At 39.3% G+C, this 72,089-nt stretch overlaps 1 protein-coding gene across 1 annotated transcript; it reads left to right on the top strand.

Moving 5' to 3' along the window:
- Window positions 1–54,748: 54,748 nt before the first annotated feature.
- Window positions 54,749–66,441, top strand: snw1 (SNW domain containing 1). The gene is made up of 14 exons (XM_048206319.1): window positions 54,749–54,901; window positions 55,519–55,672; window positions 57,371–57,532; window positions 57,635–57,730; window positions 59,287–59,393; window positions 59,931–60,035; window positions 60,125–60,194; window positions 60,352–60,417; window positions 60,522–60,638; window positions 61,052–61,193; window positions 62,030–62,132; window positions 62,527–62,644; window positions 63,629–63,792; window positions 65,998–66,441. The coding sequence occupies exons 1-14, from the start codon at window positions 54,888–54,890 to the stop codon at window positions 66,188–66,190; spliced, it is 1,611 nt and encodes a 536-aa protein (XP_048062276.1). The 5' UTR covers window positions 54,749–54,887; the 3' UTR covers window positions 66,191–66,441.
- Window positions 66,442–72,089: the final 5,648 nt, after the last annotated feature.

The following is a 72,089-nucleotide window of genomic DNA, read 5'->3' as shown; positions in this document are numbered from 1 at the left end:
GGTGTCGTGAGTGAAATAATTTTGGTGCCCTGAACCAGTTGGCCAGCAGGGGAAACTTGAACGAAATTTTCCAAAGGCCACATATGAGGGAGCAAACTCGATAGGGCTGCAACGAGATCGGGCGGACACTTCTATTTGCTTTCGCTGGAGACTGATGCGTCCCAAAGCGCACAAGGTGGAGAGAAGCAAACATCAATTTCCTGAGGGCTCCGCAGAGCAGCATGATGTTTCCGCTCCACCACAGGGGGGACTGCCCTCAGAGGCCTGCGCAAAGTGTCAGGACCTCTCCCCCTAACCTTCCTCGCCTTGAATGACAGTCCTCAGATCTGCCATTGGCTTGGAAGACTTGGGATGAGAATATTGTTTCTTCCCCCAAGCTTTTTGAGGGTGGGCACAAGAGGCAACACTCTCCTTCTGCTGTTGCAGGTGTGAGGAGCCTGGCAGCCTATATTTGCCTATATAACGCAGATGTTGTGGGGCAGGGTTTGGTGGGCAGCGTCGGAGCCTTAAGGGATGAAGCAGTGTCGGGTGAGAGATATGAGGCCAAAGTCTCTTCAACGCATGGCATCACACCATAGCCATTCTCTCTTGAGTCCAGGATGGAGAAATAATAATGGATAGTAGGGCTCAATAATCTGGATGAGAATGGCTTGTTCCACGTTCTCAACACCTTGGTGTGGAGATTGGGAAAAAATGGCAGACTCAGACACTGAAGGCTGCGACCGAGACTGCAGGAAGTGTTCATCGAGTTTACTTTTCGTTTGTACTTCCTGCTTCTCTGTTGGCCATTTGATGTTTAATCTGGCCATTGCTATGGTCACAACCTCCAGCAGTTCCTCAAAAGCAGGAGAATGAGGTGGCGAGTCCTCAATTTCACCTGCCTTGATGCTTAGAACATCTAATTCCTCAGAACCAGATAGTTCTAGCACCTGGTCCTCATTCTGGTTGGAAGACGCCCCAGATCAGGCTTCCGATCCCTGAATGAAAACATTGGAGCTGGTTTCTGAAAGCTAAGAAAGGGCACCCTTCACCATCTCCATCTGCGACCCCCATCATCGTAAACGCCGCTCTGCCTTGGCAGACGCAGGTCCTGAATCACGGGGAGCGCGAGCCTGGCCTGCCTCATCAAACAAAACCAGGTGGGAGTGGCGCATACTGAGCAGCAGCAGCTCACAGTTTGCACAGACAGCACCCTCGAGTGATGCCCATGCATGCTCCGCTCCGAGGCACATAACAAACAGCGAATGTGCATCTCCCTCCGGAATATAACGTGGACAGGGAGACGCACACTGCCTGAATTGCCTCTGACTCACCATAATATATATGTTATATAAATGCTTTACACTGGGACAAACACCAACACCAAATAAGACAAGAGCAACACAGAACGCTGATGAAGACAAACTAACCAGTTGTGTGTCGGCTCTCCTTTTTAGCTTCCATGACGCTGTCACACGTGACGTCAATATGCAACACCAATCAAACTGGACTGTTCAATCGTACTTGAGACGCGGTCATGCTGGAGCATTCCCCAAAGTGTCGTTCTGTGCAGCATAGTTCCCTTGAAAGGGAACATAAAATCAGCATAAATTACTATTATCAATGACAATTGATCACTTATCCTCAAACTGTTCAGTAAAGCCGGGGACACACCTAACGATTAGCTGAAACATTCTAAGACTGAACTGAACACAATACCGATTGTTTCCTTCGACTGGAGCCGATTGATATACTCACACATGGAATTTGAACACCGACTGTAATTGCAGACTGAACGTAACTGGCTCTGACTGGACACGTTTGAGCACGATCAGTCATAAGTATCAATTTACATTCATAATCGGCCTTACAATCGTTAAGTGTGTGCGCGGCTTACGAGTAAATCTTACAAATGTTGACAGCCATATGAAAGTCAAAATTAATGAGAATATTAATTCAATAATTGTGTTGAGTTGAGACATCAATGGTCAAGAGGACAATTGTGCATGAGTGCACAGGACACAGGTGTGTGTTCCCTAAAGTTGATTTACCAACCACACACCTCTCCTGACTTTTCTGTTTTTTTCCTATGACCCCATAAAAAAGACAATTAACTTTAATGAAATAAAATACTCTATTCATTGCATTGGTGTAACATAATGTCTAAAGCATTTTTTGTGTATGTGTGTGTGTGCTCTTTTATGATCTAAAACCTGACAGTAAAAGAGAAAAAAAAAATGAAAACAGTTTGCTGCAACGGCAGACTTACCTTTGCCTATAATCAGCTGTATTGCTTCAGTGTGTTGTTGACCAAATCTACACTGGCAAAGCAAAAGCATTTTGGCAGGGGGCTGCTCCTACATTTGTATAAAGGTTTATGAGGGACAAAAGCAGGACTAGTTTGTTGACTGCTGTTTGGCACCGGAACAGAGCTGAGGTACTGTATATGTGTTCCTTGTGATGTTATTAAAAGATGTTCAGACTGACGCCAATACTCCATTAAATCAAGGCCTGCCTGATCATTATTCCTGTCAGGCACCAGTGCGCCACTTCTGCAGAGGTTAATGACTGTTTGCCCCATTGTCTTTAGGGAAGATTTATCCTGATTAAAGGCCTGAGGAGGTCAAAAGGTCATAATGTGAAAGGATCCTGGGTGCTGTAGTCTTAAACAGGGGTGGAAGGCTAAAAAGTCAGTTTGAAGATTAGCATTAAATATCAAATTGTCTTTGGTTTACTTTTGAAATTATTACAGAGTGTGTTCATGTGTGCGAATAACAGAAAGAGATAGATTTAGTAGACTGTTAAGTTCCATCATTACCAGCATAGTTCAACGATTATGTTTCCCGAAACCATAGTTCCAATGAACATTCGCAAACAGCATCACAAAGCTGTGTGGTTGGAGCTACAGCTTTCGACCTGTGGTTAGAAGCATAGTTTCTTAGTATGATGTGTGGACTTACAATACATAGATCATGTTCTTAAGCATAATAAGCCAGCAACATACAGTATATTCTATGTCTTTCATTCCAAATATATACAAATTCCATTTTACGTCTTTTAGTTTGTAAAGAAAATTAAAGCACAGTTTTTGAAGAGTGTGCATGTGCGTACATGCACTGGTATGCCAAGGTAAATCCAGAGTGAATGAAACATCTGGAAATAAAGCAAATCAATGAAGAACACAAATAGCAAAGTAATCTTCAGATGTCATGTTTGTTATTTATAACAATAATTTGATCTAGAATTGATTAATTAGTAGACGTTATTACTTCACCACCTGTGCGACGTTATTAACTATATTGTTGAAACAAAGTGGTTTGAACATCGGTTGTGCGACAAAGTTACTATGTTTTCGGGAAACAGTTTTGACTAACTAGTTAGTTTCTCCAACGATGCATCGTACTATGGTGGCTAAGCTGCAAGTTACGTCGTTGTATGGGAAACTAGCCCCAGAACGGTTCTGTTCAGTCATTTCATAAAAATATATCTGTTTCAAAAGATTGATTCATTCATAACTATGGCTTTAACAATGTCTTGAATACTGAGAAAAACAATTTGTTTTATTTTTTATTTTATTTTATTTTATTTTTATTTATTTATTATAAATGTCCTTTTCATTTAAATTAATTAAATAAAAGATTTAAAGGACTATAAGATAATTAAAAAAGATAGAAAAACAGTAAAAGGTACATCTGAACTATTTTCAAATAACATTAAAATATGTACACAGAAAAGCTAGTTATATAATCTTTAATTATATAATCATCACAGATACAGTGCACAGCATAAATGAGTACACCCCCTCTGAACAAATACAAAAGATGTATTTTCTTTATGATCACTAATACAATTCATGGAAAGATGGCAAAACTAAAATGTATTAAATATATACATCATAAAAACTGAGAAATATATGTCATTAATAGCCATAAAATAAGTAAATTAGCCAATTTTGTTTAAATTAAGGATTGCAGAAATGAGTACACCCTAGATTTAATTCAACAAATGTATAATATTCTAGCACTTAGTATGCCCTACATAATTTTGAATATACTGCTCTGACACTTCTTGGCACGGTGTGTACAAGGTCGTGACAAATTGTCACATCTGTGCTGTTTAACTCCTGGATGATGAGCTCCTTAAATGCTCCTTAAATTTTACTGTGGGAACCAGGCACTTCTCACTGTACTCCTCCTCTAGTAACACCATAACATTTTGGATGCTGTTAGATCCAAAATAATTGATTTGATCTCATGAGACCAGAGTATTGATTCCCAGAATCTATATTTTGTAAATATGGGCTTTGGAAATGGCTAACTGACTTTATTGTGCTTTGGCTACAATGGGTAGTTCCTGTGCCATCCTCGATATGTTCACTTAATATCTTGACGGCCAGCTAAACTTTTCTCAACACCAAAACTCTGAAGATTAATTCTTAGTTCCACAGGTTTATTGGAGATGCAGAGGAAAAGTGAAACTGCAACACATAAAAAACAATGACAAATCAAATGAGTCACGCCAACTTCATCAAACCTTAACTCAACATGAATAAAGGCTAATTTGCACTATTACTGCTGCATTTCGTTTGTACTCATTTCAAGAGAGGAGAAGAAATACATTTGAATAACATTAAGGTCAATGAGACAACGCGCAACTCATAGCAAACGACACACGTGAGCTAACATTTGCATAGCTGTAGTAAATTCAAACCGTCCTCAGATTATACTTTACAAACAAAGTATTGACGAAAAATAACTAAGAATTCCTTCATACAATGTCACAAAGACAAATATACATACCATCGATGCTATGCCAGACACAAGGAGAAGACAGATAAGGAGAACGCGATGCATATAAGCGTCTAAAAACAATGCGCTTGGAATGCGTGAATGATTACTTCCCGACTACGGGTAACGTAATAGGACAATTAGAACAGCGCGATCTTAAAATGACCATGACCTAAATAAGAACGCATAGGAATCTGACTAAACGTTTAAAGCATGTTATTTTCTGAAAACATCAAACTCAATGCTTATCTAAATGTTACCATTAAGAACAGAACAGTTCCAGTAAGAACAACAACCATGCATGTCATTTCTGCAGGCTGTATCTTACTCTGTGAGATAAACAGTCACTCTTTTCATAGCTTTTGCTGGCTTTGAGACACTCGCTTGGTATTTGTTTGGCTCCTTGTCTAGCAAAAAAAAAAAACTCATCACTAAATGAAAGCTTAAAATGAAGGCCTGATTATTTCAGGGGCCTTGTCACAAGTCCATTGTTTTTGAATTTCTGTGTTACTTTTGCTATATTTTCACCCTTAAAAAAATGATTTGGTAATCCTCTTGTACCACTGTCCTCTTTGTGCTAAGAAATAAATCTCCTGACAGTTCTCTCCCAAGTGGTTCCATTGTTGTCAGCATTAAGTCTGAGAATGATTCAGTGGGCTATATAACACTTTTAATTGTCAAGAAATTACTTCTCTTTAAATGTTTTGGTTCAACATACTTACCTGTTGATAAAACATTGTCTTAAACTTACACCAGAAAATTTTTATTTCGTTTTATTAACTTTTAGGAGGGTGTACTCATTTTTGCTACACAACATTTTATCATCTTGATACAAAATTTTCCTAAGAACATTTTCGTGAAAAAGTTTGACATGCTTCTTTGGTAATTGATTAAGCAGACTTGCTGGAACATTATATCTCTAAAGAACCCTACATTGGTAATTGCTGACTTTCAGAAGTTTCAGAGGGGGTGTACTCATTTATGCTGTGCACTGTACAAGCATATACAGTTGGAAAGAGGCAAGCTTTGTTTTAGAATCCAATAAGTAAAGATATGCTGTCAATTTTATAAACTTTTGTAAATCCAGCCAGTAACGATGAAAGCATCCAAACTGCAACATATGTGACCCGTGCTAGCAAAATGAGTCACAATGAGCAATTTTAAAAAAATTAGTTATTGTTATCACATTCTCTATTAAAAATGATAATTCGTCAAAATGATATATGATTTGTTGGAATCCGACAAAAAATTACTAAGCTACACCTGTTTGAAGTCAACAGAGTCAGAAAAGTCAATTTTGAGAAAAATTCCAAAACAAAATCACCTAGCAACCCTACCTTATCCCTGTTAATACAACCAAATTTGGCACAAACTAAGTCAAAACCCATATCTATAAGAAAAAATATATATACAACTTTTTTTCCATGATTCCACAATTGATTAACATTAATAAAACAGACAGCTTATTAAGACCTATATTAAGACCTAATGTACTAAACGGATCTAATATAACATTACACATCAGATGTTTTTCCCCAACAGTTAGCCAAATGTTCACTTAAGACATAAAGATAATGTTTGTGTGAATACTCACCAAGAAAGATTTTTTGAAATACTGTATTTCTGCGTATATGTATACCAGGATCACGCGCTGAGGCATCTTTGTGTGCACGCTTCGGATCTGTCAGTCAGCGTGAGTAAGATTGTTTTGCTTACATCAGCATGAGTTTGAAAATCACATTTCATTAGCTTAGACTCATGCCATCAAGAATTCGTTATGAATATTCACAAAGTTGGAATGCTACTCTTTACAACAAAACAAAACTTATGCTGAGGAAAGTGCCAGTAGTCGAGAAGGGGCGGTGGGACATGATCATGAGGCAGTGGGACATGTTTCTACATTAATGTGTAGTGATTTTTACTTTGTCCATCCAAGGACGTGAAGTAAAATAGGGATTGGTACTCAAGTCACCGCTGACAATGTGATTTTTGGACACACGTCTCTTAAGGTGTGGTTATGTGTACATCAGATGACCACTTTCCCCTTTTTCCCTAGTTCAGGGCACCAGTCAAGGTTTGTTACCTTGGCAGTATGAGAACACTCCCAACAGGGGCTTTCATTCATTTAGAATTAATATAAAGTGGTCAGCTGATTTATCTGAAAGATTGGTGATATTGCTAACTTGTAGAACCTTTTCTGTATTATCAGCACAAGGAAGACACAAGTGTAATAAAATAAATTTTATTAACAAAAAGATAAACAAGAATAACTAACACAACAACTAAATGAATACCATGAATGATAAAGGAATAAAGTGCATAAGCTACATAGAATACAAGTGATTAAGTTGGGTGTGGCTATGGAAGAGTTACACTATCTTATAGAAAGATAAACTCTGAAAATAATAAGGTGGAGAACCTTATTATGCACCAAACAAATAAACGAAAGATTATTTGTTATTAACTAACATCAGCTATATTACATCTAATGGAAATTAGGAAATGATATACTGATAATATACAACAATGCCAAGGTCTCTGGAAAGAGGTTTGGTTAAGTGATATTTACGTTCCACTTGGTCGAGTCCGATGACGGTGACGTCTTCCACTGGTTGTGCTGGGCGACAGTGCAGTGGGGAGAGGAGCCAGAATCTGTTTCAACAGTCTTGAACACGAAGCTCTGTGGGATGCTGATCTCCTGGAGCACCAAAGGGTCCTAAAATCTGGAACACGCAGATGAGGCCCTGGTGTAGGTGCAGAAGGTCCTTAACAATCTGGAACACGCAGACGAAGGTACCTTGAAGTGAAGTTTTGCTCTCCTGAGCTTAACCTTGTTGCAGATGTCGTTACTGTCTCGCTGGACGGAAACTCTGAACGTAGTGTTAGTTGATGTCTCTTTCCTCACAAACTAGAGGCTCAGAACGTGGTCATCTCTGTTGCTGCCTCACAAGCTGTAGCCTCAGATCACGGGATCTGTTGTTGTCTCTTCTGGATGGACCAGAGGCTCAGAACGGTATATCTGTTATGTCTTCTCCCTTTGCAGGGCAGACTCAGAACGGTGTATCTGTTGTGTCTATCCTCGTGCAGGACAGACTCAGAACAATATATGTTAATGTCTCACTCCTTACAGAGTTGGGACCCAGAACGGTGTATCTGTTGTGTCTATCCTCGTGCAGGACAGACTCAGAACAATATCTGTTAATGTCTCACTCCTTACAGAGTTGGGACCCAGAACAGTGTATCTGTTGTGTCTTTCCCCTTTGACAGGAAGACTCAGAACAAGAAGTGTCTGTTGAAAGGGTACCTTTATCCCTTTCCGATGAGGAGGAGATTGCAATTTGGCGCTTCTCCATTTGAGTGCTGTGATTGGCCGCTGGCATCAGAGGGGACACACAAAGTGTGGCCCACCCTTCTCTCACTTTCCAAACCACCACCAGAATACCTTTGGCAATATTCTATTCTATTCTAACAAATAGAGACTAAACATCATGGAAAAAGATTGAACTGTCATTCAATTGTACATTAACAGCTGAATTTGTATCAGATGTTGCACTACAAATAGCTGTCACTGAGAATACTTATTTCTGTGAATAAGTAAGAAATGGATGTGTAGTTTGCATCAGTTCTAAGGTTTTCAAACATAGTTTTGAATGGATTTGGATGGATCTTTGTGATCTCTCTGTTTCACCCATTTCTGCTAAGGTCCCGAGGAATTTTTATGGCAGTCTCTGGCTAACCTTAGGAAGTAGCGTCTAGATGGTGAAGGGCAGTAACTGCCTGTGGACCAATGAGAAGCCTTGTCCTTCCCAGGCTTGGTACAAGAGGTCTTCTTCTTACCCTCTAAGAGAGGTCTGGATGTTGTCCTTCCATCTTTATCTGATGGCGTTGGACAGTTTGTTTGTGTTAGTCCACCAAGATCCAATCAAAATGTAGCAAACCTTTGTCCACTGTTACGGAGAGAGAGGGGCCCGGCCGTAAACTGGGCCCTGGAATTCACTACAAATGAAAGGTGGTGTACAGATGTAACAACATTCAATAAGATGTGCTGTTCTGGTCTAGAAGCGCTCTTCATTAACTATAAGCCTTTCTGCCACCACGGGAGTTTTCCTGGTTCATTCTTGTGTTTACATCCCTCCGCAATCGTTGCGCTGCAAGAGCTGGCTGATCAGCTCTCAGACATAGAGCAACAACACGCAAACTCTGTTATAATAAATATACAAGCGATATACAGGACCACTGTTACACCATAATAAAGAATGCATATCACTCTGTTCCACATGCAGCTTTGGGGCTCTCTGATCACTGTCTAGTTCTTCTTATACCGACTTACATGCAGAAACTTAAATCATCTGTAAATAGATGGACCAACGAAGCAGAACTACGAGCCTGCTTCGACTGCACTGATTGGAGTGACAAACCATGGTTCACAGCAAAACGTACTCGGTTACTAACGTAACCTCGGTTCCCTGAGATACGGAATGAGTACTGCGTATGGGGAAAGGTCTCCTTTTTCCCTGTTACTGAAGCCTTTTTCAATAACGCAGTGTAACTGCATCGTCATTGGTTCACTCATAGACAAGTTGTTGAACCAATGACGGCGCGGCATAGCTGCGCGGCCTATGGCGACAAAGCCCGCGAATATTCCCGCCGAAATGGGCAGGGTAGCTATATAAGCAGGCGCTTCGCCATAGGATTTCAGGTCATTCGACTGAAGCGACGACACTGAAGCCGCAGCCTCGTGGCACGGCATGTAACGCAGTACTCGTTCCGTATCTCAGGGAACCGAGGTTACGTTAGTAACCGAGTACGTTCCCTTTCGATACTTCACTCGTACTGCGTATGGGGAACGAATTCAACCGCGCCGTGCCACGACAGGGAACGACTGGACTTGTCTTGGACACCGCGAGGGAACCAGAGGACAAGTGAGAAGGCTGGAGCCGTCGAACCCTTGTTACACTACCAAAAGGGGAGTTAACTCCCAGAGTGGCATGAAGCGGAGCTCAATAGAGGCCGCTGGATCATACCGAGATGACCGAGCTTGTAAGGTCGGGACATCCAAATGACAAAATCTGACAAAAGTGGACGGCAAGGACCAGCCGGCTGCCTCACAGATGTCTTTAATCAAAGCTCCACTAGACCAGGCCCAAGAGGAAGCCATTCCTCTAGTGAAGTGGGCTCTAACTCCTATGGGGCAGTTGAGGCCCATAGAGGAGTAACAGAGTAATAGTATTGACTATCCGACACGCAAGATGTTGCTTAGAGACCGAAGACCCTTTGGTGCGGCCACCAAAGCAGATAAAGAGCTGATCGGATTGCCGGAAAGGCTGTGATCGCTCAACATAGGTCCTTAACGCCCTGACGGGGCAGAGCAATTCCAGCTCTCGCTCGTCCGACGAGGGAGGAAGCACTGAGAGGGAAATGACCTGTGCTCTGAATGGAGTCAAGCGCACCTTAGGGATGTAGCCTAGGTTTCAAAACGACCTTGGAGTCGTTGGGCCCGAACTCAAGGCATGCAGGGCTCACGGAGAGGACCTGCCAGTCGCCAACACACTTAACCGATGCTAGTGCAAGTAGCAGAGCGTTTTTGAGCATCAGGGGCCTGAGGTCAGCTGAACACAGTGGCTCAAAGGGAGGCCCTTTGAGAGCTCTGAGGACCAAAGAGAGATCCCAGGTGGGAACGGTGAGAGGATGAGGTGGATTCTATCGTCTAGAACCTCTCAAGAAATGCACCAAGGTTTCGTCCCACTGACTGGCCAGCGATAGGAGAGTGAAACGCTGCGATGGCTGCTACGTAAACTTTGAGAGTTGAAGGGGTGCAACCCAGTTCTAAACGCTCCTGGAGAAAAGACAGTATCGGAGATACATCACACTCCACTGGGTTTATGTTGCGTACAGAACACCAGCCATCAAAGACTGACCATTTCTGGGCGTAGAAGCGTCTCGTGGACGGAGCTCTCGCCCGAGAGATGGTATTCAGCACGTCCCCGGGGAGATTAGCAGGCTCCCATCGAGGGACCAGAGGTGCAGAGCCCAGAGTTCTGGCTGGGGATGCCAAATCGTCCTTTTCGCCTGAGAGAGGATGTCCTGTCTCAGGGGGATCGGCCACGGAGCTTTCGTGGAAAGCCTGAACAGCTCTGAGGACCAAACTTGGCTCCTCTAGAGCAGGGACACCAGGAGGACTCTGTGCTTGTCTTCCCTGATTCATCTGATGATCTGCGAGATCAGAGCAATCGGGGGAAAAGCGTAAAGGAGGGTGCTGGGCCAGACGTGAGCCAGCGCAATGTCCTCCTTCGAGAAATAAATTGGGCAGTGAGAGTTGTCTTCTGAGGCAAAGAGGTCTACCTCTGCCTTCCTGAAGAACTCCCAGATCGTGAGAACCGTCTGGGGGTGGAGCATCCACTCGTCTGAGGGGATATTGCTCCGGGATAGCATATCTGCTCCCAAGTTTGTTCTCCCGGTTGTGTGAGTCACTCTGAGCGACTGAAACCTCGGTAATGCCCATTCCAGAAGACGCTTCGCCAGAGCGCATAAGCGGCTGGACGAAAGACCACCCTGGTGATTTATGTATGACACCATTGTCATGCTGTCCGACTGGACTTAAGACGTTGCGTCCCGTCAGGTGTGTCTAAAACGCGTGAAGGGCTCGAATCACTGCCAACATCTCGAGGCAGTTGTTGTGCAGATGGCTTCTTCGTGAGACCACGAGCCGAAGGCCGGTCTGCCCTTGCAAAGAGCACCCCAACCTGTGTTGGGTGCATCTGTTGAGAGCACCGTTCTTCTGAACACCGCCTATAGGGGTACACCTTGACTGAACCATACAGGGTTCATCAAGGGTTTCAGAGCTGTCAAACAGGCCTGATTGACCCCGAGATGCAGGCGGCCGTGCCGCCAGGCGTGAGGAGGGACCCGGAACTTCAACCAGTATTGCAGAGGCCGCATCTGAAGAAGGCCGAGCTGCAGAACCGGGAAGGCGGAAGCCATCAGCCCTAGCATCCTCTGGAAGTACTTCAGAGGGAGATAGGCTCTGTTCCTGACCGATGCCGCGAGCTGCTGAATGGCCAGAGCGCGCTCTGGCGATACTACAGCTGTCATACGGGCTGAGTCGAAGACTGCACCCAGGAACATTATACGTTAGCTGGGGAGCAGTGAGCTCTTGGCAAAGTTGACCCTGAGACCCAGGCACTCCATGTGGCTGAGTAGCACGGATCTGTGATGCTCCAGCTCAGCTCGTGACTGGGCTAGGATGAGCCAGTCGTCGAGATAATTGAGAACCCGGATTCCCAACTGTCTCAGTGGGGAAGCGCCACGTTCATGCACTTTGTAAAAGTGCGAGGAGCTAGGGACAGCCCGAATGGAAGGACCATATATTGGCAAGCCACACCTTCAAATGCGAATTTCAAGAATCGCCTGAGATGGGGGGCTATCTGGATGTGAAAGTATGCATTTTTCAGGTCCAGCAAGCAGAACCAGTCCCCGGGGCAAACCTGCGTGAGGATCTGCTTCAGCGTTAACATCTTGAACTTCAAGATGTTCAGCAGTCTGAGGTCTAAGATGGGTCTGAGACCACCATCACTCTAGGGAATGAGGAAGTAATGGCTGTAAATCGCTCTCTGAGGGGAGACCATTTCTATAGGCCCCTTCTCGAACAGAGACATCACTTCGGCTCGGAGGACGTGAGCGTCGTCCGTTTACTGAAGTGGGAAGCACCCCGCAAAAACGCGGGGGTCTGCGAGCAAACTGGAGCGAGTAGCCTTGAGATATTATCCCCAGAACCCACTTGATACTCCGGGGATGGCCTGCCAGGCCCGCGTGACAAGGGGTTGAATGGCGCCGGTTGGCGGGCCGCTGGAAGGGGGGCCTGCACACGGCTAGTTTTTAGAAATGCTCACGCATCCTCATGAACGTGGCTTGCGGGGTGAAACCGGCAAACGACACGCTGAGAAACTCAGTAAACAGATATATGCTTCTTGGAAAAATATACATGTGTCCCACCTGAGTCAGGGGAGAGCATCAAGATATATTCCACCGAGCGATGTCGGAAGTGAGACCGCTCTACCTCAATGAACATGGCTTGCAGGGCAGAGCCAGCAAGTCACATGAACAGAGGTCCAGCATAATGAGCATGTTAGTTCCACCGAGCACAAGTGAGCATTGAGCTCGCTTTCAGTGAGCGCATACATCCTCATGAACGTGGCTTGCAGGGGCAGGGCCGGCAAACGACACGCAGGGAGACTGGAATAAATATGCTACATCAACTGATATGCTGAATATAAATTACATAGGTCTCACCTAAGACAGGTGAGAGTGTCGTTATATTTCTCAAAGACGCAGTTTGCAGGGCAGAACCGGCAAGCAACGCGCTGAGAAATTCAGCAAACTCAGCAGAAATACGCTGTATCAACTGAAATATATACATATATATATAACATATGTCTTACCCGAGACAGGGGGAGAGCGACATGTTATATTTCTCAATGAATGCGGCTTGCGGGGCGGAACCGGCAAGCAACGCATAGAGAAACTCAGCGCAAACAGCAGAATCAGCTCCATTAATACAGTATTAAACATGTTTCTCGCCCGAGTCGGGGGAGAACGTCACGTTATATTTCTCAATCGACGCGGCTTGCGGGGCGGAACCGGCGAGCGACGCGCATTGAGATAAGGAAAAATACACTCACACAAATAGAAAATGTATCATGAGTCTCGCCTAAGTCAAGAGCATCATGTCAAATTCAGCTGAGAGATTCAGTTAACTTCTGCAAAAATCTGCTATATAAACTGAATGTTTATAACATGGGTGTCACCCAAGAGGGGGGGAGAGCGGCATGTTATATTTCTCAATAAACGCGGCTCGGGGGCAGAACCGGCGAACAACGCATAGAGAAGACTCAGTGCAAACAGCAGAAAGATGCTCCATTAAATTAAGCATATAACATGTTTCTCACCCAAGCTAGGGAAGAAAGACATGTCATATTTCTGAATTAACGCGGCTCGCGGGGGAGGGACCGGCGAGCGACGCACATAGAGATAAGGAGAAATAAACTCACTCAGATAGAAAATGTATCATGAGTCTCGCCTAAGTCAGGGGAGAGCATCATGTCAAATTCAGCTGAGAGAGCGAGAGCTCGCATCCTCAACGAACGCGGTTTGCGGGGAGGACCCGGCAAATGACGCGTTCGGAGACGGCATTTGAAGCAAACACCAGCGAGAAAGTAGAAAAATAAGCTCTGTACTCACCTGACGGAAGACGGCAGGGAATGAGCTGAATGCTCTCAGATGCTGAAGGCGGCACGAGGGCGGCGCGGTGAACAGCTGCTAGAGAGCGAAGATCCGCGGAGCGAGGCTCTGCATGTGCCACAGCTGTGGCGCGGCATTGAGGCAACGCCGCCGCCGTGAAAACGGCGATTGTAGCTCTTTTAAAGCAGCGAGAGCCGCTGGGAAAGCTCTTAGAAAGCGGCGTTAAGCCGCGGGAAAAGCTGTTTAAACGGCGCCGGATGGCGGCAGGAGACGTGCTGAGAGGCGGCCGGAAGCGGGAAGCGGGCGGCTCGAGAGCGGCGCTCGAAGCGGCAGTCTGCGAGGGCGCCGGCGCTGTCTTCGTTCGGCGGTCTCAGCTCAGTCCGCTGCGGGAGCCTCTTCGATGGCGGCAAGAACTTCTCCCAGGCGAGCTTCTTCCAGGCAACGAAGGCTTCAGCCGGAGATCAGCGAAGAGCGATACGAAGTCGTCGCTGAAGGAGAGAGAACTGAAATCCTATGGCGAAGCGCCTGCTTATATAGCTACCCCGCCCATTTCAGCTGGAATATTCGCGGGCTTTGTCGCCATAGGCCGCGCAGCTATGCCGCGCCGTCATTGGTTCAACAACTTGTCTATGAGTGAACCAATGACGATGCAGTTACACTGCGTTACTGACAAAAAAAAGGCTTCAGTAACAGGGAAAAAGGAGACCTTTCCCCATACGCAGTATATATATATTATGAAGTCATAATAGAAATAGTTCATATTCATAACTGGATATTACCTTGCATTCTTTCTTTGTTAAAACTGAAGCATTCTGCTGTAAGTCATGTTTGGTTTCTGTAGCATTCTGCTGTATGTCATGTTTGGTTTATGTGAACAGTAAAACATACGCTAAAAAATAACTTTAAACACTTTTTGTCATCCTAACAACATAACAAGCAGTACATAATGGAGTGCTGCAGAACATCAAGGACATAAAATGGGGGGTGAAAAAAATCCAGCATGAACCAGCATGAATTCCATGTTGGTCCAGGATGGTTTATGCTGGTTAAAGCTGATATAGTGCTTCCCATCTTGGGAACCAGCAAACCAGCATCCCATGCTGGTCCCAGTATGCAAAACATACCTTATGCTGGTGACCAGCAATGCTGGATTTTTTAGCTAACCTGAATCAGAGTTCTGAATCCAACTGTACTGTTTAGCTTTTGACCTGAAAATGAACTTGACAATCACTGACCAAATATATCTAGAATAATGCTAATTAAATTGGAAGTCTTTTAATACAGAACTAGCTTGAGAGGTTTGTGTGTGTGTGTGTGTGTGTGTGTGTGTGTGTGTGTGTGTGTGTGTGTGTGTTCATTCTGGCTGACCAGCAAAATCATTTACCTTTAAAGAAATGCACAGTATTATGTACAAAATCTGTACCCTAGTGTTTATTAGGAGGAAACACATACAAATGAATACATCAGTGAGTAACGACACAATGTGTGGGGGAAGATGAGCTGCGAGAGAGCTGCGGTTAATTTCACGCCCCTGTATTCTCCCGTCACGCCTGGCTAATTTCTGTCATGTTCTGCCGACATGTTGAAATACTCCGTCTGCAAGCCTCTGGTGGTGTTTCTCAGAGAGTCTGGACTGACTAGCACATCAGCAGGGAAGCTTCCATTTAAAACAGCCGGCATTTGAACACACGGCCACGAGAATGAGAGGCCAGCTGGCCCCAAATGCTTGGGTTGCTGTTGACTGACACTTCAATGCAAGTTTGATAGCACAGCGAAGAGTGCATAATATGTACCAGTCTGCACTTTTCTTTAATTAATTAACAACTTACTGGGCTTTTTTCAATTAACTGAATAAGAGATGAAGTTTGCGGTTTTGGTCAATATACCTAGCACCTTCTGCAGGACTAAAATGCATTCTGATTAGAAAATGCATATTTCATTAGTAAAATCAAAGACTTGCTTGAATGGATCTGAATCTCTTTTGGCTTTTTTCATTACAAACAGCTGATCTCAAATAAACACATCTCTGAGAAATACCTTTAATTGTTTTCTGACCTTCACAGTTAGTAAATGACAGGCACCTGCATCAGAAACAGTATTTTCCAAAATCATCGTATTTTCCAACTACAGGGCAGACTTAGGGTAGCATGCTTATAGGCACCATGGGGACCTGTACAGTATGCATAAAGTTTAGGGCAATGTCCACTGAAATTATATAAAATAGCTAAAACAGCAGTATGATGTGATGACAGACTAGTCAACATCAATTTTTAGGTAAATACAATAGAGAGGGAAAAACAAAAGGTGTTTGGAATTTCCTTACTAAACAAACCTGGAGTGTGTGTAAAAACATGATTAGTAGTGTATTCTGTTGGAAACAGTCACTTGAGCTCTAATTAGAGCCCACATGCTCTTTAAAAATGTGTTGAATTAACTGGAGTAGGAAATGGGAGGTATTAGCATTCACTGGTGATGCAGTACTTGAGAGATCCTGTTTTCCTTTAAAACATTTTGGTTTGTATGAGAACTAATTGTATTTCAGGATTTCACTGTGAGAAACACAATCAAAATATAGTCAGTGAACTTTAATGCATAACTATATCAAATATTAGTTTAAATATTCAGTGAACACCAGTTCGAACTTCCAGAGCTGTAACTATGGAAACAGGCTCTTGCTCGCTAATGACTACATCTATTGTAGTTATGATTTCTGTAATTGTACTAAACTAATTGTCCTTTGAATGAATATTCATGTTCAAAACTGTTGCTTTGCAAAGGTTGTGCAATGTATAGTTTCTTTAATGCAAAGTGTATGCTATTCCTACACAAATAATTTTAAGATACACTAGAATAACTTAGATGGAATTCCATGGTAGTGGGCTTCCAGGAACACAATGGGTATCCACTGAAGGGGGAAACGTTATGGGAATTCAGTAAAATGAGGTTGGGATGAAGGTCCCAGGCCATGCAAGATAAAGAGATAAAAGCATGAGTCACTTTTTCAAGATCATTAAAAGACTATGGCTTGGTTTCACAGACAGGGCTTAGATTAAGCCAGGATTAGGCACATTACTGATGTGCATCTTGAAACAAAACAATGGCATTGACATTTTAAGATATGTCAGTGCAAGTTACTTTCAGTTAAAATGGCTCAAACATGCATTTTAGTCTGGGACTAGTCTTAAGCCTTGTCTATGAAACTGGGGGAAAAAGTGCTTATGGCTTAGCTTTGCTAAGTTGAAAAAACAAACAAACAAAAAAAAACTTCTTCTTACAATTGCATTAATCTGCTTGTCAAGTTTGACAACACTGTCCAGTAAGTATGAGCATAGTAGGGCTATGAATCAATCAAAAAGTTGATAACTGTTAACAGTTTACCAATGTTCATCTTTTTCAGCTCAAGCAGGTCAATTGTTAATATTGTTATATGCTGTCTTTTCCAGCACATTAGATTCAGTTGCTCCTTTGCGTTTAAAAAAGATTAAGGAATTTAATCCAATGCCATGGTACAGTGAGCACACTCGGGCCCTAAAAACTGCAGCCAGAAAAATGGAGCGTAGCTGGAAGAAAACAAAACTAGAAGTATTTCGCATTTCGTGGAGAGAGAAAATGATTGAGTACAGAAAGGCCTTAAAAACTGCTAGATCTGCCTATTTTTCAAAACTCTTAGAAGAAAATAAACACAACCCTAGGTATTTATTTGATACAGTGGCTAAATTAACAAGAAATAAAGCTTCAACTTCTGATGTTTCCAAAGAGCACAGCAGTAATGACTTTATGAACTTCTTTACTTGCAAGATTGATAATATTAGAGAGAAAATTATAACCATGCAACCGTTTACTACAGTATCGTATCAGACATTGCATTGTAGTGTCCCTGAGGAAAAATTCATTTCATTTACTACTTTAGGAGAGGAAGAATTGTCTAAACTTGTTAAATCATCAAAATCAACAACATGTATGTTAGACCCTATACCAACTAAGCTATTGAAAGAGATGCTTCCAGAAGTCATAGATCCCCTTCTTAATATTATTAATTCATCTTGTCATTAGGATACGTACCAAAAACTTTTAAGCTGGCTATTATTAAACCTATTATTAAAAAAACACAACTAGATCCTAAAGAATTAGTCAATTATAGGCCAATCTCAAATCTTACTTTTCTGTCAAAAATACTAGAAAAGGCAGTTTCATCGCAACTATGTTCCTTTTTAGAAAGAAATAATATCTGTGAGGATTTCCAGTCAGGATTTAGACCGTACCATAGTACTGAGACTGCTCTCGTCAGAGTTACTAATGATTTGCTCTTATCATCAGATCGTGGTTGTATCTCTCTATTAGTGTTACTGGATCTTAGTGCTGCATTTGACACTATTGATCACAATATTCTCTTAAATAGACTTGAAAACTATGTTGGCATTAGTGGAATTGCATTGGCATGGTTCAAATCATACTTATCTGACCGTTATCAGTTTGTAGTAGTAAATGATAAGATGTCATATCGATCACAAGTTAAATATGGAGTACTGCAAGGCTCAGTACTAGGACCGTTGCTTTTCACTCTGTACATGCTACCCTTGGGAGATATCATTAGGAAGCATGGCGTTAGTTTTTCACTGTTACGCTGATGATACTCAGCTCTATATTTTCTTTGCGCCCTGACGAAACTTACCAATTCACAAAATTAACAGAATGTATAGCTGATATAAAAAACTGGATGACCAGTAATTTCCTACTACTAAATTCAGAAAAAACAGAGATTCTAATTTTCGGACCGAAAACTTCTTCACGTAATAACCTAGAATATTGTCTAACAATTGATGGCTGCTCTGTTAAGTCTTCGTCGTCAGCTAGGAACCTGGGTGTGCTCTTTGATACCAATCTTTCATTTGAAGGCCATGTTAGTAGCATCTGTAAAAACGCATTCTTCCATCTTAAAAATATATCTAAACTACGGCATATGCTCTCAATGAAGAATGCAGAACAGTTAGTTCATGCATTCATGACCTCGAGATTAGATTACTGTAACGCTCTACTGGGTGGTTGTTCCGCTCGCTTGATAAATAAACTACAGCTCGTACAAAATGCAGCAGCTAGAGTTCTTACTAGAACTAGGAAGTATGACCATATTAGCCCAGTTCTGTCATCACTGCATTGGCTTCCTGTTAAACATTGTATAGATTTTAAAATCTTGTTAATTACTTACAAAGCACTAAATGGTTTAGCCCCCCAGTACCTAAGCGAGCTCTTAATGCATTATAGTCCTTCACGTTTATTGCGATCTCAGAATTCAGGCCAGCTGATAATACCTAGAATATCAAAATCAACCACAGGTGGTAGATCCTTCTCCTATTTGGCACCTAAACTGTGGAACAATCTTCCTAGCATTGTTCGGGATGCAGACACACTCTGTCAGTTTAAATCTAGACTAAAAACGCATCTCTTTAACCTGGCATACACATAACACATTATAAATTTATATTTTCAAATCCGTTAAAGGATTATTAGGCTGCATAAATTAATTCAACCGGAACCGGGAACACTTCCTATAACACCAGATGTACTCGTTACATCAGAAAAAGAGGTTTACCCGAGGTTTACCGAGGTTTACCGTAGTCAACCGGATTCGGGCCGTATCCAGATGAGACCGAGGACCGGCGCCTTGATACGACCACAACGCAGCCCTGAAGTATCAGCAGAGATCGAGTCTACTAGATCATCCATTGTGAAGGCCTCATCGACAGGACAGCCAGTGCCACAGTTTCCTCAAAATTATAATCACGATTATTAATTACGTTTATTCTATCAAAAAGAGTAATGTAATTATGGCTATTTTGCAAGTTCTTTACCAACCTACAATTCACCCAAAAGGCCTGTAGGTGGCACAACGACTTCATTTAACCAACTACGATAACTTGGTTAGAAGGTAAATCAATACAAAACATGGTTTTGGTGAGCGCTTTGTAATATGTATTCACATTAGATTTTAAAGCAACAGAATTCGTTTGCAATAAGACAAAACCAGATTCAAATTGCCCGGCAAATTTGTAAAGCAAAGAACAATCATTTCTAGCTGATCAACATTATGAAAACTGGTGAAACCTTTAGGAACTTCAAAAGATAAAACAGCGAAACTCCTAATATTACTTCCAATATTTCCAAATTATGTTCATTTTCATAGAGTGGGCCAATATCGTGACGATTATTTAAAATCATTCGGGAGAAGCAGATATCGTTATCGTGATTAAAATACAATTAATCGTGCAGCCCTAATTTAATTTAATTTGACTTGACATTTGATATTCAACAGTATTCTTGACATTTATTCAACAGTGCTTTTGATCTGCCTGCATTGACACTATTCTTTAAAAGGAAAATTATATACCAATTATCAATGTAAAGCTGCTTTGACACAATCTGCATTGTAAAAAGCGCTATATAAATAAGGGTGACTTGACTTGACTTGATTATTGTCTTGCAATGCAACTTTTATTTATTCATAAACAGTATGTCATAATGATGACATCATCTCATTTTAATGAGATAGATTCCTCTTTTTAGGACAGAAAACATGAAATGTATTCTCCATTGTAATGAGACATCAGGGTCTAGGCACTCGGGAATTGCTGACTGCTTTCTTTGCCAAATGCTGCATCTTTTCAAACCTATTCAGCTCAATGCACTGAAAGAACATGAGCTGTAGATACTGTCATCTGGCATTCAGGTGGTTCGCCACTCACAATATTTGCTTTTTTCAAGATCCATTACTTGATCACATTTGCAGAGAGAGTGCTGTCTGCTTCCCTGGAGTATCACATAGCAAGACATTTGACAAGCGTCTATACTGCAGCTAGTTCTGGACGAAAACTATAAACTTTTAAAGAGGAAGAAACCATCTAACTGACATGTAAACCAAGTCACAGTTAATTTTTTATGTTTTAAATATTTTTTATGTATTTTATATGTTCATTACATTTAGGGGTGGGTGATGCGCTATACACAATGCACTTTTACACTATGTACTCAACCGTGCAGTGTATGAATTTTATAGGTATGAAGTGTTCAACATTCCACACTTTGTTTTTTCTGTTAATTAAGTTTATCATCTGGGTTCAGGTACCCTATGTTATGGAGACAAAAATGAGTTTTTTATAAATCATTCATGGGAACATTCCGTAAACATTCATGTTTAGGATCATTCTACACGTTTTTATAAATGAGGCCCCAGGATATTTTTCAAATATTTGATGTCATGAAACCCACTTCTTGGAGCACTCATTGTAGCAACTTTGTTCGACTAAAAAACATGTACACCCCAAAAACTGCCAGACATTCAACTTAAATATTGCTATTTTGAGATTTTTCTGTGCAATATGCATCAGATGGTCCGTGGGCAATCCATGACCATGAGGCGGAGATTAGCTTCAGCGGGTGCTTCGAGCACATTAAATGAGGTTCATGCAAGAACCCCCAAGGTCAAGATGCCCTTCTCAGCTCACAGCTCAGTTCTATTACAGAGACATAAACCAAATGGACTTTCATTGGCAGCAGCAGTACACTTGTTTATTTGTGTGTGATCTGCCTCCAAGTAATTGAAGGAAAAGCCTGTCGATGTTTGCTGAGAGCATTTTAATTAGCTGTCTCACTGCATCCAAATGAGCACTCATGGAGTGATGAAGCAATTTTGAGTCAATTAGGAAATGACTAATTTTTCCCTACAAGGGGTAAGCATTCATCACATTGGTAGTAGGTTCTTGGAGGGCTTGTTTTGTAGAGTGCTTGCTTTGTGTAGGAGTTTAGAGATTAGTGAGTAAGGGAAATGAACTCAGAGTAAAACACTACAGCCCCCTGTATTATTTTTTATTCCTCGCTGTCTCTACCACTCTGGCGCTCCTCCATCCTGCTGCCTGTAATTCCATTTTTGGCTTTGATAAGCTCCCTTCCTTTAAGAAATTGCTGTGTGGTGAGATACCTGCAAAATGCCTCCCGGATGTTTACTATTGATAGAGAGACAATGGGAGGGAATAGAAGCTGTCATTTGACCCAAGTAGGATGTCAGACTTCAGTCAGTGCTGCCATCTGCTGGTGTGTAAACATTGTCATAAGATTGATGAAAACATTTGCTAGTCTATATGCTATATATATATATATATATATATATATATATATATATATATATATTTTATAATAAGTGACTGGCTAATCAAGATATGTATCATGTATTGTAAGCAATTCTTCATATGTTGAGTGCTTTTTATTAAGTCAGGAATTCCTTCAAGCTTTTTAGTTGTTCACATTTTTACAAGGTCAGTAGTACGTATGAAATACATCTGGGTAAAACTTTATTTCCATAGTCCAATTTACACATTCTATCAACTATAAGTACATTTAAAGCTACATATGTCAACTAGCAGTCATTAGAGTATTAGTGGACTTTCTAGTTGACTTGTACTGTAGGTACAAAGGTATAGTTAGTAGAATGTCTACATTGGACTATCAAAATAAAGTGTAACCCACATCTATCAGCAGTGATCCACCCCCCACCTCCTTTTAAAATAAAAACTATCTATGGATTTTATGTACATATTTTACTATTACATAAACTACACATTCAACCACATAATAATATTTATTCAAATCAAATTTCACATGTCAGGTATTTGTACATATCCAAACATTAATGTTTAGAGATAAAGATAACAAGCACTTCGGGTGTGTCTCTGCTTCAGGGCACACAGTCCTACCAAAAATAGCTGATACAGAAGAACAGTATTTGTAACTCTTAGCTAACTCACTACACTCACGATAGGTGTTTTTTTTTCAAGCAAAAACATACATCACCAGTAACAAACAAAATCTGCACATTTATAATTTATTTTCTGAATTGGGGTGTGAATTTATCAAAATATAAGTTAAATCAGTCAGTTCTTCTGTTGCATAATGATGTTGTCCCTAGTTTAGTAGTCAGGGCACTGAACAGGGAGTCAGACATTTTAAGGACTGTCTCAGTCACAAAATCCTTCCAGTGTAACATAGTAACCTTCAAGGAATTTATTTCTGATTACTGCGAAAACTTGATTATTAAAGAAAATTCAATTTCAGCCTTCTTACAGGAAACAGATTGAAAACAAATGCAATTATAAAATCCACTAACATGAGAGACAAAACACAGATCTCTTCTTGTTGTGTTTCGCATGGCTTTAAAGGCCAGCTCCTGGCCAGTTTATTTACTCTTGTAAGCTTTTACAAGCCTCTCCTGACCTTGCTTTCCTCTCTTACGAGCCTAGCAGTTCTTTAGATAAGGTGGGTGTTCACAGGATTGACTGAATTGACCTTCTTCCTTTCATAGTTAAAACACAGGCAGAGCTTTAATTGTTTTTTTTGTTTTTTTTAGAGGCTAGAGGTCCCTTTGGAGCAGGGGAAGGAACATATTGGCAGAGCTAGAGGGGTGTCCGGGGTAGAACATGGTGTAGAACATTATACACCCCAAAATTTTGTATGTTACTTCTATTTTACCTCCTGTTGAAAGAACCATTTATTTTGATGTTCAGTGGTGCGGCACATTGTTAATGTATTAACACTGAATAATAAGAGAATATTAATGTTAGTTGACAACTAAACTACTTAAACACAGACGAGTAGCACGTCAGCATTCACTTAGTGAGGTCTGATCGCGCTCTGACAATGGCAGTAATGTCTCGCTTAAAGTATAAGCGCGAGACATTACTGCCGTTGTCAGAGCACGATCAGACTCACTAACTGAGTCATGCAGTTGGACATTGTGGTGTTTTAGAGAGGTTTCTCACACAAACTGATCGCGCTCAATGTGTTGTCACGAGCCACAGGGTTTCATTTGGATTTGTCCATGCAAGTTTTTTCAACTCTTATTGATAGAGTTCCCATTCACTCGCATTATTTGACTGACAGACGGCAATGGTTGCAGTTAAAAATCATCATTTGTGTTATACTGAAGAAACAAAGTCACCTACATCTTGGTTGCACTGGGGGTAAGCAGATAAACAAATTTTCATTTTTGGGTGAACTATCCCTTTAATTCTTAGCTCTGTTCTTAATTTAATTTATTACTGACACTTGTATTCAATAATGTTTTAAATTTATGTTAGTGACCGTGTGTTCACACCGCCACTGGCGAAGTGACAGTAAGTCATTCATTTTCAATGTGAGTCAAGCTTCACGCTCGCGAGGTGCATTGCGGGATTGGGAAGCTCGACTCTGACGCTCTCGGCAGGCGGTGGTGTGAATGCACAGTAACAGTAGGTGTCCACTGGCGTGGGGCGGGCGGAGCAGAGCGAGCGTTTTCAATTAATTCCTATGGAAGTCAAGCTTCACAATCCCACAATGCACCTCGTGAACGTGAACCTCGACTTCCATAGGAATTAATTGAAAACGCTCTGCTCTGCCTGCCCCACGCCAGTGGACACCTACCGTAACTGTGCGTTCACACCGCTGCCGGCGAGAGCGTCAAAGTCGAGCTTCACAAGCCGAGGGTCAAAGTAAATGACAAGTTGCAGCAACCAATTGGAATCCTCTCAAGCGAGGACCTCTACATTCTGACTGGTTGCCGCCGAACCGCGTCATAGCTCATTACCATAAAGTTGACCAGACCTCAACTCTCCTCGATGCTCCGCGCCGCTCTCGCTGGAGCTCGCCGCTGGCTCACATTGAAAATTAATGACTTCCTGTCACTTTGATGCTCTCGCCAGCGGCGGTGTGAACGCACAGTAGGCTTGTAGTTTTTGCTGTGAAATGAGAAATGGAAATTCACTGTATCTATAATTTTGGTAGCTTATTTATTAGAATATAGTGTTACTTGGGTCAAAACAATGAAAAAAAATTATTATTAACTGATATTCTTACGGTCTTTGGACCACGTGATTTTTTTTCCCAAATGGTTCAGCGGAAATCCCCGCCCTCAACCATTCACTCGCTGGTAATAGGGATATTGGGTGACAATTGTTATTGTGATTGACATGGCCAATGAAATGTTTAGACGGAGGGATTTCCAATGAACTGGTTTGGGGGGGAAATCAGAATGAACTCTATCAATAAGAGTTAAAACTTGCATCATCATAAACCCTGCGGCTGTGACAACACATTATGTCCTAAGACACAAAACGAACGGTTGGTGTGTCCGAGAAACCGAACAGTATTTATATAATTTTTTAACTCTAAAACACCACAATGTCCAACTGCGTTCAGCACTCGGTTAGTGAGGTCTGATCGCGCTCTGATCAGGCCTATGGACCTACATGGCCACACCTTAAAAGTCTAGTTGCATTGACTAAATAGCTAAAGTCTCCTTGTTTACTCCATTAGTCAGCATTCTAAGCATGTGAATAGTTTGATAAACAAATTTTCACAGAGCACAATGATTTGCATTTCATTAGCTATTAATTTTTAATTTTATTGTCGGAATTCAAAGAAGTAATAAGCTTTAGCAAATATGCACATTTAAAATGTCTTTATCTTCTGGGAAAACAAACCTACCCACCTCCATTTTTGAACAAATAAGCCCTAAATATATCCTAACCAGTTGCAGCTTGATAAAACAAATAAAAAATAAATAAGTGATAAAAGTAATTTCTTCCATGTTTTTCTAAGTTTTTGTCCTAACCAACCACAACAAGCAACTGTTTTTTTATTGCTTGCTTGTTGGTGGGTAGCCCAGCCCACAGTGAAATCTCATTGGTCCAAAATTCACTGTAGTTTGCACATTAAAAAAAAAAAAAAAAAAAAACACATTGAAAAGCAGTTTCATGTGTGGACAAGTTACATTGCATCTGTTTCCACCATCTCAAACATTCCATATGATTATCAGATTCCCCCAAATAATATTCTCTATTGTAAATGAAATGGTAGATAACCATGGTTTGCACCCATGACAAATTAAAGGCTACTGGCTTTAAAAAAAAAAAAAAAAAATGATCCCACATCAAATTGTTTCAACAGTCAAGCCAATGTCTTTTATTCCATAATCAGTTTTCTTGGATATCTTTAGTCTGTTTAATCTCTTTTAAGGATGTTAGCTTTGACCCAGTGTCATTTCTTCCTTAAGGACAAAAGTCTTTTCTCTTTTCTTATGGGACTTTACCAGACCCACACCAAGCAGACATCCGACAGCTCTGATCCAGAATGAGAGCGAAACACCAAAGCTCCGCCCCTGGCTCAGGGAGAGAGTGTTTCAGCTGTTTTACTTTGTGTATAGTTCTCCTCCTCATCTGTCCTTTAGATTTAATAAGTGCAAGGGCTGTGCTGTTAGCTCTTGGCAGACTCTCCGGACGTGTGTTTAAACTAGATCATACTGGAGAAGCAGACACCACTTGAATACCAATAGATATGGATGTAAAAGCAAAGACAAGGCATCAAAGGCTCACTTCTTGGAATGTGGTGCAAGGTGTGATCCAACATTCAGAAATCCGTGCTTAGTATTCTGCACAGGATATAGACTGCAGAGTTTAATGCCAATGTTCTGATGGGTACAGTAAATACAGGATCGCAAGTAAATGTAATGGGAAAAAAAGTGCAGTAAACACTTCTTGGTTGAGTCGGCTATCATGCTGACATCTATTTAAAAAAAAAAAAAAACTTATTTGAAGGGGTCAAAAGTGGGGTGCAGCTTTTATTAAACACTTACAGACAAGGATTGGTACCGTAAACAGGGACAGGAGTCGGCTGGTGGCAGAGAATCAGTCGGGTCACAGGCAAGGATCAAGCCAGGTGCAAACAATCACGGTCCAGGATACAGGCAAGGTTCGAGACAGGCGGCAGAGGTTCACAGATAATAAACAGTCCAAAAAAAAATCAGTCCAAAAAATGCTCAAAGTGAACCGTAAAACAAGACTATTTGTAGCGTGATGCAGTTCAGGTGTGGGTAATCAGTCCCAGGAATGAGGGCCTATGGGAAATGGAGTCCGAATGACAGGAATCAGATCCGGTGATGGCTCCCTCTGGCGGTCCGGAAGATGAACCGGGGGAGCCACATTCTGACAGTTTATGCTATCCGCCTTATTTAGGCATTTTCTTTGAATGTGCAGACTTCTGATTCATAGCTGCTATAGTAAATACTAAAAAAATAAAGTGCAGTAAACTGTAAAATTACAACCAGTTACAAACAGGTTAAAATACAACCAATGTGTTCATATATATCATATCATATCATATCATATCATATCATATCATATCAGTTTGTAGTAGTAAACGATGAGATGTCATATCAATCACAAGTTAAATATGGAGTACCGCAAGGCTCAGTACTAGGACCGTTGCTTTTTACTCTGTACATGCTACCCTTGGGAGATATCATTAGGAAGCATGGCATTAGTTTTCATTGTTACGCTGATGATACTCAGCTCTATATTTCTTCGCGCCCTGACTAAAATCACCAATTCGCTAAATTAACAGAATGTATAGCTGATATAAAAAACTGGATGACCAGTAATTTCCTACTACTAAATTCAGGAAAAACAGAGATTCTAATTTTTGGACCGAAAACTTCTTCATGCAATAATCTAGAATACTGTCTAACACTTGATGGCTGCTCTGTTAAGTCTTCGTCGTCAGCTAGGAACCTGGGTGTGCTCTTTGATACCAATTTTTCGTTTGAAGGCCATGTTACTAGCATCTGTAAAACTGCATTCTTCCATCTGAAAAATATATCTAAACTACGACATATGCTCTCAATGAAAAATGCAGAACAGTTAGTGCATGCGTTTATGACCTCAAGGCTAGACTACTGTAATGCTCTACTGGGTGGTTGTTCTGCTCACTTGATAAATAAACTACAGCTCGTACAAAATGCAGCAGCTAGAGTTCTTACTAGAACTAGGAAGTATGACCATATTAGCCCAGTTCTGTCATCACTGCATTGGCTTCCTGTTAAACATCGTATAGATTTTAAAATCTTGCTAATTACTTACAAAGCACTAAATGGTTTAGCTCCCCAGTACCTAAGTGAGCTCTTAATACATTATAGTCCTTCACGTTTATTGCGATCTCAGAATTCAGGCCATCTGATAATACCTAGAATATCAAAATCAACTACAGGCGGTAGATCCTTCTCCTATTTGGCACCTAAACTCTGGAACAATCTTCCTAACATTGTTCGGGAAGCAGACACACTCTGTCAGTTTAAATCTAGACTAAAAACACATCTCTTTAACCTGGCATACACATAATACATTATCAATTTATATTTTCAAATCCGTTAAAGGATTATTAGGCTGCATAAATTAGGTCAGCCGGAACCGGGAACGGAAAAAGAATGGCATCTAAGCTAATATTAGTCTTTCTGTTTATCCCGAGGTTTACCGTAGTCAACCGGATCTGGGCCGTATCCAGCTGAGACCAAGGACCTGCGCCTTGACACGACCACAACGCAGCCCTGAAGTATCAGCAGAGATCGAGTCAACTAGATCATCCATTGTGAAGACATCATCAACACGACAGCTAGTGCCACAGTTCCTCAACAGACCGTCCATACCGGCGTGATGAATATGATCCTCAACTGGACACGACCACAACGCAGCCCTGAAGTATCAGCAAAGATCGAGTCAACTGGATCATCCATTGTGAAGGCCTCATCGACACGACAGCCAGTAGCACAGTTCCTCAACAGACCGTCCATACCGGTGTGATGAATACGATCCTCAATTGGATGGAACTGAAATAAATACTTTGATTGTTGCGATCCTATCAGACTTATGATAGCAACCTGATTGTAACAAAGCACTGTTCGCCAGAGGAGAACTGGCCCCCCGACTAAGCCTGGTTTCTCCCAAGGTTTTTTTTTTCTCCATTTTAACACCTATTTGCCACCTGTTTGCCACCTGATGTCACCTGATGGAGTTTGGGTTCTTTGCCGCTGTCGCCTTTGGCTTGCTTAATTGGGGACACTTGACATTTGATATTCAATAGTATTCTTGACATTTATTCAACAGTGCTTCTGATCTGCCTGCATTGACACTATTATTTAAGAGCTGCTGTGCAGCCAAATTATGTACCAGTTATCAATGTAAAGCTGCTTTGACACAATCTGCATTGTAAAAAGCGCTATATAAATAAAGGTGACTTGACTTGACTTCATGATTATGATAACAAATTAAAACAATACAACAAATACCGGTTTGCTATATAAAGCAGCATAGGAACCTGTTTTTGTACAGTTAAACAAAACTGAAACTAATGACACCAGAGCCTTGCACATTCAAGTTACAAATGGCCATGGCCACTCTTACATAAAAAAATAAGTTAGATACATAAAAGGCACAGTATGTTTTTTTCGCCACTAGGGGTCATTAAACTCTTCAAAACAATAACAAAGGCGTTGATTGATGACGCAGTGAAGGACCGTGGGTTGATGGAACTTGTCGTCATTCCAATGGATCTAATAATGTTTATGGCGAAATCATGTTTATGGATGAGTGTTTTTTAACATGACTGTGGTATAAAGCAGGGCGTGGCCGAGAATCCCGGGCACGATTGCTAATGAGAGACAGATATCAGTGCAACACGTGAGTCCAAAGAGTGTAGACAAGTGTCTGTATTTGTCACTTTCCTCTAAAATTAGCTAGATAAGGTGAGGAAGAATAAGGTAAAGTTAGCCAAAAAGGAGTGAAGGGGTCACCATGCAGATCCTTCAGGGTACACATAACATAAATTATTATTAAAAGCACTTCATGTAGAGTACAGAAACTGAACAGCACTCTCGATTCTTCCCTGTCACAATAAGAGAATGTGTAAAATCCAAGAGACAGGTCCATTTTCTATTTTCAGTTTCCATTTGCCACTTTTGCATTTTGGTTTGACTGAGCTTTATATGGCTCAAGTTGTATTGGAACACTGCAAAAAACTGCATGTGCTTTTGTCTTGTCTTTCCAATAAAATATCTAAACATCTTCAATATGTGATGTGGATTATGTTTTCTGTTTAGTTTGCCCCATCGTCTGACCTAGTTTTCCTAAGCTGTCTAATTAGTCATTTCCTTCACCTGTGTCCTGTTAATTACCTTGGACTTACCCGTTGTCCAGCTGTTATGCCTCATCTAGGAGCAGCAATCCCTCGAGACCCACACCCACGGATTTCTAGATCTGGTGTGCCTTACCAACTTCCCGGATGAATCGCTGAGTGTCTTTTTCCACACAAGCCTCAGCACGGAAACAATGGCACGCCTGCCTGGTGTAGGTCCTCATGGCAATTTCGCCAAATACGTGGAGTGGGTGCTGGTGAGCTGTGATTCGCCATTTACCACCTGCCTCGCCGAGGAGGAACTCACCAGCCCTGCTCCTAATCCAGAGTCCAGCCTGCCATCAACCAACCACACGGACAACGTGCCAGAGCCCACCACAGATGGAGGTATTCAGCCTGCCACGAGGAACGAGCCTGGATCCGACGAAAGGGAGCGAGCTTTACATCGCCTCAGATCCGGAGCCTCGACAATCATCTGACCAGGTGAGTGAGCCAGCTACACCGTGCGCCATTGTGGGAGTCCTTGTAGAGTTCAAGGGGATGGAGTGGAGCCCCGCCAACACTCCCACCACAGAGGGTGTGGACTATTTATTTTTTTAAAGAAGACAGTTTTGAAGAGGACGATTCTCTGCCCCTGCTGATCCCACTCTGTTATATTTCTCTTGTGTCTCCACTGGTTCTGTCCATAAAAAGTTCTCCTGTGTCTCCGCTGGTTCCGTCTATGTGGGTTCTGCCCAGCTACGTCTCTTTAGTGCTTCCAGTGTGCCCTCCCAGCCTCTCTCTCCTGCCTCCTCTTCAATCCTCTCCCATCAGCCTCTCGGTCCCTCCTCCACCAGCCCTTTGTGGTGTGGATCCACCTCGGGCCAGCTGTTATACAACGCCGTCTGGATGTTTGGATCTCTTGACTCCACCTCCCACCGTTGAGCCAGTCACTCTACCTCGGCCCGTTGTCCAGACTGCTCCACCTTGGCTCCACCTGGGACTATCGGCCCATTCGGCTCCACCGGGCTCCCTCGACCCTCCGGCTCCACCTTGGTCGGACGTCACCACTCCTTCGCCATGGACTTGCAAGCCATCTGCTGTGCGCCATCTCTCCACCCCTATTTCTTCATCTGTGTCTTACAGTGAAGTTATTGAATATATATTTCATAATAGTCGAGTTATTAAATGTTTTTCATAATAACAAATCATAAAAAATTATACAATACAGTATTACAGTGAAGTTATTAAAATTTTTTCATAATAAAAAATCATAAAAATAATACAAAAATACATTTTTCCAAAATAAGTGTTGTAGTATAACTATCAGGACAGCAGTGATGTGTGTACTGAATCTGGTGACAGTACAGTTTATTACAGTGAAGTTATTAAACATTTTTCACAATAAAAAAAATCACAAATTATACAAAGACTTTTTTTTCATAAATAAGTGTTGTAGTATAACTATCAGGACATCAGTTATGTGTGAACTGAATTTGGTGACAGTACAGTGTATTACAGTGAAGTTACTCAATATATTTTTCATAATAGTCAAGTTATCAAACATTTTTCATAATAAAAAATCATAAAAATGATACAAAGACCTTTTTTCCAAAATAAGTGTTGTAGTATAACTATCAGGATAGCAGTGATGTGTAAACTGAATTTGGTGACAGTACAGTGTGTTACAGTGAAGTTATTAAAAATGTTTCATAATAAAAAATCATAAAAATTATGCAAAAAGACATTTATCCAAAATAAGTGTTGTAGTATAAATATCAGGACATCAGTGATGTGTGAACTTGATTTGGTGCCAGTGCAGTGTATTACAGTGAAGTTATTAAATATGTTTAATTATAAAAAATATCTGAAAAATTATTTAAAAAAAAATAAATAAAACATTTTCCCAAAATAAATGTTGTAGTATAACCAGTAGGTAAACAGTGGTGTCATGTGAAATAAATTTGGTGATACTTCAGTGTGTAACATTGAAGTTATTGACTGTTTTTGTAGTAACGCTTTTCAGGTTTTGCACTTTGCAGATGGTCCCTTCGGATCTGTCTCTCAGCCGTCCGCGCATAGAGATCAATGTATTTTGTCCACTGCGGAGGAAAGCTGATTTTGAGGAAAATTGGGTTGTAGCTGCTTCTCTACATTACTACGACTGAAAAGAGATGTTATTTGTGTAGTAACAGCGTTTAACTCACGAGTTATTGATCCAGGAAATTCGAATCTGTGAATATCATACTGATGATATTCTAACATTTCATCGAGTTGAGCTATAACATTGATTAGTCTTATGTAGCCTACATTTGCTTACCTCGTCTAATTAATAACATGCAAGAGCGGCGTCAAGTTCTGTCAAGTCAAAGTTGTCGCAAAGCTGTCACCATCTCGGAAACGCCACACCGATATTGTTCCTCGTTTTATTTCTCCTTTTGTCCCAAAGATTGCTTGCCATGGTCCATAATGTTTGAGCGAAACAATAACAGCATGCCATGGTCTGTTGCCATGGTTACTCTGCAGTACAAGGAAACCAGGGATAACGCAGATATTACGTCATTGATAGGCGACAAGTGACAAGGGAGGGACGGGCACTATTTAAAATTGTGAATTCCTCCGAATTTACAAATTCTTGGAAACATTTAGGATAATGTAAGTACACAGCTGAATGAAATATATAACACTGTGCAAGTGGTTTTTGGATATTTTAAGTCTTACATATTGTGCCTTTAATTTGAATCTAGATGTTTACATTTTGAAAGAAAACATGAGTAGTACTGGCAACCATAGTGTGTTGTCGGTGGTTGTGAGGGCATTGCTATACAAGTTCAATATTCCTGGGTGGTTGCCAAGTTAAAAGACCCCATTCTTTAGTCTTTTATGATATTCTATTCTGGTCAGAACATAAGGCATGGGTCCCTACTTCAATGTAAATCTATAGGATTTTTTGCTTGTTTTATCCTCTGCCAGGTGAAATCATTTAGTCTAAGTTTAATTACCTATAGATTATGGACACTTTAACAAGCCACATTAGTTGATGTATCACACATGTCCATAGTACAGATGTGCCCAAAGCCAAAAATCTTATTCGAAAAGGCACGAACGATGACTTCAAAATAAATAATGAATTCTAGCAAATAATAAGAAAAATATTTGTTAGAACGTTAGTTAAGCACAAGGGTAATGTGATATTTTAAGCAGCAATCAAATTTACAGAGCAATGGTGAGTCTGTGTGGCTAATATGATTAAATATGACTAAACTTCATTAAAATGCACACAATGTGATGTGAAGTTCAAACCCAGCTAATAAAAATATGTTCTTAGAATGATTTGCTAACATTCCCATTAAGTTATGAAAATGTTATTTCTGAATGTTTTTTAAATGTTGAAAGCATCCAGTTTTTGAATGTATCAAAAATTGGTTCATGTGAACGTTAGAGTAACATTCCATTCTATCATTTTGGAAATGTTATGAAAATGTTATTTCAGAATATTTTCGGAACATTCAAATTATCATTTTTTTTACTTATTAAAAATGTTTTTTCTTGGTTTATATGAACGTTAGAGGAACATTCCATTCCATAAAACGTTAGTGAAAGTTATGGGAACATTCCCTGTTAGCTGGGAATCCCATGTTGTTTCCTTTTCTTGTGCACATCTTAGAAATCCAAACATGTTAAGAACAGCATTACTTTATACTGAGGGAGGAAGGGACGGAAGTGTAAGTGGAGGAAGAGTCCACAGGTTTGGACGAGGCCATGGCAGAATCCTTCAACCATGGTTGAGGACTGTGGAGAGTCAACCGATCAGGGGTGAGTTTCCCGAAAGCATCGTTGGTGAACCTTGGTCGCAAGTCCCATTGAACTCTATTGGTAACGACGGAACTTGCGACCATAGTTCGCTTTGGGAAACGCACCCCAGGACAATGAGGTGGAGGCGGAGTCAGGGAGCCTGGTGGAAAAGAACAGAGACCAGTGGAGGAGGAAGTGGCAACTGGTGGGAACCAGCGAGTCCAATACAGGCTGGACCTGTGGAGAAAAACAGAACTCAGGGGTGGGAAGTCATGCCGGGATAGGAAAGACATGGCAACAGGCTTGGGTTCTGGGATGAATATGGCTGCAGGCTCTAGCTCCGGAATGAAGGATCTGGGTCCATGGCAAGCAAGTGGCAGTCAAACCACTCATAAAGAGCACCAGCTCAACAAAATTAATAATTCTCAGTTGAGAAACTGAAACAACTGAAAACTGAATAATTTTAAATATTCATTCAGTCCAGTATAATAATAATAATAATTAAACAGTCTGGTTAGTGTGTCTGATGAGTGAGGTCCAAAACCTCACTAGTGTGGTCCTCAAGGGAGCGATCATCCTGGGTGAGGAGGAGACAGGCTGCTAGATCAATTTTTTGGTCCAGTATTCTGTCACTGCGGGGTCAGGCAAGAAAAAAGGAGATGTAGATCTAACTGCAGCTTAAATTTTGTTTACAAAGACAACAACGTCAACAACAACAACAACTCCTTTACATGTGAACATAAAGACAATATTGGACCCTGAACTGAGGGAACTGATGGCAATAAATACACAAGATACTGAGGACCTAAACATATGATGAGAAATCATGGAAACAAACTAGCAATGGGAACAGGAACTAAACAAAGGAAAACAAGAACATATAAACTAAGAGTCCAAGGAACAGAAACTGGAACCAAAACCAAATGTGACTTATACAACATCATACATGTTTTTTGATTGTTAGTTTTGTTTTTTCTTCTTCTTTTTTTTTACTTTTTGAAATGTCTGTGTTACTGTTTTAAATCTTTGAGCAAGATATATGATTCTGTTTCTGTGTCTCAAGCAGGCTGCGTGCATTAGTCAAAAAATCCCCACCACTCGCATGCAACATTATTTGACTTGTATTAGCTTAAAATAAAAGAAATAAAGAAATAAAAACAGACAATGTAAATTAATTATACAAGACAAGTTTGCTATATGGAAGACATATTTTTTTATTATTATGAAAAATAATTAAATAGTTAAAATAGTTTTTTAATTATAAAAAATATTATATAGTACAAAATTAAAATAAAATTAATTTTAAAAATTATATAAAAAAAAAAAATCTGTTAAATGGAAACTGTGAGGGGGAAAATTTGCATTTAAAATTGGCTTTTCATGTGGTTTTGACAAACATCATGTTTAAGCCCAACCCACATCAAATTTCTATCTGAATACAGATAAATTTGTGAATGCACAGATACAGATATTGGCTTTGATGCACACCCTTAGTCTGTATCACAAATGGTGTGGAGGACACACAAGGATGTTCCATGCTTAGTGTTTGGAGGTTTGTTTAAATCCATAAACCTGAGTATGAATAATAATATTAATACTTGGCTTAGCAAGCACCATTAACTAAATCAACATGGACCTAAAACAGAGTGAGGATGTCAGCTGTATAGGTTTATTTGCTGATAATGAGGCAACGTTATTGGCTAAGGAGTCTTACCTGTTTCTTCAGGTCTTTTTAAATAGACTTCCATTGGGTGCAACCAGAGCTTGCTAGAAATCTCTTAGTACAGGACTGAGTAAAATTCTCCCTAGACAGCACGTATGACCCACTTTTGTACTAACGCTTCGTTCTTCATCTCTTTGCAATCTAAAGCCTGGGAGCATTTACCTGTGAATCAATGAGAAATTAATCAGTGCTGACATACAGGAACTGTGCAGCCTGTACAAAATGTGCTTACAAACTTTTATACTAAAGGGTACTAAAGAAAGACACATGTGCTCTGAAAGTGTGTTAAAGAAGGTCAGTAAAAATTTGAAAAAATCAAGACTATAGCATATTTCAGGCATCCTGATAAAATGAAGAAAGTTGTTTTCCTTTCACCCTACTTTGATTGCTATAAATAATCCACATCATACTTTTTCTGACATAGGAAACCAACAAGAAAGGAATAAGTAACCAAAAATGAAAATTCTGGTATGCTATATGACTTTCTTAATTCTGTATCAGCTATGGTTGCAACAAAGATTAAAAAATTTAGGATCTAATCACAGCAGTTATTTTTTTATTAAGAAGGAACTCAAAACAAAATACTCAGGATAAATAAACTAGATAGAATAACCAGGAACAGAACAACCCTGAAATACCAATGAGAACAGACATGAACTGAAAGAAAGGTAACACTTTATAATAACTGCACACTATGAAGCATTAGTTAACCATTAGTTAATAGTTATTTCATCACTTATAAAGCATTAATATACATTAGTTTATAAATACAGCTATAATTGCTTTATTCTTGATTTATAAGCATATCTATAATGTGTTTAATAATTGTATTTTCATACTTTATTAATAATCAATTTATCATTTCTAAATTAAGTATTACATTATTTACAAACCAGTTATTTAGGAGTTGTCAGTAGTTCATTTAGTAAGTGTAAGTAAATGATTAATAAACTATTTAAACATTCATTTATACATCTTATTATTTAGACACATAGTAATAGTTACTTAGTGTGTTAGTAAATGCTTTATTAACACATATTCCTACTGCAATTCATGATTAATTCAGGTAGTTATAAAACATTTAGAAGTAGTCAGTTAACTATTTTGTGAGCTCATATAAAGTGAGGACTGTTTATGCTTTGTAAAGCTTTTATAAATGAGATTTAAAGGTTCAGTGATCTTCTGCACTGCTGTTCTCTAATGTTTTAAAGTTAGTACCGAGGTAGTTTTGACACTAGGAATATGTTAATAAGCATTTATTAACAACTGGTAACTAATACTAATGTCTAAATAATAAGATCATAAATGTACATTTAAATATTTTATTAATCATTTACTTACACTCTAAATGATCTTATGAACCATGAAACTCCTAAAAACTGGTTTGTGAATAATGTAATACATAATTTAGAAATGATAATTGATCATTAATAAAGTATGAAAATACAATTATTAAACTCATTATAGATAGCTTATAAATCAAGAACAAAGCATTTATAGCTGTATTTATAAATGGCTTACTAATGTCTATTAATGTTTTATAAATGATGAATTAACTATTTACTAATGCTTAACTAATGCTTCATAGCGTGAGTTATTCTAAAGTGTTACCGAAAGAAACAGAGCTAAAAACCAATACACAACAAACTCAGGCAAAGTAACACATGACAAAACCAAACAAGAACTCAGATATCCCTTACATTCCAAAGCAAAAGAAAGCACCAAAGAGGACTGAAAAATACCACAAGAGTATCACAAAAAAAAAATTCTAAAAGTGGTTCATATGACTTAAAAGTCTTCTGAAGCCATATTATTGTCACGATCCCTGTGTCTCCATTGTTGTTTTTTCACCTCATTTTTCCTTGCCACTCTGTTATGTACTGTTCTGAGACACGAATAGTTGAGGATCCAAATGCAGTTTATTGAAGGATAATCCACTATCGTAGTCAAAACCAGGTCAAAGGTCATACACAGCCAAACAGTCCAAACAATAATTAACCCTTTGACGTGTACGATCACACCGGTGTGATCAGTCTTGGCTGGTCCCTGGAGCGTACGATCACACCAGTGTGATTAGAACGTTCAGCGCATCACGTGATCAACTGCCAAATTCAAATGTGCGTGCGCGCTTTGGCTGGCGCTAAACCAGAGACGGATACACGCAGCGCTTTTCAAATATTACATATATGCAATGTTTTCAACCAAATAATGTTTTTTTTTTAGGTTTCAGACATTTAAATACACATGAGTACTAATGAAACAATAAATTTAGAGTTTGTAAAATACACAATTATGTCTATAGAAGCGGAAATAACAACTCTTCCCATTATAATTAGACGACACGTTTTATTCATATCAGATACACATTGTGAAAGTAACTTTAAAGCTTACTCTATTCTTCCCCAGTTCACCGCCTCATTTACTTTCAGGTATTTCGGGAGAAGTGGATGAATTAACGTGTTGTAAATCCAACAGATCCAATTCTCTGTGCGGCGCAAACTAACATGGCGGCGCCCACCGTCGAGCATAGCTCATTTAACATGATTGTTATAAAGGTGTTTAAACAGCAAAACACATCCACTTGCACATATTTGGCAATCGGAATATCAGATATTTCATGCTGTAGTTAACAAATTTGTGAATATTTTGAATAAAAAAGGAAAAATGAAATAAAAGCAGATCATCAGTCATACAGTGCTGCGGTGTGTCATGTAACAAGCAATGACACGTCACCATGGAAACCATAAAGTGATACGTTCTAAATAACGGTCGCCTTAAAAAACTCACGCTGGGGGCTCAGACAGAATATTTTAAACTTACGTGCGAAAGGGTTAAGTTCAAGGGGCAGGCAAAAACAGTCCCAGCTAACATAATTTTGTTCTAAGAACATTCTCTAAATATTCAGTGTTGGTTCTGTAGTTTTGCTTTTTTTTTTTTATTGAAATGTTATATGAGAAAAGTAATAAACTCAAATGATGTGATGAAAACCATTTGTAACGCTTAAGTGATTTGTGTAATATTGTCCAAAACTATTTAAAAACGACACACTTTGACATCAGCACTCATCATACAAACCTCAACAATGGTGACAATGCAATGCATGCTGGGAGCCATGAATGTGTTTTGTAAGCTGGCATGAAGCATGTCACCATTGTTGTGTTTCATATGATGTTGATGTTGATGTTTGTGAGTGTATAAATGACACAAAACATGTTTTAAACAAAATTAACAATGACAGTGTTATTTATACACTTACATCAACATTCATGTTGCAAATGTTCTTTTTCACATTGGTTGAGTTTTATATTTCTCAATAGCATTTTCTTAAATCAGCAATTACAGAAAAAAAGTATTTTTAAACCACTCTAATGCAGTCTTTGTGTCTGTTAAAATAAAACAGACATGGTGATCTGCTTTATCAATGCAGAAATGTTTTCTGAAAACACCTGCAATTGCTTCAATTCAAACTAAACATTTTCAATAAGACATCAACATCTAAACCTCTGTTAATTCTCAGTAAGAACTTTTGTAGACGTGTGACAGAAATAAAGTCAGTCTGGTTTGTAATAAGTGAAGCTGGTAATGCTGTTTGTGGTGTTGTTTAATCAGATCTTCAGAGATTTAATGTCTTTTATTTTCAGTTCATCTAAGGCTGCATGTGGCTGAAGAAAATTGTAGTTTATGTTCTTATTTCTCTTTCTTTCAGTGCTTGTTCCACAGCAGGTGTTTGAATGATTGAAAGAAATGTTTCAGGAAAATCATACTAACCTTTAAATAACATTCTACTAACATTAAGGAAACTGACCATTTTCATGTTGGAATGTTGGAATGTTACAAATCAACGTTCCTAGAATGTTGATTTTTAAATCAAAATTAAGTTGAAAGAACATTTGAGGAACATTATACCTTATAAAAACTTTCCTTTTTTATGTTCCCAGAACCAACACTGAATATTTAGAGAACGTTCTTATAACAAAATTCTGTTAGCTGGGAGTAGTCTACAAATGACAGGCAAAAGATCAAAAACCAAGACACAGGAAACAGGGAACAAGGGCTGGGAGATGCAGAACACTCCAGCTGGTGATGATGACAAATAATGATTAAATAATAACAGAATGTTCATTTATTTATTTATATACAATTTAGCTTAGGCTTGGGTAAAGGGATGGAATCTAACAGAGTTAAATATGGCACCAGAAATGGAAAAAGAACAGATGATATTTTTATCATGTCAAATTAGGTAGAATTAGGAAATGCATGTGATTGCAATGAACATATTTAAATAATCCCACTGATTAAATAGCCTACAATAAATCAACCAACACAATATAATCAACAATCAATCAAATATGTTAATAATGTATGTTTCATTAATAATAGCTAATGATTGATTATGATCAACATTAATAGTACGTTGTAGCCTATGTAAGTTTTTTTCTAGAGCCACACTTTACACATAAATTAGGGCTGTCAATTTTATGCGTTAATTTAATTAATAAGTTATGGAAAAATAACATAAAAAATAATAATAAGTATAAAAAATAATAATAAGTTAAAATGACGCATAAATAACGCATTTAACGTACCCGCCCTGCCCCAGACCTATAGGTCATCTTACATTTATTTCATTAATTGGTGACGAATATGTTACAGGGCAACAACTCACTTTGTGATGTATAGAATGCAGTTAGAATGGCTCTAAAATTCAAGATATCAGTGCAAAAATGCCCCTGTTGTTACGAGTAGTGGTTGCAGAGATGAGGCGTTCACAGGGATCCACAAATAACGGGTATTTATTAACAACAAAGGAGAAGACACAACCAAAACACATGTAGCATAACGTTAGTTTAACAATAGGACAGACAAGGAGTGAAGGGAGTGAGTCCATATAAAAGGATGTGCTGATGATGAAGTCCAGGTGCAGGTGATGAGTGATGATGGGGAGATGACGAGGGAAGTGAGTGCAGGTGTGGCGACAGGAGGATCTTGGGAAATGGTGTCCGGGAGACAAGGGAACTGTGCCCTGGAGACCTCACGCCGGTGCAGGGAGAGGAGTGGACAGGAACGGAGGTCTCCAGGACGGGTCCATAGATCCAGGCAGCCATGGCGGTTCAGGGGCCGTGGGCGGCCATGGCGGGTCAGAGGCCGTGGGCGGCCATGGAGGGTCAGAGGCCGTGGGCGGCCATGGAGGGTCAGAAGCTGCAGCAGGCCATGGTGGGTCAGGAGCCGTACTATTAATGTTGATCATAATCAATCATTAGCTATTATTAATGAAACATACATTATTAACATATTTGATTGATTGTTGATTATATTGTGTTGGTTGATTTATTGTAGGCTATTTAATCAGTGGGATTATTTAAATATCAGAAAAACAGCATTGAGGCAGGCATCAGTCCAGCCCACCAAATAGGAGACCTCCAGAAACTCCTCCACATACCTCTCCAACGGTCCGCCACTCTGCCGCAGATGGCATAGCCGGTCCTCCGGGGCTAGTCTTCAGGGGCTCAGGAAGCAGGTTAATACCCATAGCTAGGTTGTGGATCTCCGGCAGTATCGGTCTGTCCTTCTGTTACGAATAGTGGTTGCAGAGACGAGGCGTTCACAGGGATCCACAAATAACGGGTATTTATTAACAACAAAGGAGAAGACACAACCAAAACACATGTAGCATAACGTTAGTTTAACAATAGAACAGACAAGGGCTGCGTTCCACTCCAGTTTTAGACACGCACTCGCGAACTTCCCTACACACTTCCCCTTGGGGGAATCCCTGCCGCCATTTTGAAGTGCGTTCCACTTCGTGAAGTGGACGAGGGAAGTTTACATGGACAGACCTCGCTCCCTCGATTTTAACCGAGGGAGCGAGTCTACTTCACATGTACACTTCAGGCAGCTCCATAACCCACAATGCAACACGATTATGACGTCACCGCATATTGCGTTTAATTTACCCTACCACAAACAATTCTATGATATATTAATTATTTTTTTAAACATTTAAAACACACATATATACATATAGAATGCTGTATTAAACAAATTTGTAAGGGGAAAAAATAAATAATAAATCAGCTCCATTGCGGATTCCAAGTGATCAAGGGCTTAGGACGTTCCAGTTCAGCCCATTGCAAAGGTTCCGCCAGAAGTGGGCACTCGTGCAACGTAAGCAATGACGTACATCCGAGTCAACGAGACCGAGGGAAGTTAGCGAGGGAAGGGCATTTAAAAACCGAACTGGAACGCAGCCAAGGAGTGAAGGGAGTGAGTCCATATAAAAGGATGTGCTTATGATGAAGTCCAGGTGCAGGTGATGAGTGATGATGGAGAGATGACGAGGGAAGTGAGTGCAGGTGTGGAGACAGGAGGATCTTGGGAAATGGAGTCCGGGAGACAAGGGAACTGTGACACCTGTATGTTGTCTCATATTTAAATTATATGATATAGTTAAGCAATATCACACTAGTGCTGTTTTTATCCCAAATAGCATGAGTGCAAATGTGATATAGATTTTATACAACAGTTCGATAAATAAGAAGTTAAAATTGTGTTATATTTTAGACACAAAATTGTCTGGTTTTGCTCAACAAAATTTTTATCTGTAAAGCCAGAGCAGAACTGTTGTACGTCTCTGAGAAAGCACACAGTGGTGTTTAATTTTTAAATAAATCCATGTTTTGAGCAAATCAATCAGGTGAACCAATGATTCAATGCCCCATTTATAAAGAGAAGCATTTATTGTTTAAACTAATTGAATGAACGAATGTACCGGTGCCGTCAGATTTAACCAAGACATTTTCAGTACACAATGTTCCTTTAATTTCCTGTTTCAAACTTGAATCATCCACATTGCTACTGCGCAGCATCTTGGATCACATTTACTACCCACCAGCCCAGGTTCATCTTTAGACCTTTGCATTTTGTTTTGATCATGATGTGTCATACATTCCATAAAGATTCAATTACCTAAAAACCAATAAGTACCAGGTAGTCTTGTAAACTCTGAAAAAACATTCCTATTGAGGAGCAACTCTGTGAGTGTGGCCTTGCCGCTGAGGATGTGGTCAGGAGATGATTGGGTCTATTAAAAGTGTACTTATCCCTGCCGAGGCTGTGTGATTGATCTCAGCTGACACGTCCTTTTACCCACTGTCACATTAATAACTTGGTGTCTCTCATGAGAATGACAGACTGCTCAGTCCTGGGAGAACACGCTGCAGGATGCTCAAGGTTAGAGCGCTCACTCATCACAAATCAAGAGCCCAAGTGTAGCTAAACACAGTAAAGCATGCAATTTTCCTTCTTCATTCTACAGAAACACTATGGTGTCTGATCTATTGCACACTGAACTTGTACACTGAGCAGTAAGTATTCATATTTTATTTATGTTGTTGGCTAAACTGCACCAGGTAACTTTAAATGGTTGTGTTCTGACTCCTGTTGATTGGTTTAGACTCATGTATAATGCTCCCTAAGGGTGGTGTTCTGATGACTTGCCTGCTATAGGACACCCTGAGAATGGATATGTCCAGTTTTTGTCTTTTTGTTTCACACTGCATGCATAAGTAGCACAAAAGTGGTGCATATTTATTTTACACCCATTTTAACAGTTTACAGCATTCACACTGTATGTGTAAGTGTGGTGCCACAGAGCAGTAGCTAAGCACACATTGGAAATGGACTGTAAACTAATTATCAACACAGTTTATTGCAAAATAGGCTTTTATGCAGAAACAAAAAATAATGGAGTAAGCTATTCACTCATTGTTTGAAAAAAAATGCAGGGATAGGCACACAGACAGCACTAACTATTTACTAGTAAGTCTGAGTGAATCTCAACAATTAAGCAGCTGATGGGCGTTGCACTCCATTCCATGTAGATTAATTACTGTTTAATTGTAAATGTGGTCCCCTCCTCATGTAAATTAGATTTCTTGATCAGATTTGTAATAGTTTTCAATGGCCCATCCCGATAACTCAATCCATCCATTTTCCAAACCATTTGTCCTATGGAGGGATGCTGGAGCCTATTCCTGTGCCTTGGTCCATAGGCAGGGAAACACCCTGGATGAGTCGCCAGTTCATCACAGGTATACCACATACTCACACATTCAAACTCTCATTCAAATCTATGGGCTACAGTTTCCATTTCAACTGCACTGCATGTATTTGGGTTCTGGGGGAAACTGAAGCACCCAGAGGAAACTCACACCAAACAGGAAGAACAAACTTGAAGAGATGCCATGATAGCTTTCTCTTGCATTAGGTTCCTATGTCTTTCCTACCTGTCCTTTCTGGGAGAGGTCTGAAATAGGGCAGGCTATAGAAGGGAACTTAGATATACAGCATCTATAATATCTGGCCAACCCAAGAGGAATAACTACTTTCTCCCCATGTAGCCTTGGGGAAATCCAAAACTACTTTCAGTTTGGTTTATTTAAAGGGAACATATCATGAATGTAATGAGACAAATCAGACACAATTATTTGTCATATTGAACAAATAATCTTTAAACTCACTCTGTCCCCACTCCCTGAGAAGACCAATCTGGGCAAGGGCCTCTTGGATACGATCAAATAAGACTTTTATGATTCGAAACTATGCAGCTATGCAGAACTCTGCATCCAAAAGTCATTTTGAGTCAGGCCCATAAAAAAGGCACACAAAGCCTGAAAACAGACATTCCTGCCTTAATTTATGGACAGACTGTTCTATAAATGAACATGCATATCCCCAGAAAATGATATCCATCATTACTGTTTGTTATATTATACTCGGTATTGTATTCACATGTTTTATGATACATGTAATGTAACTTCAATTATGCCATGTTTAGTGTCTATGGGTTCATATCGAGAAGATTTAAATGCTTGTGTATACGATATGTCGATACCTGTACAACACATCAGTATTACAAGAATCTTTAATAGTTCTTCTTCAACAACTCAGCCAACAACTCAACTCAGTTTAATCATGCTCGGTTGTAAAAGCCCCGACAGGAGGAATGTTGCCCGGAAATTCAACTTTCTCATTGGTCAGGTCAGGGATGGGCAGTATTTATGATACATGTATTTCAAATACGTATTTCAAATACAAAATAGTATTTTGTAATTTGTATTTGATAGGGTTGATGAAAATGGCTTTGTATTTTGTATCAAAATACTTTAGTGTTTTGTATTTTTGTATTTTTAAAATACTGTAAAATACTTTGTAAGTCTACATGATGACATAATAAAAATGCAGCCTCTGAATGGTGCCTACTCAATAGTTTGCCCAGACTTGTTGAGTTCAGAACAGATGTTAAGTTTAGATGTTGGTTTTAGTAGCTTAGGCTAAATAGTTTACCAATTTACATAATGTTCTTAAACTATTATACCAAGCAGCAGCCCCCTATATTTATGATTAACAATCAAATGATTAATTAGTTAGAATCTAGTTGCTATTAATACAGGTGCCATCAGTGGTCTTCAAACACTGACTTGTTTGTCATTGAGTCAGTGTTGCTGACGCAAAGTAGGCCTTTCGTTACCAAACACCAAGTAACTAAATTAGGATACAATTATGAGTCATTCGCAAACATTATACTGTTGGTTACTTTAAAACTAACCATCATCTCGAGAGCAGTGGAACCTTTATTATGCCACAGTCACTGCTTCCGCTTTTTCAGCCGTATGTGGGGTAATGTGTGCTGTTTATCATATTAGATACATTTGTGTGTTGAAAGTTGTTATAATGCTACTCTGTGCATTCACTCAGCAGCTGCTATGAGACACTTGTTGCACACTGCAGTAAGCTAGATTGATATTAGTCATGGTAAAACATGGTACTCATGGTAAATCAAGAAAACGAGATTTAAACAAGCTATATAACAGTTTTCTGTTGATGAATGAATCCAAACAGTTCCTCATATTATATGTTTTATTAGACAGATGAGGAATATAAAGAGTCTTTGATGTTTCCATGGTTTCTACTAAATAAAACCGGAAATTGAGGGTATGATGTCATTGATAGGTGACGCACGGACACGGCCCATGTCCTGTTTAAAATTGCTTATTTCTCTGGATTTAATAATTCTTGGAAACATTTGGGATAATGTAAGTACACAAGTCAACAAAATATATAACATATTTTAATCCAAAAATCCTACTGTACATGTTGTCCTTTTAACTGGTTGCATATGTCAGATTTATTGCATGACTCGGGCAGAAAAAAGCTGTTGCTATCAAAGATTGTTTGCTTAATCAACTGAGTCAGTGTAATAGTGAAGGGATCGATCAAATAGGCCAGTTGATGGAAGGTTTGCGAAGAAATTTCATGCTTCCTTGTAAAAGTATTTTCAAAATACAAAAATACAGTAGTTTATTTTGATACATGGTGTGGCTGCTGTATTTTGTAGTTTATTTTGATACATTTAAAATTAAGGTATTTGGTATTTTATTTTAAAATACATTTTGATGTATTTTTGCCCAACCCTGGGTCAGGTCAACCCTAAGAGGTGTGACTTTGACCAGAGGTTAAAAGCCAGTGCACAATGCCCCCCTCTCTTGCTTCTTTGGACAGACTGAAGAGACCCCTTTGCTGCAGACCTCTTCAGGCCAAGGCCTGTGGGCCTGCAAGGCCTGTAGTCCTAAACCTACACCCCAGCCATGTGCTCATCTAGAAGGGAGAAAGAACTCTTTCCGACTACAAGAGTCAAATTAACAGCTTGAGTTGTTTCATATTTCTTCATCCAACGCAGAAGATATTGATTATGACTTCGAACCAAACCATCAAGGATTTCTCCTCAGCCTGCAGACCCGATGCTCCTCAACAGAGTAAAGGCATTTTGCAAGTATCGTACATTTGAACATTAAACAGCGATTTAGTACTAATTTGTGAACCAACTTTGTTAGCAAAGGTGCTTTATTACTGAGAAAACTGATGGTCTTTTCCAGATTGTTTTTGACTTTTTCCCATAACTCCATTTCCTGCCCCACTTCCGGTTCAACTCTATCATTGCTCATTTTTACCTATGTATGTGTGTGATTTGCATGTATGTTATGTGTTTGTTAGTTTAGTTATGTGTTTGTGATTTAGTTAAATAAAACTTGTGTGCACACTCTTGTGAGTTGATTCTGACCTGCTTATAAACCCATATTTGAATTTCAGCTTTAGATTTTTCCCCAGCACTTTTATACACAGTGATACAAACAGTAACAATGGCATCCTCATCCTTTGGAAGTGCATGCAAAGTGGATTTGCTTTCACAGCGCAGAAAACAGTGTCTTTTCAACATGTCGAACAACACAAACCAAACTCTTCCAGGCCTCAGCTACAATTACAGTGTTAAAGAGAGGGTCAAAGTAGACGTTGTTTCCTGTCAACCAGTGAAGACCATAGGCTGGCATTATGCAAATTTATTAACTTATAGGTTTGCGCATGAAGTAAGACTTCATTTCAGGCAGTTCTGAATCGGTTCTTTCTTTTGGGAGACAATAAATCCATTTATCATGCACTTTGTGACCTTTTACATTCGCAAACAGCAGTATATAACACAAATGAAAGGTAATATCCAAAAAAGCATAATAGAGGAACATTAATGTGGCAGGGGAATGAAGAAGCAGACATTTATCAAGAACCAAAGACATAGTAATGCAGCGTAAGTTTAGTGGGTTCTGAAAGAAGGGACAGGATGAGAAGCATTAGCAATAAGTACATTAAAAAGTAACAACTGTCTTTTCTCTCAATGACAAAAACTTATCAGGTTGAAGATAGTATAATTTTGTCTGCCTATACCTGTCAGGCTTTACTTTTGGATCTCTATATCCATGATAAAGGGACCATGCTGAATCAGAGGGAATGAATTTATAATATTTAGTTTTATATATTCTGTTAAGTACAGTTACAGTCTGTTTCAATACACTGTCTATGGTGTGAAATAAAGGCAATATTTTCAAATGAGCCAAAGTGTTGGAAGAAGGAAGCTATCTGTCTAACTGAAGAACAGGGCTTTGTACTGAGGGTAGAATATGTCAGTAGTTTTAAATGGAAACTGACATTTGGCATGGCTGGAGGAGTCCCTTGTGGCCATTTTGCTGAGATAATGGTAACTGTCTTCTTTGGTTAAACTGCCTCATTGCTCAGTGCTAACACAGGGTGTAGGAGTCCAGCACATCAGTATTCTGAGGCTTTACACAGCTCGGCAGCCCTGTGAATTAACACTCAATCTGTCATCTGCAACCAGTGAAATATCCAGAAAGGCTAATGCAGATGGATGGGAAAGAGATATTAGCTGAGGAAGTGATGTATTAACACAACACTGCTTATGTCTCTAAACTGCTTTATAGCCATAGCTTTTTCTATGGGTGAAACAAAATACCACCTTTCATGAAGCATAAATGCATTTAGCAATAGCATGCTTCCATGTAGTCGCCAAGACCAGATTTTAGTATAATAGACACTGTGGGGTGGTGGTAGGCAGCATAGATTTTAAGGCTCTGGGTTGTTAATGCAAAGTCTACAGGTCAGACCATAGGCGCCGATTTATGTTTCTGCCGGTGGGTGCCCAGTGTCCCACATCAACATCCCCCCCCCCCCCCCCCCTTAATCCACATTAAGTTTTCGTGTTCCCTAATAGTAAAGTGGTAGAATTTTTGTTACTACAGTCAGAGGTCCAGCCGTGCTCTAATTATCAGTGGTTCGAATCTGCCCTCATATCGTTTTTTTTCCCTCATAAAGTTCAAAGAAGTTGATTAATGTTTGTATATCAAGAGCAGGAAAATGTCTGTGTGCATTTTGTTAGTGATTTCCCTGGAAAGAAGAGTCAAGCGATAGATTGACACGTATGTCAGAAGACTAACTTACACGAGCCACAACGCATGATTTCAAAAAACAACTCGTTTCAGCGCTAGTTTGCTTCTTATTTAACTCAAATCAATGTCAACTTGATGTTTTATTTGCATTATATCCGTGCAGCAATATGACAATTTCGACCCAAAAAGCACATTCTTTTCATGAGCGTTGTCGCGAGTCATGCTCTCGCTGATATCTCATGCAAGGAGAGTTTTGCGCTCTCGACGTTTGCCATTAAAATATTTCCATATAAACGGTCTTATTAAACTATAAAAAAGGGTTTGGATAGTGTCTGAAAGCTCCAGTTGATTTTCTATTGGTTAAAATCAATGGAGAATATCTCGTATATTTCCGTGGGTGCTCGACCATTTCCGTGGGTGACCCATTAAAGGTGATGACCCATTAAAGGTGCTGCATGCGATTTCTCAAATTCGTTGTTGAACACTGTTGATATTTGAAATCAACCCAAACAAACCCACCCCTCTCTTCATTGCTCCACCTCCAAAACTCACGCTGTATTACTGCCCTCCACAGGTCAAAGTTTGAACTAAATTGTCATATACAATATGCTAGTGCAAGTATATAACAATTAGTTCAAACTTTGACCTGTGGAGGGCAGTAATACACTTAGCAGTGTCTACACTGCCGGAATTCTAATAGAGAAGAAGAAGAAGAGAGCTAGTTCAAGATGAGCATTTATGGTTAAAACGTAGATCATTTTTAATTTTTTTTTTTTTTTTTAGAAAATTAGTGATGGTTTCTCTATAAGACTCTTATTCCTCGTCTGGGATCATGTAGAATGCTTTGAAGCTGCACTGAAACTGTAATTTTGACCTTCAACCGTTTGGGGTCCATTGAAGTCCACTGTATGGAGAAAAATCCTGGAATGTTTTCATCAAAAACCTTAATTTCTTTTCAGTTGAAGAAAGAAGGACATCTTGGATGACATGGGGGTGAGTAAATTATCAGGAAATTTTAATTTGAAAGTGAAATAATCCTTTAACTGCAAAACTCTCACGATCTGGGCACTTACACACGCAATGCGAGTGGATGTCTGTATCACAGCTGAAGCAACAAAATGATTCACGAAAAATAAATTAAATAAATAAAAAAAATAAAAAGAAAGCACAGATGATGAACGAATGACAAGGAAGTACAAAAAATGAACGTACAGTACACATAAGTAAATAAAAAACGAGAGTTTGTTGTTAATCGCTAACAGCACAGCAGCTCCAGACAATCAAAACCCAGTGTTACTTACATGATAAGGAATCAAAGCAGCCTCCGTGTCTTTTTTCAGGTTTTCCCGCTTAGCTCTCTCCAGCACTGGTAAGTTTTTCTAATATAAACGCAGGTCCTAAAGCACTTGCCCAGTCATAAACCTTCATTCCAGTGATATTCTTTTGAGCTGTTTTGTATTGTGTCCCATCTCTCATTCTGTCCACCTTTAAAGAGACAGAGACTTTTAGCAAGACTTTTATCCAAATTAGGATGTTGCTAGCATAAGCAGTTTGCATTAATTGCCTTCATTTTCAAAAAAACTATGAACAAAACTATGTAAGGTAAAAGAGAATATAACCCAGACTACAGGTTCACCTGCAACAAGGATAAACATGGTTTATAGTTGGATTCAGTGCAGAAGTGTCCAATCCATCATGCCATGTGCCCCTCAGTTTTTTTTTAAACCATGTGTTTTTTCAACGCAACTTCAGGAAATATCATGATAATTGTTGAACACTGTTACAATCTAATTTGGTCCATTCCAGTCACACTTTTCCATGGATCATTTTCTTCAAACTAAAAATCATCTACCCACACTCATGTCACTTGAATGACTTTTACCTGTGGAATACAAGAGGGGTTGTTATCAAAATGTCATGAATACACCTTTGACATCAGTAACAAAAATGTGGGAGAGTTTTCTCCTCCCTTTTAAAATGGGAAAATATATTTTGCTATTCTAACTATGCATGGTAATATAGTTGAATTTTATTTTCACATTTACATTGTAAACCCAGCTGAGATCCATTACATTCAGTTAACTACAAATGAGAAATATACACTGATGCTGTTTTAAATGGAAAGTAATCACTGCCCTGAATTTAGGCTTATTTTCACATGTAAACATTCATCAGTTGTGGTAAACGGAAGCTCAAGCATTGACATGTGCGAGAACCAGTGAGGTGTGTTCTCGTATGTTGCGCAGCACGTTTGAGCTTCCGCAAGAGGTTTGTTCTCACACGTCATTCAGGTTTGGTTGAACCTCTAGTTGTGTTCACTCAAACGATCTTCATTTGCATTCTGAAGATGAACAAAAGTCTTATGGGTTTGGAACAACATGAGGGTGTGTAATTAATGACATAATTTAAATTTTTGGGTGAACTAACCTTTTAAGCAAATTGTTTTTAAGCAAATTGACTGGATTGATCAATTGCCTGAGTAATTGGATCACCTTGGTCTTCTTACTTCATGACTTTTTGTCATGAATTCAATGACAGTGTCCCCACAATAGGATATCACACCACTGATTGATTTCACAGATGGAAATGGATGACTGACAGGAAGACGAACATGATGTGACAAATGTGATTGTTGAAGGTGATGGTGTGTGCTGATGTTATGACAACATCTGTTCTGTCATTTGGATCTTATGTCATACTCTTTGTTAGAAGATAACGCTGTTTAATAGGAGAAAAATTGGGGTGTTGTAAATGGCTGTACTGAACAAAGTTGTGTGGTATAATGAATGACTAGCTCTTCTTAATTTTGTCATTTCATCTTAATCAAACTGCTCAAGGTGGGGCTGCAGATGGCTGCCACGGTGTGGAGTTCTCCAGTTGTTTTAATGTTTTTGTTAGTTTGTCCTGTTTTTTTGTTTTTTTTCTACAATTAGTTTCACCAGGGATGAACTGCTGAACATTTGGCAGTACACACCACCCAAATGTCTACTGGTTTTTGATTATTCGGGCGATTTGCTGGACATTGTAGTTGGAGGAACAGCAGTGATGTTCAAGCGTCCCAAGATGCACAAGTGTGGGAAGAGACACGTACATTTTGGTAGGGCAGATTCTGGGTCTTAGCACTAGTTTATGATAAACATTTTGTGTGATTTATATTCTAATCGTTGAACTAGTGTCGTTGCATTATTCAGCCTGAGGGTGGTGCTCTGATGTTGATTGACAGGCTTTAAAGGAACCTGTCTCATGGAAAGACATACCAAATATCACATTAGAGAAATGTGCTTTTTTTTCCACCTGGGTTTTCTGATGTAGCAAGCTTGCTCAGTAGCTCAGCTGATACGGATAATTCTGCAACGAGAATACTTTTTTGTGTGCAAAAACAAAACAAAAATAACTACTTTATTCAACAATATCTTCTCTTCTGTGTCATTCTCATACATTGTTTACATCCAGCGCTTCCAGGTTCCACATCCGAACGGCGACTCATTATTGGTCGGCTCCTGCGTCAGCATCACACACATGCATTGTGCTGTTCACATGTGCAGCTTTGGCCAATACTGGCATTCGGACGTAAACACGGAAGCCTTCACTGCGGTTACTACAGTACGTCACCTGCATAATGACAGGGAAGAGAAGAAATTGTTGAATAAATTTGTTATTTTTGTATTATTTTTGCACACAAAAAGTATTCTCGTTGCTTCATAAAATTAAGGTTGAACCACTGTAGTCACGTCGACTGTTTTAACAATGTCTTTAGTACCTTTCTGGACCTTGAAAGTGTTGATTATATTGCTGTCTATGGACGAGTCATATACCTCTCAGATTTCATCAAAAAATATCTTAATTTGTGCTCCGAAGATGGACAAAGGTCTTACGGGTGTGGAATGACATGAGGGTGAGTAATTAATGACAGAATTTTCATTTTTGGTGGAACCCTTTAAGTACACATGACCAGAGGTGGACAAAAGTACAAAACTCCATTACCTGAGTGAAAGTATAGATACTACTTGTCAAATGTTACTCCATTGCAAGTGAAAGTTGCAAAGGCATTTTTTTACTTTGTAAAAGTACAGAAGTACTTGCTTTTAAAAGTTTTATAAGTAAATTTCATTTATGTCTAAATGACTACCTTGAACTCATTCAAATACTTGTTTAAAAGTTATAAAGCTCTTCAGTCAAAATAATGAAGAAAAGAAAGGTTTCTACATTGTGTTTATTTGACAACATTATGCTAAAACATTTCTGAAAGGACTTTAGTTAACATTATTAGCCCAACAACGTTTTTGCATGCTAACTAACGTCATTGTTGAACCTATGTGTTAGCGGTATATCCACAAGGCTATGGCAACTTGGCGGGCAAATCCTTAAAAAATCATTTGACCGACCACTTCATACTGAAACTTTAGATCTAAAAGCAGACAATCTCCATTTCAAGCTTTCACCAAAAATTAAAAGTTTACACACCTCAATATGCTTCTGCAGGTTGGACGGCTAGTTTTTGAGGGCTGTGATATGATTAGTTTTAGGCAAAAAAAGCAGACATTTAAAAAGATACAAATCTTTAATCTTTTCAAAAAGCTGAAACATACATTCTAAGTATGGCCTCAGGTACACACACTGCATAGAGGAACCGTATTCTTATGTTTTGCCATCAACTGATCAGTGTTCAAAAATGCTGGGAAATCATTGAACTTCATGTGACCCTACAAGAATGATTACTAATAGGCTGTCTGTCACCTGCAAAACAACCAATCACTTTTAGAGAAGAAGAAAAAAATCATCCAATGACTTTCAAAGCTGCTATATAGTAACTACTTTCAAGGACCTTGATAGAAATGTAGTGGAGTAAAAAGTACGATATTTGTCTTTCAGTTAAAATTTATATTTTAAAATTAATATACACATAGCTGAAGCTGATTAATATTGCTTGCTCTGGAGCGAGGTTTATGTAAGGTAACGTGAAAATAAGCAGGGCAGTCTACAATCTGCCCCAATGGCAATTCCAGTTTTCAGCACAGATTTACATTGGGAAAATTGTGGGGTGTTGGAGAGCAGGGCAGGACTCAGGCATCCTCTGCCCTGCTTATTATTATTATATATACCTCCCAAAGCCATACATTACATTTCAATACATCCTTCTCACTTTACAACGTAAAATCATCTAGAAAATCTGAAAAATATTTCAACACATTTACTATTTATTACTGATTAAGTTAATATAAAGGTCTATGTTTTTCATGAATATTGAAAAACACAATGTTGAATCTCTGCCCCACCTGCCCATACAGACATCAGTTACAGCCGTGGCTGTAGCTGATGAAGTTCAACTTGCCACAGGCGCTGCTGATGCAGTTCTACTCAGCCATCAATGAGTCTGTCTTCTGCATTTCAATAACTGTCTGGTTTGGCTCAGCTACAAAATCAAACATCGGAAGAATACAGAGGATGGTTTGAACTGCTGAGAGGATTATTGGTGCTCCCCTGCCCAACCTCCAAGAACTTAACTGTATACATCCAGAGTGAAAAAAAGGGCTCATCTGAAAAAATGGAAAATAACTCTGGATCCTTTGCATCCAAGCCAACATCTCTTTGAACTTTTGCCGTTGAACTGCAATCTACCTCATGAACAGTTAAATGTTATGATAACTATGCAATGCAATGACAACTATGTGCAATATAATTTATTTGACAATACCCTATTCCCTTAATTATATCCTCATTGTATATAGCACACCAGTGTACATGCAAATTTGTCTGTTTTGTTTATTTATATTTACACATATGTCTTATTCACACACACACACACACACACAAACATATATATATATATATATATATATATATATATATATATATATATATATATATATATATATATATATTATTATTATTATTATTATTTACTATCTGTGTGTCGTTGTCTCTGTGTACTGGAAGCTTCATGTGTGCAAACATACTTGGCAATAAAGCTCTTTCTGATTCTGATATCATATTTGTGAGATTAAGTCAGATTAAACCGTTTTGAGGTTAATTGATCTAATATTTTTGTAAATCACTGTATTAATATTCAGTAATTTTATGAGTTCAATGTCTTTGCTTTTAATTAAAAAGTTAATTTAATGAAATCATTCAATTTTAATTTATCATGTTGCTATTGCAACATATCTTCTATTAAAATATGAGCAATTAAATAAAATTAGGCTATTCATATAGCCTAGGCCTACTTTTATATGAGTAAATGTTCCTTTCAGATTAATCGCTTTCCCTGGGATTTTGCCTCACCTGTCATCGTATTCAATTATTAACTTATAACTTATAATTTATTTTTGTATAGCCTAGTAATGACACTTATAAGAATGATAGGCCTATGATAATATTTATTCTGTAAATGTTTACCAGGGGGCTTCTTGGCCTCTTAAGATGGCTAGTATATATGCTAAACATATATCTAAATATGTTACAATGTCGTTAAGTATATTCGTATCAATATAGACCAACTACTCTTGAAATGCAGCTTTTCATTGAAGTAGCAGCCTACCCTTCTCTTCTTCAAACATCGCGAGACGTTATCTCAGTGGCGTGACGTCAGAACGTGCGCACAGAAACGACAAGATGTCGCTGGCAAGGTAAGTAGCACTGAAGCTGTTTTTAAAGGTTTTTGTTTCCACTTTTACATTAAATATCAATATAAAGAGGTTTACGTGTTTTTATGTGTCCACATGTGAAGTTTGTTTATAATTTGCGTTCTTTATTACCTGAATTATGTTATTTGATGCGCTGAGGCCTGCGGTGTTGTACTCTTTGTATCACTGTGAGTGCTAAGAAGCTAATGCTACGACTACAGGAAAAACAAAAAAACAAAATAAAACAAAAAAACGGAATATTTCTGATACATAACGTTACATGAATATCAAACTCGCGATCTATAATACACGCTTATACAATTCTTTAAAGGCTTAAAATGCATTTGTTACATCTCTATTGCTTAAAGTAAATAGGTACCTCTTGTACTTTGTGACAATTAAAATTTGCCTATGTTAAGGAAAAATTTGTTGTCGCTTTTTTAAATACAATTTCTCTCTGTTTGACATGCACAGTGTTTGCAGTTCCTACATCATACACTCACATACTGTTGTGTATGGATGTAAGTTTACGTCCAATTAATAGGGATCACCTGATGATTTAATAATTTCTGTCAACCTCACTTTTTTTTTTTTTTTTTTTTCTCTCTTCCATCTTGTAGTTTTCTCCCTGCACCCACCCAATTGTCCCAGGACCAACTGGAGGCGGAGGAGAGGTCTCGTGTTCAGAGGTCGCAATCCACTGCTTTGGTCTCCACCCGCAGAGAACCTCCTCCTTATGGCTTCAGAAAATCATGGGTGCCCCGGGCACTAGAGGTACTGCAATAGAAGATTATTTATGATTTGATTAAATATTATTTTTGCATGTGAATATAAATACATATACACATATGCATACACTAGGGTTGTCACCTTACCATAAACATCTGTCCAAAACTCTATTCTGATCCTGATCAGTTCCAGTCAGTTTAATCACTCTTCTAAATTAATGTGCACACAGAGATCACAAAGACACAAAACTTTTTGTCAACTAAAGAGCTGCATTATGGGCCCGCCTGTCCCAATACCCACACATACTGTATTTCCTGTATATGGCTAAAGTTGGTGTGAAGACCACAAGTGTATGTGGAACTTTTGATTAGCTGATGGGACACACTTGCAAGACTTGGGTAAAATTGGTTTTATATTCGCACATTTGGACTTCTGATAAATTCAGACATTCCAATAAATGTGCAATAAATGAATGTTTGCGAATTTCAAGCAGCGACATGATATTGACAACCAACTATTGTCAACTTGCAACATTTTGCACAGTCGATCAAAATAGACAAGTATTGTTTTAATGGCATATTTACTTCTGAATGTCCACTGAATGTCCAATGTAGTGTGATTAACAAGGCTATTGAATACGGATGTCCGAATGTGCGAATATAAAACCAACTTTACCCAAGTACTTGCAAGCTGATGCAATTAATGTTTTAATTTACTGATGACAGTTAAAGGGTTAGTTCACCCAAAAATGAAAATAATGTAATTTATTACTCACCCTCGTGCTGTTCCACACCCATAAGACCTTCGTTCAACTTTGGAACACAAATTAAGATATTTTTGTTGAAATCCGATGGCTCAGTAAGGCCTGCATATCCAGCAATGACATTTCCTCTCTCAAGATCCATTAATGTACTAAAAACATATTTAAATCAGTTCATGTGAGTACAGTGGTTCAATATTAATATTATAAAGCGACGAGAATATTTTTGGTGTGGTAAAAAAACAAAATAACGACTTATTTAGTGATGGCCGATTTCAAAACACTAATTCAGGAAGCTTCGGAGTGTTATGATTCTTCTGTGTCGAATCATGATTCGGATCGTGACTTTGGCGCTCCGAACCGCTGATTCATAACGCTCCGAAGCTTCCTGAAGCAGTGTTTTGAAATTGGCCATCACTATACAAGTCGTTATTTTGTTTTTTTTGGTGCATCAAAAATATTCTTTATAATATTAATATTAATGAACCACTGTACTCACATGAACCAATTTAAATATGTTTTTAGTACCTTTATGGATCTTGAGAGAGGAAATGTCATTGCTCCCTATGCAGGCCTCACGGAGCCATCGGATTTCAACAAAAATCTTAATTTGCGTTCCGAAGATTAACGAAGGTCTTACGGTGTGGAACGGCATGAGGGTGAGTAATAAATGACAGAATTTTCATTTTTGTGTGAACTAACCCTTTAAGCAATGTTGTAATTGCATTAAGGCATTGAAGTAATTGAACTTCATAAATGTCAAAATGTGAACCTGGGGTGCTTTTGTGTTCCTCATGCACAACAGCATTTCACGTCAGGCCAATCTGGGGCAGGTCACCCTCCACAGTGGTAGGTAGATGAGGAAAAATTATCCGCCACTGTAAAAAAAAAAAAAAATGGTTTTGCCTGGTGGCAGATGTTAGTTTCCTACTCTGAATAAATATTACTGTAAATTGCTTTGGTAATCTTATATTATTTTGAAGGATTTTGGAGATGGAGGAGCTTTTCCAGAGATCCATGTGGCCCAGTATCCTCTGGAAATGGGTAGGAAGAAAAGGACCTCCAATGCTCTAGCAGTGCAGGTGGATGCAGAGGGCAAGATCAAATATGACGCCATTGCTAGGCAAGGTCAAAACAAAGACAAGGTGCGTCATCATCTTCTGTTGTTGAATTGTTCGTATATTCAGTGGATCACACGTGGAGAGGATGTCTTTTGATTCTTTCGTTTGTTTGTTTGTTTGTTTCAGGTCATATTCAGTAAATACACAGACATGCTTCCTAAGGAAGTACTAAACGAAGATGCTCCTGAGCTGCAGAAACCCGATGAAGAGGCAGTGAAAGAGGTGAGATATAACCAAAGACTATAGATATAGAAAGAAACTGCTACACTCAATGTGCAGCAATATATCCTGCCTTCTAATTAAAACAGCCAATCGCTAATTGATAAAGTCGTTGCGTCACTGCAGCTGTCGTTAGAAGCTCCGGTTCCCATAGAAACCTGAGACTCGCGCTTAGGACTGCACATGCGCATTGGCTAGTCTAGCCTGAAAAATAAGTTATTTGTTTTTTTTATGCTATTTGAGCATAGGAAACAACATTTATGGGACAGTTCATGTCAGATTTTGTTGCCGATTTGAAATGTTATTTAATTGTGAGTTCGCCAAGCAGTTTTTGAGATTTCAGGATTCTTCTGTTGAAGTAGATAGGACTTGGTCTTGGATACCCGAAATAGTTACCCAGAGGCGTTACAAATATAGCCGCCGAGTGAACTTTTCTTTTTTTTAAAAGGGACTTTGATATAACACAGCCTCGTTTGACTGAGAACAGTTTAAAATGTAGATATTTACTACAGGCTGAAATAGGGCTGTCAAAATGGCTGAAAAACTAAATTTGAATGCAGACACAGTATATTCAGTAAGACCAGTTCCACTAAAAAATGCTCTTAAATTTAGAGTTTGAATAAATGTTCTGGGTTTGCTACAAGATGAGCTATATCGACAGTATGACGTTGATTACAACAGAAGAGCGCTGATCACAGAGTATTTTAGCGTTTAAAAACTTGAGATGCAGTGGAATGGGGGAAAAAACCTTACGATGTTTAGAGACGTGTTTTTTTTTTTTTTACTTTATGTTGACACAAGTTCATCAGTCAAAGATGTCTGTCTAGCGCACAATGAAAAATAAGCGCAGAAAATGCGTTCTGTGTGAACGGCTTGATTATGGGTTTGATGTAACCAAGATCTTCTCCGCATTGAGCTGCTCTATTTCTGCAATGTTTTCAATGACTTACGCAGCAGCTCCGCATCTTGTGGGAATAACTGGGTAGGCTAGCAAAACATTAAAATGCAACAATGACTTTTACATTATCATTGCATCTCGTGCACCACTGTTAAAGCTGCCTGACGCAGACCTATAATTAAAATGCTCAGTTTTTGCATTCGAATGTGGGATTTTATTTTAAGTTCAACAAAATTTTCGAAATTGTAATTTTATTTTGACAGCCCTAAGCTAAAATAGGGTTTTAACAATAATAGCATTAGTCAATACCAATACCAGTGGAATTTCATAATCATTAATATCAGTTTCGTTATCCCAGTAAAAAATAGTTCTAATGATGGCTATGTGCATTCCTTTAATATATTAAATACTATAAAATATTAATACAAATTGAAGAATATATGTAACTTTTAATAAGGTCAACAGTGTTGCAGAAAAGGTTTTTCTTAGTACTAGTAGTTATTGAAGTAAGAAGAAACAGGTTTATTAGGCATAATTTACACAGTAATGTGCTTTTGTTGTTATTTTTAATCCGTTTTAATCAAACCATAATCCTGGTGACTTTCAATAATTATGAAGCCAAGCCAGCATGAATTAACATTCCTGTTTCCTTCTGCTGTAGATTACAGAAAAGACCAGATCAGCTCTGGAGAAACAGGTATCGCAGAAAATTGCAGCGGCCATGCCTGTACGTGCTGCAGACAAACAGGCCCCAGCACAGTATATTCGGTAAGACCAGTTCCACTAAAAAATGCTCTTAAATTTAGAGTTTGAATAAATGTTCTGGGTTTGCTACAAGATTATGTATATCGACAGTATGATGTTGATTACAACAGAAAATTATTTAAACTTGTCGCTTGGTTAATATCAAGTAAAGCATGTCAGTGTTTAAAGTCTGTAATGTGCAGCTTGAATTTTTGTTCTAGCTCAAGCATGAATTCAGTAAAATCCTTTTTATTGTTTGAGCTTTAAAATTGTCTAAATCATCTGTTTATGAGGTAGGAATAGTTGCCCCCTTGCATTTCCATTTTAACTGCGTTACTGTAATGATTTTTGCTTTAACAGCACTTGTGGGGGAGTCAATTATTTTCTGTGGTAATCAATGTTATGCCTCAGATACTCTCGACAGAGCTTGTATTGAACCTACAAAATTCCTTTAAAGTCTTGAATGTTTCAGTTTTTTGCAATTGTTTGCACTGCAAGATGTTGATGTTGAGTTATTTGAGTTAACAGAAGTTCCATAAATTGTTCTTATATTTCTTAAAGGTACACACCCTCCCAACAAGGACTTGCGTTTAACTCTGGAGCAAAACAGAGAGTCATCCGTATGGTGGAAATGCAGAAAGATCCAATGGAACCACCACGATTCAAGTATGTCAACTTAATCTGAGATTTAAGTGAGATTGAGTGTAGTGTGTGGGGAAAAACACAAGAAACTCAATGTTTGTGTTTTCTAACAGAATCAATAAGAAAATTCCTCGTGGACCTCCATCCCCTCCTGCTCCAGTCATGCACTCTCCAAGCAGAAAGGTAGGAGTCTGGTTTCTGCCAACTATCAATCCCAACATTGATATTCATTGGCTTTGTTTACACTCAGAATCCACAGAAACATGTCTGGAGGAAACATTTCTAAGAACATCTCAACTAACCTCAAAACATTCCTGTTTTTTTCCCTCCTTTTTTATAGATGACAGTGAAAGAACAGCAGGAGTGGAAGATTCCACCCTGTATTTCCAACTGGAAGAACGCAAAGGTAATGCTGAGCCTTCATCAATTATTCAGCTGTTTATTGTTGGTTTAAAATATTGACTATGAATACAACTGTGTTGCTTTCTCACACCTCTCGTTGCTTCTCAGGGTTACACCATTCCTCTGGACAAGCGTTTGGCTGCTGACGGACGAGGCCTGCAGACCGTCCACATCAATGAGAACTTTGCCAAGCTGGCTGAGGCTTTGTACATTGCAGACAGAAAGGTAAACTGCTTATTCCTGCATCCCTTAACACTCTGTATCCCACATTGCTAAGTTTATGAACTTTTAAGAAGTAAAGATACCTTCACAACTCTAGCAACATTATGGAATAGTTTCTCAGACCAAAATGATGTCTGAAGCACTATTGGGGGGTAACATGATCTTAGGATGACATCTGTACAAAAACAATACTACTACTAATAATAATAATAATAATAATTAATAATAAATAATTAATAAATAGCATGGTTCCTCTGATAAATTTGGATAGCATTTATAGATCTAGCTTTATTTTGGTTGTGAATTCTCGCTTTTTACAATGCAAATAAATCCCAATAAAATTAAGTTCTTTCAAGGGATGGTCAATATTTTTTTAAACTGTTTTGATGCTGATGTTGGTTATGTGATGTGTACAGGCCAGAGAGGCTGTGGAGATGAGGGCTCAAGTGGAAAAGAAGATGGCCCAGAAAGAGAAAGAAAAGAAAGAGGAGAAGCTGAGAGAGTTGGCTAAGATGGCCAGAGACAGGAGAGCTGGTATCAAAGCCCACGGTGACAAAGGTACATGCCATCACTTAATGTCTATGAATTCCACTTATACATGTTATCATACATGGCATATGTTAGCCTGACTATGTCAGACTTCCTACTTCTGCTCAATTTCATTTCGCTTCTGTACTCAGTCTGATACAGCGTCAGAGATTTGTGTTTGCCACCGGTCTGGAAACAGCCGGGCCAATCAACGAACAGAGGGCGGGCTGAGAGCCGTGACGTAGATGCTAAGCGCCGAGTTTTACATTGTAGGTTAGAGAAATCGAAAACCGAAACGACCGCGGAAATGGGAAACGAGACACGGGATGCAAACTTCGGGATGCATTAACTTCGCATAATCTGCAAAAGTCGTTTACAGCCATGTTCACTCCGGTATTTCGCTCACATTATCATGTGTTTACAACAGGTTTACAGTGGAAGTTCAATCATAGATTTGAGTTCGATGCATGATGTCTGTGCTTCGATGCGGCTGTACAGGCAGATAACATACGTCATAACTAAACGTATCTGATTGGCTTACGGGTAACCAATGATTTTAAACTTCAGACAAGCGTCCCCTAGCGAGAGAGAAAACACTTCTCTATTATGCCATTCCAGACTCTGTCTACGAAGCAAAGTGAAGTAGCAGAGTCTGGTATTACCAGGCTAGGCATATGTGGTATTTTCCTGAAACATTAGATATTTGTCTAACAATCAGTGTTTGAAATGCTGTCTGTCTGTTTAAAATGTATTTAATGTTTATTTTAAATGTTTTCTAATTCATAAATTGAAAATGGCCCTGGTTTTGGTCATTAGAGTGCTGTCACTATTAGCGAGATCACATCTATGTCTTTGATTTCTTTCAGGTGGTGAGGACACAGAAGTCAGGGAGCGTGACGAGATTCGTCACGAGAGGAGGAAAGAAAGGCAGCACGACAGGAACATCTCCAGAGCTGCCCCTGATAAGAGGTACATGCATTTTTTACACTCTTGCCCTGAATCATTCATGGCCCGGTAGAACTGGTGCACACATCCCATTTTAATGTACGTGTTTTTGTGTTATTTTCTGTCCTCTGATCTCACACAAGTCCCACCGGTGTTTGTTTTTACATCAGGCACCTTTTAGTGAAACAAACTGACACATCCCGTATTCAGACCCGTCTTGTCATGCTTGTTAAAATGCATTTAATCTGTAGTTGTAATAGCTTGAATTATTCATGCTTTTTCCTCAAAAGATGTTCGTGTGAGAATTCCCTGAGCTCCCAGTTTGAGACGTGTAATGTAGCGTGATGACTCTGATGGCTCTTTTTATGAGGTTTTAATGTGAGTTTAGCTGATGTTAGTGTAATTTTGGTCTGTCCAGGTCAAAGCTACAAAGAGATCAGGACAGGGACATCAGTGAGCTCATTGCCCTGGGTCAGCCAAACCCCCGTACCTCCAGTGAGGCTCAGTATGACCAGAGACTCTTCAATCAGAGCAAGGTAATCAACCCTCGGGCTTTGCTGATCTCAAATTGGTCACCTTACCGATTTTAGGTCAGTTTAATGGTAAGGTGCTTTTAAACGTGCAATTAAACACATTAAAATAAAGCTATACTTGTAATGATTGTGATTCACAAAGACAAAATCCATAATCCTTTAGCTCCTTTATCTGCCTCTATAATTTTTGTAATATTTCTATACTTGTAATGATTGTGATTCACTAATATTGGATAAAATCAAGTCCTGCTCTGCATCATTCCACTACAACGTCAATCCACTTCCGCTCAATTTCATTTCGCTTCTGTACTCAGTCTGATACAGCGTCAGAGCCTGTTTGCCACCGGTTGGAAACAGCCGGGCCAATCAACGAACAGAGGGCGGGCTGAGAGCCGTGACGTAGATGCTAAGCGCCGAGTTTTACATTGTAGGTTAGAGAAATCGAAAATGAAACTGACCTCGGATAATTGGGAAACGTAGATACGGGATCTGTTGATGAAACTTAGACAGAACAAGAAGAGTGTTTGCCATGCACTCCGGTATTTCGGCATCACAGTACAACAGGTACAGTAATATCAAGTTCGAGCATGATGTCTGTTTTACAGGACATCATCCACTAAACGTATCTAATATTGGATAAAACTTCTCAAGCCATTCCAGACCTGCTACGAAGCAAAGTGAAGTAGCAGAGTCTGGTATTACCAGGCTTATTCCACACCAAGTATTTATTTTTCTTCACACAGAGCAGCTTCATGCTCTCAAATGGAAATTAAAATCAAAGTGTGGTCTCTATTTATTTATTTATTTATTTATTTTTTTTATTTCATTTTTTTCAGACCGTGGGAAATTGGAAATCTCTAGTGCAAATATATATTTTTAGTTGAATATATATTGACTATAACATGTTAAAAAAATCAATACAAATGACTGTAAGATGCATATTTCATAGATGTAAGGTATGAAACTCACTTTATTTGTGTTTTTCAGGGGATGGACAGTGGTTTTGCCGGTGGAGAGGATGAGATGTATAATGTGTATGATCAGCCCTTCAGAAGTGGCAGAGACATGGCACAGAATATTTATAGGCCTGGTAAAAGTGCGGATAAGGACATGTATGGAGACGACCTGGACACCCTCATGCAGAGCAGCAGGTATGGATACACCTGGACTGAATAATTGCATGCATTTTAAGTACAGAAAAACATCAGATTTAAAAAAACAAAACAAAAAAAACATAAATTTCATCAAATTAAAATTAAAGATGCATCGATTGACCGGCCAGGTATAGGAATCAGACGATTGTCCTCATGATCGGCCCGGATCGGTGACCAGCTGGTCAGTCTCGTGTCTTTCCAATTCCGAGCCGATCTGTTTTGTTACCAGAGGCACAGGCAATAAACGTCAGCTGCGCATTCTTGCGCTCTTCTCTCCGATGGCGAAGTGACACTCACCCGCCTTCTCTCTCTCACTCGTCTCATTCGCTCCGGTTAAATAGTGCTTGTATTGCACATAATTGTAAGTGCTTGTCTTTCCCACAGGTTTCATGCTCACATCAAAAGTGTGCTCACAAGAAAATTGCAATTGGTGCTTCTATAATTAAAATGCAAAGGTGATCATTGCAACCTTGCTTAGGCCCCATTGAATGTTTTGAATGATAGAAATATGGTTAGAATTAGGGATGCCACTTTTTCCAGAACAAGGCAGATACTAGGGATGGGCATTTCAAGCAAAAATAATATTCGATGATCTCTGGGAATTGTTTGATTTTTATTATTCAAAAATCGCACCCCTCCCCCACATGCATGCATGTATGCGTGTATAGGCTACAGCACATGAGAGAGAGAGGGAGAGAGACCATTTACGCTCTGTATGATAACATACTGGTAAATTCAGTAGGGAGGGATAGGCTCTCTTAACTCAAGCCATATAATGATTGTAATGTGCTGAAATATTAATATAATAAAAATAACCAAATAACGTGGGGAGTAGAGCAAGCGTTTTCAATTAATTCTTATAGAAGTTGAGCTTCTATAGGAATTAACTGAAAATGCTCGCTCTGTGCCAGAGGATGCGCACCGTTATGAATGCCCGTGTTGCCGTGTTTTACTTTAAAATTAGCATTGAAAAATATTGATAAATTGAATAGTGGGTTCATTATTATTCTTAATGTAAAACACAACAAAACGGTACAATAACAAACTCACTTAAATGGTTGCTTTTACATTTCCAAAAACCAAATCTTCCGCCGTTGCCTTGTCAGTCAAGAGTGAGGCAAAATGGGCCAAGTGAGGTGAAATCTCCGACTCCTGCTGCTGATCTGTGCTGCGAGTCTCATTCGGCTCACGCTGAATTGAGCAGACACATTTAGTTTTTATTGAAGTGTCCGTTCTCTAACTGAAATAATTTTTTTCTTCGACGACGGTGGGGGCGGTGTTTTATGAATCATTTTTTTTAGAGAAGTTAATTTACAGAAGGCTAACAAGAAAGCTAGTTTACTAAGTAACTATGACAGATGTATCACTTTTATTTCGTTTTTCTATTTTTATTTAAATTATTCACCAACTTGTCAACTATAGTCTATTATAAATTATAGGCTATATAGGTGCTGAGCACCCATAGAAAAATTATATTCTCCATTAATTTTAACCAATAAAAAAACGACTGCAGCTTTCAGACGCAACAATCTTTTTATTTTTATAGTTCACTTGAGGAAGTTACTATGACTGTGACTATTTTAACAACGCATGTGTGCAAGTGTGCATCAATGTAATACATTAATGCGAGAGCGCATCCATGTAATGTGCAGCACAAATCTCTCCACAAAACTTGCGCGCTCTCAAATATAGTGTCCTCTTGGCTCTACTCTGGCTCAGATATTACATGCGCGCTCGGTTTTGAAACTTAAAATAAACTTTATGTGGTTGAAAACACTGAATAGTTGTGAGATGTTTAAAAACACTGAGCACATCCATATTCTGGCTCAGCACCAGCCAAGGTGCAAAAGTACTTTTGAATTTAGCAGTGAACATTCTGATCTTACTGGTGTTGCCATACGGTATCAAATGGATCACCTTTCATATCTTGAATTTTATGGACATTCTAACTGCATTCTATAAGGTTATATCATATCGTGAGTTGCTGCCCTGCATCATATTCATCATCAGTCGACTGTATGAAATGTTAGATGGACAGCCATTTGTAGTGGTGTCCGAAACCATAGTGGACTTACTTTTTAAGGAGGCATTTTACAGAGAGTTTGAGTACACGAGCGGGCCCGATACTGATACTGGTATCGGTGTATCCCTAATACTAGCCTCCTGGTGCATTCAATTGAACCATTTCCCTTCTCTCTCCAGGTTTGTTCCTGATCGGGAGTTCTCAGGTGCTGACCATGGCCCCCGCCGTGACGGGCCTGTGCAGTTTGAGGAGGATCCTTTCGGTCTGGATAAGTTCTTGGAGGAAGCCAAGCAGCACGGAGGCTCCAAAAGGGCATCCACTAGTGGCCGTTCAAAAGACTACGACCACGAGAAGAAACGCAGGAAGGAGTGAGACACTTCCTCTGTCCACAGCTGCAGGGTCAAATCCTTCCCTCCCCCTATTTTTTTTATAGCTGTAAAGTGAATGATGAACTATTAGTATTATGGTGTTTCATCTTTTTTTTTTTTTTTTTTTTCCTTTTTTTATCCTCTTAAATCTAAATGTATTCTCCAGTCATGTTTTCTTTAAATCAAAAGTGTGAACTTAAAACTGTCGTACTGCAAAGCCACCCTAATAAATGTCTTGTAGAGGATTTCATTGAATTATTTGTGAAATTTTTCTTAAGTAATCTCTGACTAGTGCTCCAACTACTTTGGTGTTGGAGAAATGAATTTTAAATGACTCCATTAGTCTTATAAATCCAGTGCACAGTGGTTTCATCTGCTGAGTCTGCTGTTCACACCCTAGAGCGAATTAAGCCTCGACAAACTTGTGCTTGCCTTGAGTTTGTTCAAGGGGGAAGATTAGTATTTAGTTAGTTCGAGAACTTCATAAAAAATGCATAGCTTACATTTATGCAAAAAGGAAGGACCATAAGTTGGTCCTCTATTAATAATGGGTTGATTCTTTAAATAATTGTATTTTCCATAGGATTGTTGAGAGTTGTGCTTGGACTTGATATTCAAAGGTACAATATGTAAGATTTTTGGATGAAAATATCCAAAAACCACTAGAACAGTGTTATATATTTTGTTGACTTGTGTACTTACATTATCCCAGATGTTTCCAAGAATGTTTAAATCCAGAGAAATAAGCAATTTTAACCAGGACATGGACCATGTTTGTGGGTTGCCTATCAATGACATCATACCTGCGTTACCCTCTATTTCGATTTTTATTTTGTAGAAACCATGGAAACACCAAACACACTTTAATATATTATGGTTTATTAGACAGGTGAGCAACTGTTTGGATACATTTATAGACAGAAAACTACTCATTGTTATATAGCTCAACACATTTAGTCTTAGGCCTGTTGTTTGAATCTCGTTTTCTTGATTTTCCGTGAGTACCATGTATTTATCATGCCTCAGAGACCACACTATTTTGTCAAGTGGCTAACATAACATAATCAGATGTATTACAGCATTCTCTCCTTCATACAATGTTTTAAAATTAATTGCATGCCATGTAACAACACAAGCCATCCAGCATTTATTAATGATGATCTAATATCAATCTAACTTACTCCAGTGTGCAACTAGTGTCTTATAGCAGCCACCAAGCGAACGCACAGAGTAACATTGACATTTTCAACACACTCAAATGTATCTTACTTACCTTTTCTTCAAAAATTTAGAAATCCTATTGCATTTTATATCAAGATTCACATGACGGTTGATCAAGAGTTTTAATATAGTTTTAATCTCTTTAGTTTTTTCAAACTTTCAAGTAGTATAAAGTGCCCCTATACAACTGAAACTGCATAATTTCGATTCATGATACTGCATTATTTCCTTATTAGGCTGTAAGTATCTGCCTTAGGTAATGCTAGATGATAAAATGCCAGGTGTTACAAGAACTGATATAGTCAAGTTAACTCAAAATATGTCATTCAGAAGATCATTTCCATATTGTAGATGTCCAAAATGTAGAAGATTCTACTGTGGTTTAGGTTTCCTAATTAAAACCTTTCAAGAAGTTTTATACGGCTAGAGTTGTGTGATGTATTTTTTTCCTACATTTTAATTATTTCTTGAAAAATGCACCCAATTTACATAATGATTAAATGTCCTGAATGAATTTAAAGGGCCAATAAATAAGAGAAACATCTCTGCTCCGCATCTCTATTTGGGGATTTATGTGTTGCTTAAAGCAACGCTAGTCCCATTTATTATCTTTGATTACTATTAATGTATCACTGTAAACTTAGCAACCACCAGGTCCACAGTTTAAAAAATGAGAAGCCAATTTACAGTTTTATTACATATATAATTTTGAATGTCTGTGGATCGTGGGGTAGATGGAATGATAAGGCATGGAAATGGTATCATTTCTCAAGAGTATGAACACTTAATGTATAAAGCATCATCAAAGTTAATGTTTTTGTGCCAATAACGAGCTCAATTTATCCCATTTTAGAATATTATAAAATATTTTACTCCCCTTAATTTTTCTTGTGTGGGGAAATACAGAAATGTGTTTTTGTGGCGTAGCTTGAGGACTGCAATATGACGACGTTTTCATGAGATTCACCCAAAAGTTTTATTTCTGCTGTAATTCTCTTTATATTCCTCATTAGGATCCAGTGAAAAACAAATAGGCCTACATGCTTTATGCATCAATGTAGAATCTATATGTCTTTTTAAATATCCTTTCTAATTTTGTTTCTCATTTCTATTCCAGCATTGTCCAGGTGTTCAGATGTATTTAGTTCTTCAGGACAGGCAGATAATGAGTCCTTACTTTTCTGTTGTTTGCATTTCTAAATGGATGGAGCAAGAAAAATGAGTTTCTCATTGATGACAGCCTAAGGAAATTGGTTCTTTTGCAAGCTTTTGTATGGTTTGAAGAACAAACAACCAGCACATTGTTTTTGTGTCATAATGGAAACTTTGGCAAGCAGACAAAAGCTAAGATTGATAGGTTCTTATCTGCTGTCCATGGAGGAACAAACAGCAATATTCCAGGCTGGTTGTTTCAGTCAATTGAGCAAAAAGCTTTTTGTTCTTTTGGAGCAGAGACTAAAACAGCATTTAAATAGCATTCAGCTACACGTCTGAAGCTCCAGAGCGCTTCAGAAAAGAAAGTAATGGTTATGTCAGTCAAACAGATACCTCTTTAAAATTAACCAGTAAATAGCCATGTATATATTTACCAAGAAGTCTTTACTGACTGTTTATTGGTGATTCTATGTGCACTTTTGGCCCAGTGGAAAAATAAATTGAATGCCATTAAAATGCACTTTTTTAATGGCATTAAAAAATAATTGAACCGTTAAATGAGGACCTTACAAAATTTGAGAAATTATTTTTCTCTAAAGCTGATTTGAAACAATGTCCATTGTGAAAAGCACTATTATAAATAAAATTGACTTGAGTACTTAGGGTTAGTTCACCCCATAATTAAAATTATGTCATTAATTACTCACCTTCATGTCATTCCAAACTAAAGCTTCAAGAAGAGGTTTGTTCATGTGCGTCATTCATGTTAGGCTGAGCTTCTACTTATGTTCACTGATCAGTGTTTACATGTGAGTAAAAGCCTAAATCTGTTTATCATAAAAACGACAGTCTCCAGAAAATTGGGACTAAATCGCATTCATATGGATTAGTTTTCTGATCTTTTTATAAACTTTTTGAAGCATCATGGTGGTAGTTGCAAATGTAGTCAATGGAGGGACAGACATCTCTCAGATTTCATCAAAAATATCATTTTTGTTCCTAAGATGTATGAAAGTCTTACAGGTTTAGAATGGCACGAGGGTGAGTAATTAATGACTGAATTTTCATTAATGCTCATTTTGTGGAAATACCTGCAGTGTAAATTATATATAGAAAAAAAATGGCTAATTTGATACCTAGATTTGATTTAACCACAAATGAGGGACTTTGATGTAAAGATATATAATTTTCCCAATAAATATTAAAATACTTTTTTTATTTCACTCTTTATTTAGATTATTAGGTGATAATGTAATTATTAAAAATGATACAAATAATATTTTATGGTTTTGTATTTTAAGATTGTGAATGTTTCAGTCTAGCACAAAAGTTAAACCAATATATAAAATCAACACAGGCAATAACAACATGTGACGTTATATTCAGAGCTCTTCACGTCCTTGGACTGGGAATTATGCATTCCCTTTCGATACTACACTCGTACTGCGTCGTCTGCCTTTAGGCAAGACACAATTGGGAAACTCCTATTTTCATCGATTTCTGAAGCCTTTTCAATCACGCAGTGAAACTGCACGGCTATTGGTTCATGGAGTTCAAGTAAATGAACCAATGACGGCGCGGCAGCGCTGCGCAGGCCAATGGTGAGCGAGCCCGCTCAAGCCCGCCAAAATGGGCGGGGTATTGGGCTATATAAGCGGCCGTCTCACCTTGGCAAACTGATTCATTCTCCTTCTGTGACCCAGATCATATCTCTTCATTGATCCCGAGACTTGATGCCGCCTTCTACCTGCAAGCAGCTGGAATTCGCCACTGATCAGCTCGCCATTCCTGCAGCAGCAAGATCAGCTCACCTCTCCTCTGCTTGCCGCTCTCAAGCAGCCCACCGCTCACGAGCAATTTTTCTTTTCATGCTTGCTGCTCTACCAGCTCGCTGCTCAGACGGGCCATCTGATCATTTTGATTGGCTGTTCAGCTACTGCCACCTGCTGGTACGGAAAGGCATTTCATCTTACGCAGGCGCAGAACGGATGTGCTACTTGGCTGTCAGCTGTCGAGCATCGGTTTGGTGTGTCAGGGCAACTTCGCACCCAGACGCTGCCGACATGATCCATTCCCGCAGTCTGCTTTCGTCGCCACTAGTTCGTTGGTGTCGGCTTGTTGTGTTCCTGCCTAAAAAGAAAGCAAATTGTCCTCTTCCACACCATATGTGCACCAAAGTTCCTCACAGCGATGTTCACTCGATGCTCAAACCAATCCAGCCCCTTGCCATGTGGGCCTGAGGCCTGGCAGGCCATCCCCGGAGTGTCAACATGGGTGCTGAACATAGTGAAATTAGGTTATGTACTCACTCAACAATTCCGCTCAACGGCCGTGGTCCAAACCTCCGTGGAGAACGGAGATGTGCACGTCCTACGTTCCGAGGTGAACACCATGCTGGCAAAAGGAACCATAGTCGTGGTTCCCCCAGCACAGTCTCAGATCCATCCTTGATCTCTGGCATCTGAACCGGGCCCTAATAAAGCGCTCATTCAGAATGAGCACTTTGAAACAGATCTTCTCGCAAATTCGAAGACCAGAAGACTGGTTCTTTTCCTGGTTCCCCCAGCACAGTCTCAGATCCATCCTTGATCTCTGGCATCTGAACCGGGCCCTAATAAAGCGCTCATTCAGAATGAGCACTTTGAAACAGATCTTCTCGCAAATTCGAAGACCAGAAGACTGGTTCTTTTCCCTGGATCTGAAAGAAGCTTACTTTCACATCCCCCCTTACAGACGATTCTTGGGATTCACCTTCAAAGGGGTGGCATATCGGTACTTGGTCCTTCCATTCGGGCTATCTCTGGCTCCCCGCATTTTTACGAAGTGCATGGATGCGGCTCCCTCTTCTCTGAGACAGATGGGCGTACGCATACTCAACTACCTCGATGGCTGGTTCATTCTGGCTCAGTCAGAGGTAGAGCTGCTGTGACAAAGGTCCCCCCTCCTCAGCCACTTAGAGTGCTTGGGGCTCAGGGTCAATTTTCCCAAGAGCTCATTATCTCCCAGCCAACGTATCTCATTCCTGGGGATAATTCCTGACTCAACCTGCATGAGGGCCGTAGTCTCGCCAGAGCGATCCCTGGCCATTCAGCAGCTCGCGGAAATTTTTACGCCCGGAACTTCTCTGCCGCTCAGAGCATTTTAAAAGTTGCTAGGTCTCATGAACTCAGCATCACCAGCCCTGCAGTTGGGTTTGCTCCATATGAACCCACTGCAGTTCTGGCTGAAACCGCAGGACCTGCCCCAAGCCTGGCAGCACAGTCGTTGCTTGCTCAAAGTAAACCAGGCATGCTTTGCAACCCTGGCTCATTGGATGAACCCCCGCTGGTTCAAACAAGGCATGGCTGTAGACACCTCCAAGATGGGCTGGGGACTTCTGTGTGACGGCCAATCGGCCTTCGGCGCTTGCAGCAGCCAGGAAAGTGAGCTTCATATCAACCGCCTGGAAATGATGGCGGTATATCAAGCTCTCCAGTCTTTCCTTCATCTCCTGGTGGGACACCATGTCCTGGTCAGATCAGGCAACA

Source organism: Megalobrama amblycephala, linkage group LG11 (assembly GCF_018812025.1).
Source record: "Megalobrama amblycephala isolate DHTTF-2021 linkage group LG11, ASM1881202v1, whole genome shotgun sequence".
Lineage (NCBI taxonomy): Eukaryota > Metazoa > Chordata > Actinopteri > Cypriniformes > Xenocyprididae > Megalobrama > Megalobrama amblycephala.
This window is presented reverse-complemented; position numbering and strand designations above follow the sequence as displayed.

Excerpts from the sequence above, each read along its gene's own strand:
- snw1 (XM_048206319.1), top strand. Across the intron at positions 57,533-57,634 it reads AAGGTCAAAACAAAGACAAG|GTCATATTCAGTAAATACAC; the intron begins GTGCGTCATCAT and ends TGTTTGTTTCAG. Across the intron at positions 60,639-61,051 it reads TGTACATTGCAGACAGAAAG|GCCAGAGAGGCTGTGGAGAT; the intron begins GTAAACTGCTTA and ends TGATGTGTACAG.